Here is a 72,089-nt window from a genome sequence, read left to right on the forward strand (position 1 = left end):
ACCTTGGTCTCATTCCAACAACGGACGTAACAGCAAAACCATTGTGTCAACCCTGCAACGCTTTTTAAGTGCTTCAATATATTTGGTGCATATGTTACATTGGATTCAATGTAAAGAAATCAATTAAAATCTGTGGGGCTGTCTTAATTGTTTTCTTACACATTTTCTTCATGAAGTTGAGCAAATGGGGCTTTGCAAAAATTCAAAATAGCATTCAGTCGATGTCTAATACTTTTGAAAGAGTTCTATTTTTGTCTTGCTGACATTGAATGAACTGCATAGCCAGCACCACACTTCGTTTTTTGAAAATAGCTAACATGCATGTAGCGAAACAAACAAGTCCGAAATGGCAACGAACATGGTGTTGTTTTCCAGGCTTAGAGAGGGTTTAATGGGAAACTGTTGGATCTATAGATTGCATGCAGGGAGTTCTCACACTGCAGGACCCTGGAGGGGCTGTCCAGCCATGGAGCTTGGCAGGGCTGGGTGTCTACTTTCTTGGTTAGCCTACTCTGTCTGTTGTGAGTCAAGGATTGTAGCCAGTCAGTAGTGTCAGAGGCCCCACTGACAGACAGACTGGTGTGTGTGTGTGTGTGTGTGTGTGTGTGTGTGTGTGTGTGTGTGTGTGTGTGTGTGTGTGTGTGTGTGTGTGTGTGTGTGTGTGTGTGTGTATGTGTATGTATGTGTGTGTGTGTGTGTGTGTGTGTGTGTGTGTGTGTGTGTGTGTGTGTGTGTGTGTGTGTGTGTGTGTGTGTGCGCCCTCACTTACATGTGGGATGAAAGAGGATTCTCACATGCAGAAAGATTATCACACACAGAGAGAGAGAGAGAGAGAGAGAGAGAGAGAGAGAGAGAGAGAGAGAGAGAGAGAGAGAGAGAGAGAGAGAGAGAGAGAGAGAGAGAGAGAGAGAGAGAGAGAGAAAGAAATTGGAGAGAGAAATGGAGAGAGAGAGAGAGAGAGAGAGAGAGAGAAATTGGAGAGAGAAATGGAGAGAGAGAAATGGAGAGAGAGAGAAATGGAGAGAGAGAGAAATGGAGAGAGAGAGAGATCATAAAATCACCAGGATAAAAAAGACAGGCATTGCTGTTGAACCAGCCTTTGTTATAGTAGGCCTAAGGGAGGGCTTTGGTTTTGAACATATGAAACGGAAAATAAGCAATTTTTTACCTCTAAAGACGAGGTTCTCATCTCTTGTTTCATGATGGACATGGACACGTAGCCTACATCATGGAGGGGGTTGACGCACGTCCAGAAACGGGACCTGGATGGCTAAAATAATATAGGCCTGTCTCCTGCATGGTTAAAATAATATAGGCCTGTCTCCTGCATGGTTAAAATAATATGGGCCTTTCTCCTGCATGGCTAAAATAATATGGGCCTGTCTCCTGCATGGCTAAAATAATATAGGCCTGTCTCCTGCATGGCTAAAATAATATGGGCCTGTCTCCTGCATGGCTAAAATAATATGGGCCTGTCTCCTGCATGGCTAAAATAATATGGGCCTGTCTCCTGCATGGCTAAAATAATATGGGCCTGTCTCCTGCATGGCTAAAATAATATGGGCCTGTCTCCTGCATGGTTAAAATAATATGGGCCTGCCTCCTGCATGGTTAAAATAATATGGACCTGTCTCCTGCATGGTTAAAATAATATGGACCTGTCTCCTGCATGGTTAAAATGATATGGGCCTGTCTCCTGCATGGTTAAAATAATATGGGCCTGCCTCCTGCATGGTTAAAATAATATGAACCTGTCTCCTGCATGGTTAAAATAATATGGGCCTGTCTCCTGCATGGTTAAAATAATATGGGCCTTTCTCCTGCATGGCTAAAATAATATGGGCCTGTCTCCTGCATGGCTAAAATAACATGGGCCTGTCTCCTGCATGGTCTACAAGGTAGAGATAAAAAAGGAATGGCAGCTCGCTGTTTTACTCCTCTCAAACTCTATATTTTAATAAAATTTTCCGATTTCATTCCAAGTGGTTATCGCCAGTCTTGACTACTCCGCGATTGCATTGGGCAGACAACAAAAAAAATATAATTGAGTGGAGGGGAGGCTATGATTGGTTTTTAATTAAATATAAACGACTTGGGAAAAACATTTGTTTTTTTATGCTTCTACGAAGTTTAAATCAAATCAAATCACATTTTATTGGTCACATAAACGTGTTAAGAAGAAGTTATTGCGGGTGTTGCGAAATGCTTGTGTTTCTAGCTCCAACAGTGTAGTAATATCTAACAAGTAATATCTAACAAGTAATATCTAACAAGAACAACAATACAAACAAATATAAAGTAAGGAATGGAATTAAGAACATATAAATATTTGGGGGAGCAATGTCAGAGCGGCATAGACTAAGATACAATAGAATAGAATAAAATACAGTATATACAGTGGGGAGAACAAGTATTTGATACACTGCCGATTTTGCAGGTTTTCCTACTTACAAAGCATGTAGAGGTCTGTCATTTTTATCATAGGTACACTTCAACTGTGAGAGACGGAATCTAAAACAAAAATCCAGAAAATCACATTGTATGATTTTTAAGTAATTAATTTGCATTTTATTGCATGACATAAGTATTTGATCACCTACCAACCAGTAAGAATTCCGGCTCTCACAGACCTGTTAGTTTTTCTTTAAGAAGCCCTCCTGTTCTCCACTCATTACCTGTATTAACTGCACCTGTTTGAACTCGTTACCTGTATAAAAGACACCTGTCCACACACTCAATCAAACAGACTCCAACCTCTCCACAATGGCCAAGACCAGAGAGCTGTGTAAGGACATCAGGGATAAATTGTAGACCTGTACAAGGCTGGGATGGGCTACAGGACAATAGCCAAGCAGCTTGGTGAGAAGGCAACAACTGTTGGCACAATTATTAGAAAATGGAAGAAGTTCAAGATGACGGTCAATCACCCTCGGTCTGGGGCTCCATGCAAGATCTCACCTCGTGGGGCATCAATGATCATGAGGAATGTGAGGGATCAGCCCAGAACTACACGGCAGGACCTGGTCAATGACCTGAAGAGAGCTGGGACCACAGTCTCAAAGAAAACCATTAGTAACACACTACGCCGTCATGGATTAAAATCCTGCAGCGCACGCAAGGTCCCCCTGCTCAAGCCAGCGCATGTCCAGGCCCGTCTGAAGTTTGCCAATGACCATCTGGATGATCCAGAGGAGGAATGGGAGAAGGTCATGTGGTCTGATGAGACAAAAATAGAGCTTTTTGCTCTAAACTCCACTCGCCGTGTTTGGAGGAATAGAAGGATGAGTACAACCCCAAGAACACCATCCCAACCGTGAAGCATGGAGGTGGAAACATCATTCTTTGGGGATGCTTTTCTGCAAAGGGGACAGGACGACTGCACCGTATTGAAGGGAGGATGGATGGGGCCATGTATCGCGAGATCTTGACCAACAACCTCCTTCCCTCAGTAAGAGCATTGAAGATGGGTCGTGGCTGGGTCTTCCAGCATGACAACGACCCGAAACACACAGCCAGGGCAACTAAGGAGTGGCTCCGTAAGAAGCATCTCAAGGTCCTGGAGTGGCCTAGCCAGTCTCCAGACCTGAACCCAATAGAAAATCTTTGGAGGGAGCCGAAAGTCCGTATTGCCCAGCGACAGCCCCGAAACCTGAAGGATCTGGAGAAGGTCTGTATGGAGGAGTGGGCCAAAATCCCTGCTGCAGTGTGTGCAAACCTGGTCAAGAACTACAGGAAACGTATGATCTCTGTAATTGCAAACTAAGGTTTCTGTACCAAATATTCAGTTCTGCTTTTCTGATGTATCAAATACTTATGTCATGCAATAAAATGCAAATTAATTAATTAAAAATCATACAATGTGATTTTCTGGATTTTTGTTTTAGATTCCTTCTCTCACAGTTGAAGTGTACCTATGATAAAAATTACAGACCTCTACATGCTTTGTAAGTAGGAAAACCTGCAAAATTGTCAGTGTATCAAATACTTGTTCTCCCCACTGTATATATGAGATGAATAATGCAAAATATGTAAACATCTTTAAATTGACTAGTGTTCCATTATTAAAGTGGCCAGTGATTCCAAGTCTATGTATATAGGGCAGCAGCCTCTAATGTGCTAGTGATGGCTGTTTAACAGTCTGATGGCCTTGAGATAGAAGCTGTTCTTCAGTCTCTCGGTCCCAGCTTTGATGCACCTGTACTGACCTCGCCTTCTGGATGATAGCGGGGTGAACAGACAGTGGCTCGGGTGGTTGTTGTCCTTGATGGTATTTTTTGGCCTTCCTGTGACATCGGGTGCTGTAGGTGTCCTGGAGGACAGGTAGTTTTCCACCCTCTGGAGAGCCCTGCGGTTAGAGGCACCAAAAGCACAATAGGCTGTGTTTTCCGCTGTCAAAATTCATGCCGTAACCAACTGCGTTACCAGCTAAAAACCAGCTTTTGGTTTGGTCTTAAATATATCTATCAGCACTGCCTGAAATTAGCACTTTGGATCATTTTTTTAAGGACACACCTGAGATATCTCCACAACTGCCCATCTGAGCACAAGCGAGCTGATATAAAACAGGTGAAAGGTTAAACTTAGAATTAGGGCTGGAAAATGACAGTGCGCCAGTTTTTTACAACTTGCAAACTAACGTGCATTTGACACTAGTGACGCCTTAACGCCAGCCGGAAAGAGAGCCCTTCAGTATTTAGAGTATTGATATTTATTGGGGAACCCCCCCGTTTTTGATAGCCGTACGGTTCTCTCTCGGACAAGTTGGGAGTTCCCTGTCAAGAGGAGATAAATGGAGGCTAGCTAGCCTGGAGCCTCAAATGGAGGACACTAACAAACGTGTTCAATGCTGCAGGAGCTGTGTTTATTTTTGCTTTATTCCGGGACAATGTGGACCGCACAGACCTTCAATGTTGCAACTGTTTGCTTGCAGAGAACTACAGGGGCGAAGTGGCTACTCTTAGCAAACAAGTAGCGAACCTACACAAGCTACTGGGGAACCCACACCTGTCTACTTTCTCTTTCTCTTCTACCCCAGTAGCCGGATGCCGCTCTCCACAGCCGACTGGCTGGTACTCTGCAGGGATCCCTCCCCGAAGGGGTCTCCCCTTTCCCTGGAGAATGGAGCTAGTAGGATACTCCTAGATGACTTCGTGGATCTTCCAGTTCTCAATCCTACCAACCAACCTTGGAGATATGTCACTCGCCGTGGAAGTCGAAAACAGCGACCTCTGGCAACGGGGGCCTCCTTAGAGATGTTAAGCCCGGACCGGACACACACCAGAAACAGCTTCGGTGCCCTGGATCCAGAGCCAGCTCCACTGCCTTCTTCCTTGGGGGCTTACAATTCGAGAATGGATCCGGAGGTACCTGCGCCTTCATCCTCTGTTCTGTCTCCCTCTCCAGTGGCTTCTACCTCGGGTTTAGAACCTCAAAAATCCCACCCTCATCAGACTGTGAGACTGTCTGAGATTCCCGCCCATTCATCATCCATGATGGGTACTACAGCTGACTCGGGTCCATCGGGCCAAGCACCCTTTGGTCCTCGAGGGGTTTGCGAAACCAGGTCGAGGTGAAAGAACGGCGGGACCTCCTCAACCATTGCACCAGCTGTCGTCATCGGAAGTTCTATGGTAAGAAACATCTTGGTTCCCGGGGGAAACCCTGTGCTATCCTGGAGTACGAGTACAGGACGTTACAAGGCTGCTTCCGACCATTCTAGGACAGATGCTGACGCTGTCATAGTCCAAATTGGGTCAAATAACATTAGGAGGACTAGCTCTGAACTTCTGAAAATGTATTTTAAAGAACTGATTCTAGCACTGAAAGATTCCAAAAAGTGGCCAATTATTTTCTTTCAGGTCTGGTACCATCGTTGGGTGTGAAATATTCAGCAGGCTACTGGCATTACACACCTCACAAAAATATTTCTGTAGCTCTGTTGAAATCACTTTCATAGACAACTTCGACACCTTGTAGAAACATAAAATATTCTACAGGAACGACCATCCAAATCATCTTGACTCCTGGACTCTGTCCACACATTTCAAGGCTGCTTTGAGACAATGACTTATCAAGGATCCAAACCCAGCTCAGTTAATCCATACAATTGTGGCGCAGAGTTGTCGTAAATTACACCAGGGGCGTTGATAGACACAATGTAAGTATCTTCATTTGTGACCTTCTAACTACCCTGAATACCTCTGCTGATCCTACAGCTATTGTATGCAGCAATCATGTGCCTATGAATCCGATTTATACTTTTTGCACTGAGGCGGTGTGCCCTAGTAGGATGTCCACTGTACAGTTCACCCTGCACTATCAGCTCAAACATAAATAACATGAGCATGTCTACTTCTGATAAGCTTCCCAGTAAAGCAATAAAAACAATCAAGCATTGCAGAAAAGTACTAAAAAAGTGCCCACATTAACATATGTAGCCTAAGAAACAAGGTTCATGAAATCAATAACTTGCAGATGACATTCATAATCTGTCTCTGAAACTCAGTTAGATAATACCTTTCTCCAACATAATCCAGGTAGGATCAGTAATTCCCCAGAGCAGCTGTCTAGGCCACATATTTTTTTTCAATCTTTACTATTTACATGCCGCTGTCTATGTCTGTGGATGGCTCAACACTACACGTCAGCTGCTACAGCGACTGAAATGACTGTAACACTTAAAGAGCTGCGGTTAGTTTCAGAGTGTGTGGCAAGGAAAAAGTTAGTCCTAAATATTTAAAAAACAAAAATAATTGTATTTTGAACTAATCATTCACTAAACCCTAAATCTCAACTAAATCTTGTAATGAATAATGTGGAAATTGAGCAAGTTGAGGTGGCTTGGAGTAACCCTGGATTGTCATGGTCAAAACATGTTGATATAACAATAGCTAAGATGGGGAGAAGTCTGTCTATACTATAGCGCTGCTCTACCTTCTTAACAACATTATCAACAAAGGCAGGTCCTACAGGCCCTAGTTTGTTGCACCTGGACTACTGTTCAGTCGTGTGGTCAGGTGCCACAAAGAGGGACGGTACGGCTGGCCCTTAAATATACACAGAGCGCTAACATTAATTATACGCATGTCAATCTCTCATGGCTCAGGGTGGAGGAGAGATTGACTTCATTGCTACTTGTTTTTGTAAGAAGTATTCACATGCTGAGTGCACCGAGCTGTTAAAATACTAGCACACAGCTCAGACACCCATGCATACCCCACAAGACATGCCACAAGAGGTCTCTTAACAAATCCCCAACTCCAGAACAGACTACGAGAGGTGCACAGTACTACATAGAGCCATGACTAAATGGAACTCTATTCCACATCAGGTAACTGATACAAGCAGTAGAATCAGATTCAAAAATCAGATAAAAATACACCTTATGGAACAGCGGGGACTGTGAAGAGACACATGCACAGGTACAGACACACGCATTCGCACACATCAGCTAGCACATACGTATATTGTAAGATTGCTAAAATGGCGCCGAAGCAGAGAACTGACGTTTTACATGCTCCTGACCAATTGTGCGATTTCGTTAGTTTTTTTTGCCCTGTTTGTAACTTATTCTTTTTACTTATTTTGTACATAATGTTGCTGCTACTGTCTCTTATGACCGAAAATAACTTCTGGACATCAGAACAACGATTACTCACCTCGAACTGGAAGAAGCTTATTCCTTTAAAGACGCATCACAAGTCCTCAACTGGCAGCTTCATTAAATAGTAGCCGCAAAACACCAGTCTCAACGTCAACAGTGAAGAGGCGACTCCGGGATGCTGGCCTGTAACTTGAAGTGTAAGCAACCTACCTCCAAAAATCCTTAAGTATAAGTGTCTACTTTTGTTATTTAATGTGAAAGAGGCTTGAAAAACACTTTTTAGTCTGAAGTTGGATAATTACTTTGCATGTGTGTAGGGCGCTCCTAAACGTCTTTGCTTTGTGGAGAATAGCAGTTACTACAACATTTGCTTAAACAATCGGTGACACACATATAATCGGTATGTGCAAGTTGTCATCTTCTGCTCCCAGTCCAGAGTGTTTCCCGTGTTTGTTGTGTGAGCATTGAGTGGTCTTGATCTACGGCACAACATTCTCCCGTTTCCCAACTACTCGGGAAATTTTTATTTTTCCCGCTCACTGGCCCACTCTAGAAGCAGGTAACCACGGGTGACAGCTCCCAAAGGATGGGTGCTATCCGTCTTCGGTTTTGGGGGTGGTGTTGCCAATACAGCGGGCATCAGGGGCATTTCTCTATTGGTCACCCCTGTGTCTTCTCTGGGTCTACCCTGTGTCCAAGGGCATTGTCGTCAACTGGCAGGGCAGCAGAACAGGGCAGAGTCCAGATGGCATCGGGTCCTCGCGCCCACACACTCGCCCACTCCTGCCCTTGCATCGCCACAGCACCAGGCATGTGGCACAGAACGAGCGTGCCAACTGCTCGCCAGGACATAGGACCCAAAATAATGGAAAAGCCCAGCCCTCGGTTTAACATCGTTCCTTCTGAGCCCTTCTCCCATCATCCATCACCGAAATGAATGAAAACCACGGGTTGGCCAAAACCATATTTATAGCCGACTGGATATTCTCTTTTTGTACTTCGTGGAAGAAAATGAGAGGAACTTGATCCGCTCCCATGACAACGAGAATGAAATACATTTAAAATGATCATATGCGCTAATAGATTTTTGGGAATACAATAAAGCTTCTGTCTGGAGTCTGGGCCCCGGATAGAGGGCCAGTAAATGAAGTGCAAATGAACGATGACACCGAATCAATATGTAATGAAATTAGACGGAGGAGTCTTCTCCCCGGCAGTTAGATTATCCCTAATTATGAAGGGGCAGAGACCAGTCCCCAAAGTATCGATTTAACACCCCAACATTTCATTTTGGAGATAATTTCTATAATTATAATTTTCTGTCTTTTCTAATTGTGTTCAGGTGCGAGATGCCCTCGTACGTTTTCTCAAATGTGCAATTAGATATTGAGCCAAAGGGTGGATCAAATCACCATCTCAACGTTATTGTTTAAAACACACTTTAGACTGTATTAATGAACAAACGAGCTGATTCAGAGGACTGAAACCATTGTTGCATATAAATATAGACTTTGTAGAAGAGATACGATCAACATTTATTAGGAACTGTGTCCACTCTACAGTCAGTTCCATGTTACAGAATGGGTTAAAAAAAAAATCCCCTTTGTGCTTTGATGGCAGATGGCACTACGGTGTGTCTCGATGAAGTGTCGGCAGTCTATAGAAGTGTGTGTGTCTGTGTGTGTGTGTGTGTGTGTGTGTGTGTGTGTGTGTGTGTGTGTGTGTGTGTGTGTGTGTGTGTGTGTGTGTGTGTGTGTGTGTGTGTGTGTGTGTGTGTGTGTGTGTGTGTGTGTGTGTGTCACAGGGGCAAGTGGTGACAAACGATGGCAAATTGAAGTGAAAGCCCCCTGCTGCTTCCTCGCCATGCCAACCGAGGATCAGAGGCGAGGAGGCGGCTGAGAGAAATGGCATTCACACACACACAGATACATACACAAACACACACACACAGATACATACACAAACACACACACACACACACACAGATACATACACAAACACACACACACAGACACAGATACATACACAAACACACACACACACACACAGATACATACACAAACACACACACACACACACAGAGATACATACACAAACACGCACACACACACACACACAGAGATACATACACAAACACACACACACACACACACAGATACATACACAAACACACACACACACACACAGAGATACATACACAAACACGCACACACACACACACACAGAGATACATACACAAACACACACACACAGACACAGATACAGACACAAACACACACACACACACACACACACACACACACACACACACACACACACACACACACACACACACACACACACACACACAGATACATACACAAACACACACACAAACACACACACACACAGACACATACACAAACACACCCACTCGGATACATACACAAACACACACACAGATACATACACACACACACACACACACACACACAGATACATACACACACACACACACACACACAAATACATACACACACACACACACACACACACACAGATACATACACACACACACACACACACACACACACACACACACACACACACACACACACACACACACACACACACACACACACACACACACTCACACACAGATACATACACAAACACATAAACAGATACATACACACACAAGGCTGTCACAGGGGCCAAGTCTTTACAAAGAGGCATAGGTTGGGAAATTCCAAATAGATGCCTCTTTCTAATGCAGACACAAATAACAAAACAACATCCCTTATCTAGAGAATGTAAAACTGTATCATGGATGGACCGACTTATCTAGAGAATGTAAAACTGTATCATGGATGGACCGACTTATCTAGAGAATGTAAAACTGTATCATGGATGTACCGACTTATCTAGAGAATGTAAAAGTGTACCATAGATGGACCGACTTATCTAGAGAAATGTAAGTCAATTTACCAGGGTAGTTAAAAACAGCACAGGAATGAAATCATCAACATGTATTGATCACATCTTTACTAACGCTGCAGAAATTAGCTTCAAAGCAGAATCCAGATCCATTGGATGTAGTGATCACAATATAGTAGTTATGTCGAGGAAAACCAAAGGCTGGGCCTAATATAATGTATGAGGACATGCAATACTTTTTGTAGTGATTGCTATGTTGATGATGTAAAGAATATTTGCTGGTCCGTGGTGTGTAATGAGGAGCAACCAGACGCGGCACTTGACACATTTATGAAATTGCTTAATCCTAATAATCTAATAAGCACCCATTAAGAAATTTACTGTAAAAAAAAAAAAAAATCCTCGTGGATTGATGAGGAATTGAAAAATTGTACGGTAAAGAGGGATGAGGCAAAAGGAATGGCAAATAAGACTGGCTGCACAACCGATTGGCAAAAATAAGGCAAATTGAAAAATCATGTGACTAAACTTAATAAAAAGAAGAAGAAACTACACTATGAAACAAAGATAAATGACAGTATAACGCTTTGTAGCCCCTTAAATTAAATTTTAAGCAAAAAGGCTAACTCCGCTCCATCAATTCGTTGAATCACATGGCTCATTCATCACAACACTGATATTGCCAATTACTTAAATCATTTTTTCATGGGCAAGGTTAGAAAATGTATACGTGACATGCCAAAAACAAACAATGATACTACACATCCAAGTATATCTGAACAAATTATGAAAGACAAGCATTGTAATTTTTTAATTCCGTAAAGCGAGTGTGGAAGCGATGACGAATTATTGTTGTCTATCAACAATGACAAGCCACCCGAGTCTGACAACTTGGATGGAAAATTACTGAGGAAAGTAGCGGACCATGTTGCTACTCCTATTTGCCATATATTAAATCTAAGCCTACTAGAAAGTGTATGCCCTCAGGCCTGGAGGGAAGCTAAAGACATTCCCCTCCTCCTATACACTGTATGAATGGACAAAGTCATCAGTCACGTGACACCATTCATTCCTATGTGAAGATTCTTATGGAGACGTTACAATAGGGCTGGGAATTGCCAGGGACCTCACAATACGATATTATCACGGTACTTAGGTGCCGATACGATATGTACGTATTCTGATTATCACGATCCTATTTGTTTTGTGATTATCACGATCCTATTTGTTTTGTGATTATCGCGATCCTATATGTATTGTGATTCAATACTGCGATTTTATTGCGATTTGATGTTCCAAACATTTGCTCACGATCTGACTGCTGCAGAGAGAAAAGAGAGAGCATGAGAAAACACGTTTTGATAAGTCAGGGGACTAAATGGAGGACAAGCTATAGGATGAAGAAACGTGGAGATTTGGAGCAGGTACAGCAATCGTTACTAGTTATCACAAGAGCAAAATCATAGTGGCTAGTTCTACAATTTATCTTCTTAAAATCTGATTTTAAACCTAACCCTTACCTTAATTCTAACTTTAACTACACTGCCAACCTTATGCCTTAGCTTAACTTTAAATGAAGTACAAAAAAAACACATTTTTCATGGATTTTGACTTTGTGGCTGTGGTAACTAGTGACAACTAGATAGAGCCGACGACCGTTAGCTAACATTTACATTTTACATTTAAGTCATTTAGCAGACGCTCTTATCCAGAGCGACTTACAAATTGGTGCATTCACCTTATGATATCCAGTGGAACAACCACTTTACAATAGTTCATCTAACTCTTTTAAGGGGGGGGGGGGGGGGGGGGATTACTTTATCCTATCCTAGGTATTCCTTAAAGAGGTGGGGTTTCAGGTGTCTCCGGAAGGTGGTGATTGACTCCGCTGACCTGGCGTCGTGAGGGAGTTTGTTCCCTCACTAACGCTACCTACAGTGTCCCTAAAAAATTATAATGATATGATAGCGTTTGAGCTACTCCAGGAAGTGACGTTGTAGGCTAGGTCAGTGCTGCCCCCTCTCATTGACTAAAGGCTGACCGGGGTACTGCATGTTGCCTTTAGCAATTCAATTATCCTTATGCTGTAACTTCTTCTGTGTGCAATTATGGAGAAAAAAATTGGTTAAAAAGGACATAGACCAAATCAAAATGTTTTTAAACAAAGCTAGTGTTCTGGTAGTTCCGGGTCGCGAGCGTCAGAAAGCTGGACTTGAGAATGCGTAGGAAACCATATGCAGACCACGGCCGGACAAACTAGATTATCTAATGAATAATTTATATATAAATAGTTTTTCTAACATTTCTATTAAATCACCAAATCTCATGTTATCAAGCCTCCATTTTTTTCTAGGCTGTCAGCTAGATAGCTAGTTTTCTTCATTCATGGAGGAAATACTAGCTAGCTGAATAAAAGCTACATTGCTTTGGTTGCAGTTGACCTGTATGCTAGCCAAAGGCTACGAGGTTTATCAGAAAGTATACTAGCTAGCTTGGGTAGCTACTTGTTTTGCATAAGCCTACTTGTCGACCTGTAATCATTGCAATTTGAGAGTTGTTTTCCTCTGCTAGCCATCTAGCTACCAGGTTTGGACTAGTTGCCTGCTTGCTTTCTAATAGCTAATTTTATACAAAGAAAATAACAACTTCTTTTTAAAAGACAATATTATTGCTTGACTGTGATAATTTTCATATATAAATAAATGAACAGGCATGGACTATCATATGATAGCTGGTTGTTTGTTGCGAACAAACTGTTTTGGACATGGCACACTAACCTCACATAGCCAGCTAATGGAGGTAATGGCTCACCACGGTTATCTGCTGGATCATTTTGACATTACAACATGAAATAGCATAGAGAACCATGCACAGAACGCAACTTTCTCCATCCGGAACTAAATTTGCTTGCTATAGAGACAACATGGTGATTTCTCGTATTAGAAGCAATTATTGGTACAATGATTGTCTTGGATTTTTTTTTTATTTTAAATGTTTTTAACACGCAAACAATTCCTCCAGTGCAGCAGGTTGGCCTTGAACTTCCGTAGCTTCAATGAGAGGGGGCAGTCATTCTCCCCTGGATAAAGCAAAAAAAGTATTTGGTTGCCTAGGCAACACCCCCCCCCCCCCGCACAATGCAGCAGAAGCACACATACAAATATAATTAATAGAACAGGCTTGGAAGCTTTAACCCTGGCAATTTGACTGGTAAAATCATGGGTACACTCGGTATGGTTGCCTGGTATTGTTATGCATTCATTTCCACGGTAATGTAGAATGTTCATTCTAATGATGCTAACCAATGTGGCTCATGCAATGGAATGTCATTTTTTTGTAATGTCAGTTGAGTTGAATCAACAAATCATAGCACGGATTTTACTTCCTGCTTTGCTCCTATGGGTAAACTCGCAATGGCCGCCAGTTCACCCATCATGCCATCATTGACGTGAAGGGGGACGCCCATTCTATTCGTTCTATTTCTATGGTAGCACCTGCAGTCAGGAGCTCAGGAGAGAAGAAAATAAATAAATACGACTAAGAACACATCTTCCCCAGAGCTGAAGAGAAGGCTAGAGCTGACGGAGAGATAGAACATATTCACACCATCCTTTTCCTAACATCCATCATTGTCAATTCACAATCTCCACCATAAAGCTTCCAAGCCTGTTCTATTAATTATATTATGTGTGCTTCTGTTGCGTTTTTCGGGGGAGTTGAGCTGATGGAGAGACAGACTTGTTCCTTGTGTGGAAAGGAGGACATTCACAATCCCCACCATGCGTCCAGGTGACTAGTCCTGACAACAACATTAAAACGTGGACTGCTCGGTGGAATGTTGAAGGACAATGCACTGTGTGTCCTTCCTCATTTCATCATGGCTGTTCTCCCTTTCACAGGATTAGTGTCTAAGCCCCACCTTCCAACTGTGAAATATGTGCCACTGCACCAGGCTCTCCATCTCACCGTGGGAGCCCGAAAAGAAGAATCTGGCAAATTCCACTAACAAAGACATGAGAGTAAATATTTCACCGTGAAATGTGATGAAGACCTAGTTTTGTAGCTGTTTGTTTTTTTTAAAGGATGGAATGCCACAGAATGTCATTACGATGATAGACTTCAGGGACTTTTTCTAAGCTTCAGGATCAGAATGTAGTGTTAATTACAAACACGGAGTGTACAAAACATTAAGGACACTTTCCTAATATTAAGTTGCACCTCCCCTCGTTTTGCTCTCAGAACAGCCTCAATTTGTTGGGGCATGGACTCTACAAGGTTTCTGGATGTCCTTTGGGTGGTGGACCATTCTTGATACACACGGGAAACTGTTGATCGTGAAAAACTCAGCAGCATTGCAGTTCTTGACATAAACATTATCTCAAGGCTTAAAATTCCTTCTTTAACCTGTCTCCTCCCCTTCATCTACACTGATTGAAGTAGATTTAACAAGTGACATCAATAAGGGATAATAGCTTTCACCTCGATTCACCTGGTCAGTCTATGCCATGGAAAGAGCAGGTGTTCTTAATGTTTTGTGCACTCACCGTATGTTATATATGAATTAGTAGTGGTGCTAACTATTCATTTTATGTAGTGAGGTAATCAAATAGCAGGGTCCTGCCATCAGCTATTCCTATATCAACAAATCAAAGCCACGAATATACAAGACGAGATCAGGTACCTTTTACCTACAGTATAGTCTCTGCATTCTGAAGAGAGATCATGTACCTTTTACCTACAGTATAGTCTCTGCATTCCAAAGAGAGATCATGTACCTTTTACCTACTGTATAGTCTCAGAATATTGGAGAGAGATCACGTTCCTTTGACCTATAGTCTCTGCATTCTGAAGAGAAATCATGTAACTTTGACCTACTGTATAGTCTCTGCATTCTGAAGAGAGATCATGTACCTTTTACCTACTGTAAAAGAGAGATCATGTCTCTCATGGAGAGAGATCATGTTCCTTTGACCGATAGTCTCAGAATATTGGAGAGAGATCACGTTCCTTTGACCTATAGTCTCAGAATATTGGAGAGAGATCATGTTCCTTTGACCGATAGTCTCTGAATATTGGAGAGAGATCACGTTCCTTTGACCGATAGTCTCTGAATATTGGAGAGAGATCACGTTCCTTTGACCTATAGTCTCATCATTATGGGCAGCCTTAGAAAAAAAAAAACAAGATCAACGTTATACCTTAGATCTAATTATGCAAAAATATTGTCTGGCAGATTGTTCTCCATCATCAGAACCAACAGTTTTGAATGTTGAAATTCAACAGACACTCTCAATTCTTCGATATGTACTATGATAGATATTGTATATATGTTTACAATTTCAAATGACAAATGATTCTCGTTTTTTTTTTTTTAGATAAAATATTTTTTTTATTACTCAATTTAGCTTTGCCACGTTCATCTACAAAACTAGACAAAGGCTAATTATAGCAACCTTATGTTAAACATATAGTATACATGTATCTATTTATGCAAGGCTATACTGGCATAAATACTGAAGGAGCAGATGCCCCACTATCAGGGATCGATGCATGCCATCTCTTTGAGACAGAGCTTAATGCTCCCCTTTGGCTGCTAACTCAGTGTGCTCTCACGGCTTAATGAGAGATGGCGTTTCAAAAGCATTAATTGAGACGGCCGGGCAAAGCTTCCCTGAATGCAGCAGTCTATTCCTGATTTAGATTAAGTCCATCATGCAATTTAACGCCCTGCTCTCCCGCTCTTTAGGGGGAGACGGCTACAAATAGATGCCGTGGCATTGTCAATTTGGACGGAAAAGGCCTTCCAAAAGCTTGAGGCTTGGCAATCCACATAAGAATAAAAGAAGTCCCATGTTTTTTTGGAATACTGACCTCCAGTTCAGGACCACGCCATTGGGAGTTTGAGTTTGCTTGGTCAGTCTCGTCCGATTAGTAATGGCCCCTTTGATGACTTCGTTGGCACTGAGAGATGCTTGCCAAGAAACAGAAGAGGCCAAAAGACAATATGGGTTTGCTATTTAAGAGCTTGCGACTCCATTTCAGTCGCTTGGCAAAGGCTTACTGCCATTGCGTTGTCTGGGATACCCCCTTGTTCAAACAAGGTGAGCCCGGGTCCCCTAGGACCTCAAGGCAAGGTCATAGGAAAATTGACCCAAACTGGACGTCCTTAGTCACTTAGCCGGTTGCACTGGGACCTTGAATATGGCCCTTTTAATGGACACAAGGCTCTCGCTTCCCGCTATGATGAACGACTTTTCAGTAGGCAGCTAAAATATCACTTTCCCCCAGCATCATCTCCTCATACACGTACTGATAAGAATTCTATAGCCTGGCAAAACCCCAATCTACATAGGGCAATATCCTGTTCCAACAACCATTAGCCTTCGGTGATCACTGACAACGATATCGTCAATCGTTCCCGCTGCTCGTTGTCATTGCTCATTCATCTCAGGGCACACAGAAGAGCGAGTGAAGACGAGTTGTATACACTATCCACACAGAAGAGACAGTGATAGATGTATACAGAAAAGATAGTGATAGCTGTATGCAGAATAGATAGTAATATCTTTATACTAAATAGATAGTGATAGCTGTATACAGAAAAGATAGTGATAGCTGTATGCAGAATAGATAGTAATATCTTTATACTAAATAGATAGTGATAGCTGTATACAGAATAGATAGTGATAGCTGTATGCGGAATAGATAGTGATATCTGTGTACAGAATAGATAGTGATATCTTTATACTAAATAGATAGTGATAGCTGTATGCGGAATAGATAGTGATATCTGTGTACAGAATAGATAGTGATATCTTTATACTAAATAGATAGTGATAGCTGTATACAGAAAAGATAGTGATAGCTGTGTGCAGAATAGATAGTGATATCTTTATACTAAATAGATAGTGATAGCTGTATACAGATGCTGGTGTAGTGCTTCTACACCTGCATTGCTTGCTGTTTGGGGTTTTAGGCTGGGTTTCTGTACAGCACTTCGAGATATTAGCTGATGTACGAAGGGCTATATAAATACATTTGATTTGATTTGATTTGATTAGATAGTGATATATGTATACAGAATATATAGTGATATCTTTTACTAAATAGATAGTGATAGCTGTATACAGAAAAGATAGTGATATATGTATACAGAATAGATAGTGATAGTTGTATACAGAGGAAATAGTGATAGATACACACTGAAGAGAGTGATAGCGGCATACAAAATAGATTGTGATAGCTGTATGCAGATTAGATAGTGATATATGTATACGGAGGAGATAGTGATAGCTGCCATTAAGACCTCCATCAATAGTCCCAATGAGCGTGTATGTGGATCTGTCTGAAGAAACGCTAACATTAGACGTCCACCGTGACAGACAGAACCAGCCCTTTCAGGTGGCCTACGCAGACCTAGCTTCATTCAAATAAATTGTCAATGTGAATAAACAGTGGCTGCCGCGAGACATCAAAGATATTGTGATATGGATTTTCCGTGATACGGTAGGATGTTGTCCTTTGCTGGTAAACAAAGCTGAAATAACTATTTTCCCCAGCAAAATAATTATAATGCTAGTTTTGACAAGCAGATGTGTGTGTATGGTTACCAGTGTACTGTATTAGGTAAGCCCATTGTTTTGACATTTCAGAAATACTTGACACAAGCTCTTCTGTGCAGAGTAATCTTGGTCAACTCAGAACTAAGGTCTTGCGTAATTGGTCAGTTGCTCGATTAAGTTCTCGGTCCATTCGTGTTATTTTTAGCGACTGCACCTAAAAAGCAACTTCTATACTCTTAGAAAAAAGGATCCCAAAAAGGTATACCCTTTCTAGATGACTTGAAACAGTCGAACCAGGTCTTGTGTCTTGAAGTCGCCTGGCCTAGCTACTGCTAGCCTGCTTATTTAGCCAATTAGCTTCCGCCTGCTGGTGTGCAACCTTGGCAAAGTTGGTTTGACATTGGATAGTCTGTCCCTTGGGCTAATTAGGGACCGTCATTAAATCACACAATGTAAATGGGTCAATATTTTCATGTTGCACATCTTTTAATTTTCTCATTAAATGTGTTAAATATTTGTATATTCATTTCTACAATTTATAGTTGGTATTAGGTTTTTAAGTAATTTACATTTTGACAAATTATGGACAATTTTAATACATAGACTCGCATGTACACTGTGTAATTTACTGATGGTCCCTTTACTGTATGTTACATTGGGTAACATACAGCTGCGTTCTGAATTGATGATTACTTGGGTGCTGCCAGCTGTGGGCATGTGGGCAGGATTGAAATAAACCCAACCCAGGGAAAACTGTTGCAGTACCCTTCATTCCGTGACACACACTTTTTTTAAATTTATGACCAAAATTATCCTATTTACATTTTGTCGTTGATTCTGACACTAGAATCATATCGATGTCACAAAGGTGCTATCTAGAACCTAAAAGGGTTCTTTGGCTGTCGCCATAGGATAACCCTTTGAAAAACCCTTTTTATTCCAACTATTTTGAGTTGCATGTAGAACCCTCTGTGTAACATGTTCTACATGGAACTCAAAGGGTTCTACCTGGAACCAAAAAGGGTTTTTCAAAGGGTTATCCTATGATCTCAGATAAGTCTCTTCTGAATTGGTTCACCTAACACAAAGGCTCATGTTCCCCAGGGGTTTCCCCATCGTGAATGCCTCAGCTCTTAGCAAGTGACCTTCAATGACAGATATTTTGATATATCTTGAATTTTACCACACCATGACTGATGTTTTGACGTAACGTGGATTACCATATAATCTAGCCTTGTTAGCTCTCAGTGTCTTGGGTAGATAGGATCAATGCACCTGTTCCAGACTGGAGAACTGAGACAGGGCAGGGTTTGTCCTACAAAAAGGTTATTAGCTTGGTTAGCTTAGCGATCAGCTTAGTTTAGCAGTTAGCCTGGATTGTTGAATAGAAGACTGATGACTAGTGTTGGAACTTGGATAAGGAAACAGAGTTAGGATGAAGTAGACTGAAAAACCTTAACTCTCATCCTAACTTCCCTTCTCACCTTCCCTCTCATCCTCTCCCCCTCAACATGCTACAGCCCCTCCCCCTTCCCCTCAACATGCCACAGCCCCCTTCCCCTCAACATGCCACAGCCCCCTCCCCCTTTCCCCTCAACATGCTACAGCCCCCTCCCCCTCAACATGCTACAGCCCGTTCCCCCTTCCCCTCTACATGCTACAGCCGCCACCCCTCATTCCCTCAACATGCTACAGCCCCCTCCCCCTTCCCCTCAACATGCCACAGCCCCCTCCCCCCTTCCCCTCAACATGCTACAGCCCCCTCCCCCTCAACATGCCACAGCCCCCTCCCCCCTTCCCCTCAACATGCTACAGCCCCCTCCCCCTCAACATGCTACAGCCCCCTCCCCCGCAACATGCTACAGCCCCCCCCCCCTTCCCCTCAACATGCTACAGCCCCCTCCACCTTCCCCTCAACATGCCACAGCCCCCTCCCCCCTTCCCCTCAACATGCTACAGCCCCCTCCCCCCTTCCCCTCAACATGCTACAGCCCCCTCCCCCTCAACATGCCACAGCCCCCTCCCCCCTTCCCCTCAACATGCTACAGCCCCCTCCCCCTCAACATGCTACAGCCCCCTCCCCCGCAACATGCTACAGCCCCCTCCCCCTTCCCCTCAACATGCTACAGCCCCCTCCACCTTCCCCTCAACATGCCACAGCCCCCTCCCCCCTTCCGCTCAACATGCTACAGCCCCCTCCCCCCTTCCCCTCAACATGCCATAGCCCCCTCCCCCCTTCCCCTCAACATGCTACAGCCCCCTCCCCCCTTCCCCTCAACATGCTACAGCCCCCTCCCCCCTTCCTCTCAACATGCTACAGCCCCCTCCCCCCTTCCCCTCAACATGCCACAGCCCCCTCCCCCCTTCCCCTCAACATGCTACAGCCCCCTCCCCCTCAACATGCTACAGCCCCCTCCCGCGCAACATGCTACAGCCCCCTCCCCCCTTCCCCTCAACATGCTACAGCCCCCTCCACCTTCCCCTCAACATGCCACAGCCCCCTCCCCCCTTCCCCTCAACATGCTACAGCCCCCTCCCCCCTTCCCCTCAACATGCCACAGCCCCCTCCCCCCTTTCCCTCAACATGCTACAGCCCCCCCCCCCTTCCCCTCAACATGCTACAGCCCCCTCCCCCCTTCCCCTCAACATGCTACAGCCCCCTCCCCCCTTCCCCTCAACATGCTACAGCCCCCTCCCCCCTTCCCCTCAACATGCTACAGCCCCCTCCCCCCTTCCCCTCAACATGCCATAGCCCCCTCCCCCCTTCCCCTCAACATGCTACAGCCCCCTCCCCCTCAACATGCTACAGCCCCCTCCCCCCTTCCCCTCAACATGCTACAGCCCCCTCCCCCCTTCCCCTCAACATGCTACAGCCCCCTCCCCCCTTCCCCTCAATATGCTACAGCCCCCTCCCCCCTTCCCCTCAACATGCTACAGCCCCCTCCCCCTTCCCCTCAACATGCCAGAGCCCCCTCCCCCTCAACATGCTACAGCCCCCTCCCCCCTTCCCCTCAACATGCCATAGCCCCCTCCTCCCCCCTCCCAACTCGACATTTCCTTTAAACATAAAAACAAGCAGGGCTTTACAAGTGCAATGTATTACATGTGGTAGGCCTGATAAATAAAGAGCCATAGAAAGCATTATTGTCGGGGTGAAATACTACAGCTTCTTATGCCACTGACCCTTCCAGCCTCCAACACACCTCCTCTATAGCCATCCTCTATAGCCATCCATCCTAACATTACATGGCCCATTCCACTGCAACACAAAGAGACCAGGGACCTCAGGCTGAAACTGAGCACATGAGTGTGTGTACCTGCCCGCATGAGTGTGTGTCCCAGCCTGCATGAGTGTGTCTACCTGCATACATGAGTGTGTGTATTGGTGTGTTTGCATTTGTTGGTGGTTCAATGAATGTGTGTTAGGTCTTCGGAGCTGAGGACATGGATAGGTGCATATATGGAGGGTGTGTGTGTGTGTGTGTGTGTGTGTGTGTGTGTGTGTGTGTGTGTGTGTGTGTGTGTGTGTGTGTGTGTGTGTGTGTGTGTGTGTGTGTGTGTGTGTGTGTGTGTGTGTGTGTGTGTGTGTGTGTGTTTGTGTCTGTCTGTCTGTCTGTCTGTCTGTCTGTGTCTCAGTCAGTCAGTCAGTCACAGGGGCAAGTTGTGACAAATTTGGGGTGACTCGGGGAGGAGCTACGGTATCTAGCCTCCAGCAGTGACTGACCGTTCTCCTCCTGCAGACCTGAAGGAGCTCATCGTTCTAAGTAGTGAGTGTTGCAACCAAGGACAGACAATTTTTACACTCTACCCGATTCAGCACTCGGCGGTTCCTTTCTGTGAGCTTGTGTGGCCTACCACTTCGCGGCTGAGCCAGTGTTGCTCCTAGACTCTTCCACTTCACAATAACAGCACTTACAGTTGACCGGGGCAGCTCAATCAGGGCAGAAATTTGACAAACGGATTTGTTGGAAAGGTGGAATCCTATGAGGGTGCCATGTTGAAATTCACAGAGCTGTTCAGTACTGGCCATTCTACTGAAAATGTTTGTCTATGGAGATTGCATGGTTGTGTGCTCAATTTTATACACCTGTCAGCAACAACGGGTGTGTCTGAAATAGCCGAATACACTAATTTGAAAGGGTCTCCACATACTTGTGGCCATGTATTGTATGTATCTCTGCTGGTCTTAGATGGAGACTGACTGATACAGACAAACCCTTCTAACTATTGATTCATGGACATACAGTAATTTCAAAAAAAAATTGGGGAGGTTAAAATTACAACTATAAGAAATCTTTCAAGAAGTAGAACGCAGTAAATCTCCGTAGAAACAGGTAATAATGCAACTTAGTGTGTAACGTTAGGGGTCTCACAGGGCAGCTGATAACATACAGTAACGTATGATGTTATACAGGACCATATAAAACATCTATGGAACAGTGCACACATACAGTGATTTGGATGGATGTAAAACAGGGTTAGGGATTTTTTTTAAAGCAGTCTGTGACTTACCTCTGTTAGAAGCTGTAACTCTTCTCACATTTAAAATGAATTGGTTTTATATTAAAGTTGCACATCTTGTCAGAATATGATCTTGTGGATGTCACTCTCTATCAGCTCTCTCTTTTCTCGTCCCCATTTCCTGCACTCGTTATTTAACTACATTATCCACATCCCTTCTGTTGTTTGGTCTTATAAATGAATGGATTGTGTGTGGGGAAGTATGACGTTTGTTACTGATGTGATTGATGCTGAGAGAGAGAGCGAGAGAGAGAGAGAGAGAGAGAGAGAGAGAGAGAGAGAGAGAGAGAGAGAGAGAGAGAGAGAGAGAGAGAGAGAGAGAGAGAGAGAGAGAGAGAGAGAGAGAGAGAGAGAGAGTCACACAAAAGGGTGGTTGCCCTAGCAATTCCCTGGTCATAAGCTTACCCCTTATGAACAATCGGACACAGGACACACACAACACAGCACAAACAATAGCTGTGGTGTTCTCCAGTTTTCTTTTGGCATACCGTGAAGAGAGTATATCTTAATGACTTCACTGTCTTTTTAAAATGGCCAAAAAAATGGGTGCTGCCGTGAAGGGACCCTTCAAATTGGCCCCACTGGCATGGACATGGAATATCTCCAGCTTGGACACATTGGGGCTGAGCTGGTGTTGATAGACCCTAAAACAGATGTAGAGAATGTGTCGCACTAGGACTTTGCAAGTGGCCATTGTTAAGTAAACTGATGAGAACACCAGTCCCAATTTGAATCTGGTCCCCCTTTAGAGTCTGGTTCTCTTTTAGAGGCTGGTCCCCCTTTTAGAAGATGGTCCCCCCTCAGAGGCTGGTCCCCCTTCAGAGGCTGGTCCTCTTTTAGAGTCTGGTCCCCCTTTTAGAGGATTGTCCTCTCTAAGAGGCTGGTCCCCCCTCAGGGGCTGGTCCCCCCTCAGGGGCTGGTCCACTTTCAGAGGCTGGTCCACTTTCAGAGGCTGGTCCACTTTCAGAGGCTGGTCCCCCCCCCCCCCTCAGCATTACTAGAGAGAATGGAATGTCCAGTTCAGTGACTGTAGATAACAAGCAGCATTTAAATAGAGGAACGGAAGAGTTATAAAATGCATTGGATTAGGTTAGAATGGGAGAGTTATGAGATGTATTGTGTTAGGTTAGAATGGGAGAGGTAAGAGGGGTATCAGGTTAGGATTAGAATGGAGAGTTAAAAGACATATTAGGTTAGAATGGGAGAGTTAAGAGATGTATTGGGTTAGAATGGGAGAGTTAAGAGATGTATTGGGTTAGAATGGGAGAGTTAAGAGATGTATTGGGTTGAATGGGAGAGTTAAGAGATGTATTGGGTTGAATGGGAGAGTTAAGAGATGTATTGGGTTAGAATGGGAGAGTTAAGAGATGTATTGGGTTAGAATGGGAGAGTTAAGAGATGTATTGGGTTAGAATGGGAGAGGTAATATATGTATTGGGTTAGAATGGGAGAGTTAAGAGATGTATTGGGTTAGAATGGGAGAGTTAAGAGATGTATTAGGTTAGAATGGGAGAGTTAAGAGACGTATTAGGTTAGAATGGGAGAGTTAAAAGACGTATTAGGTTAGAATGGGAGAGTTAAGAGACATATTAGGTTAGAATGGGAGAGTTAAGAGATGTATTGGGTTAGAATGGGAGAGTTAAGAGACTTATTAGGTTAGAATGGGAGAGTTCAGAGATGTATTGGGTTAGAATGGGAGAGTTAAGAGATGTATTGGGTTAGAATGGGAGAGTTAAGAGATGTATTGGGTTAGAATGGGAGAGGTAATATATGTATTGGGTTAGAATGGGAGAGTTAAGAGATGTATTAGGTTAGAATGGGAGAGTTAAGAGACGTATTAGGTTAGAATGGGAGAGTTAAAAGACGTATTAGGTTAGAATGGGAGAGTTAAGAGACATATTAGGTTAGAATGGGAGAGTTAAGAGATGTATTGGGTTAGAATGGGAGAGTTAAGAGACTTATTAGGTTAGAATGGGAGAGTTCAGAGATGTATTGGGTTAGAATGGGAGAGTTAAAAGACATATTAGGTTAGAATGGGAGAGTTAGAAGACATATTAGGTTGGAATGGGAGAGTTAAGAGGTGTATCAGGTTAGGATTAGAATGGAGAGTTAAAAGACATATTAGGTTAGAATGGGAGAGTTAAGAGACTTATTAAGTTAGAATGGGAGAGTTAAAAGACATATTAGGTTAGAATGCGAGAGTTAAGAGACATATTAGGTTAGAATGGGAGAGTTAAGAGACATATTAGGTTAGAATGGGAGAGTTAAAAGACGTATTGGGTTAGAATGGGAGAGTTAAAAGATGTATTGGGTTAGAATGTGAGAGTTTTGAGATGTATTGGGTTAGAATGTGAGAGTTAAGAGATGTATTAGGTTAGAATGGGAGAGTTAAAAGATGTATTGGGTTAGAATGGGAGAGTTAAGAGATGTATTGGGTTAGAATGGGAGAGTTAAGAGACTTATTATGTTAGAATGGGAGAGTTAAGAGATGTATTGGGTTAGAATGGGAGAGGTAATATATGTATTGGGTTAGAATGGGAGAGTTAAGAGATGTATTGGGTTAGAATGGGAGAGTTAAGAGATGTATTAGGTTAGAATGGGAGAGTTAAGAGACGTATTAGGTTAGAATGGGAGAGTTAAAAGACGTATTAGGTTAGAATGGGAGAGTTAAGAGACATATTAGGTTAGAATGGGAGAGTTAAGAGATGTATTGGGTTAGAATGGGAGAGTTAAGAGACTTATTAGGTTAGAAGGGGAGAGTTCAGAGATGTATTGGGTTAGAATGGGAGAGTTAAAAGACATATTAGGTTAGAATGGGAGAGTTAGAAGACATATTAGGTTGGAATGGGAGAGTTAAGAGGTGTATCAGGTTAGGATTAGAATGGAGAGTTAAAATACATATTAGGTTAGAATTGGAGAGTTAAGAGACTTATTAAGTTAGAATGGGAGAGTTAAAATACATATTAGGTTAGAATGCGAGAGTTAAGAGACATATTAGGTTAGAATGGGAGAGTTAAGAGACATATTAGGTTAGAATGGGAGAGTTAAAAGAAGTATTGGGTTAGAATGGGAGAGTTAAAAGACGTATTGGGTTAGAATGGGAGAGTTAAAAGATGTATTGGGTTAGAATGTGAGAGTTTTGAGATGTATTGGGTTAGAATGTGAGAGTTAAGAGATGTATTAGGTTAGAATGGGAGAGTTAAAAGATGTATTGGGTTAGAATGGGAGAGTTAAAAGACGTATTGGGTTAGAATGGGAGAGTTAAAAGATGTATTGGGTTAGAATGTGACAGTTTTGAGATGTATTGGGTTAGAATGTGACAGTTTTGAGATGTATTGGGTTAGAATGTGAGAGTTTTTTTAGATGTATTGGGTTAGGTTTAGAATGGGTGACAATGACCCAACACACCTCCAGGCAGTGTAAGGGCTATTTGACCAAGAAGGAGAGTGGTGGAGTACTGCATCAGATGACCTGGCCTCCACAATCACCCGACCTCAACTCAATTGAGATGGTTTGGGATGAGTCAGACCGCAGAGAGAAGGAAAAGCAGCCAACAAGTGCTCAGCATATGTGAGACCTTTGCAAGAGCATTCCAGGTGAAGCTGGTTGAGGGAATGCCAAGAGTGTGCAAAGCTAAGGTTATATCGGGTTAGGGTTGTATAGGAGGCAGACTGGGATCATAGACAGAGCATTAGAAAGCACATTCCCACATCCACAGACAAAGGTTTACATTCTGTGATCAGAAACATTTCACCCTGTCACACACCCGCACACACACATGCCCTGTGTGTGACAGGGGGAGATGTTCCCGATCACAGAATGTAAACCTTTGTTTGTGGATGTTTGAATGTGCTTTATAATGCTCTGTCTATGATCCAAGTCTGCCTCCTATATAACCCTAACCCAGTACATCTCATAACTCTCCCATTCTAACCCTAACCCACACACATGCCGGGGCACACACACACACACACACACACACACACACACACACACACACACACACACACACACACACACACACACACACACACACACACACACACACACACACACACACACACACACACACACACACACACACACACACACACACACACACACACACACACACACACACACACACACACACACACACACACACACACACACTCCCACAGAACAGACAGGAGTCCGCTGATGCTCCACTGACCAGCAGACATGGACCTATAAAAGGATTCCTTTGTTCTCTGAGGAGTTATTGCCAGTTCATAGGAAACAGTGGGAGGGCAGACAGACAGTGAGTTGTCCTCCTCTGTCATTAGACATGAACAGACACAAACACACAGTGGCTTTACTCAGACACTTAACACATTCCCTAACTGTTCACTACTGAACATCTCAGACCTGGGTCAAATGTATGTCTCCCCAATGATAAATACTTCCAAATACTTGAATAGTGCTTGATTTAGTGTAATACAAACAATGGAATAATCTCAAAAGTAATACTTCCTGCCCAGGAACTACTGATGAAAATAATCCATCTAGATAACTCTTCCACTATTACACATTAGAATTTTCTGAGATAATTATTGTGCATTCCCCATGTCAAATAAATTACAGGATATACAGTGCCGGTCAAAAGTTTTAGAACACCTACTAATTCAAGGGTGTTTCTTTATTTTTACTATTTTCTACATTGCAGAATATTAATGAAGACATCAAAACTATGAAAAAACACATATGGAATCATATAGTAACCAAATAAGTGTTAAACAAATCAAAATATAGTTTCTTCAAATAGCCACCACTTGCCTTGATGACAGCTTTGCACACTCTTGGAATTCTGGAATTTTCTCAACCAGCTTCACCTGGAATGCTTTTCCAACAGTCTTGAAGGAGTTCCCACATATGCTGAGCACTTGTTGGCTGCTTTTCCTTCATTCTGCGGTCCAACTCATCCCAAACCATCTCAATTGAGTTGAGGTCGGGTGATTGTGGAGGCCAGCTCATCTGATGCAGCACTCCATCACTCTTCTTCTTGGTCAAATAGCCCTTACACTGCCTGGAGGTGTGTTGGGTCATTGTCCTGTTGAAAAACAGATGGGATGGTGTATCATTGCAGAATTCTGTGGTAGGCATAATGGTTAAGTGTGCCTTGAATTCTAAATAAATCACAGACAGTGTCACCAGCAAAGCACCCCCACACCATAACAACTCCTCCTCCATGCTTTACGGTGGGAAATACACATGTGGAGATCATCCGTTCACCCACACCGCGTCTCACAAAGACACAGAGGTTGGAACCAAAACACTTGAATTTGGACTCCAGACCAAAGGACAGATTTCCAACCGTCTAATGTCCATTGCTTGTGTTTCTTGGCCCAAGCAAATGAAGGCCTGATTCACACAGTCTCCTCTGAACAGTTGATGTTGAGATGTGTCTGTTACTTGAACTCTGTGAAGCAATTATTTGGGCTGCAATTTCTGAGGCTGGTAAATCTAATGAACCTTTCCTCTGCAGCATAGTGAACTCTGGGTCTTCCTTTCCTGTGGCGGTCCTAATGAGAGCTAGTTTCATCATAGCGCTTGATATTTTTTGCGACTGCACTTGAAGTAACTTTCAAAGTTATTGAAATTTTCCGTATTGACTGACCTTCATGTCTTAAAGTAATGTCTTAAAGCTGTTCTTGCCACAATATGGACTTGGACTTTTACTAAATAGGGCTATCTTCTGTATACCACCCTACCTTGTCACAACACAACTGATTGGCTCAAACGCACTACATTTTTAAGAAGGCACACCTGTTAATTGAAATGCATTCTAGGTTATTACCGAATGAAGCTGGTTGAGAGAATGCCACGCATTTGAAAAGCTGTCATCAAGCAAAGAGTGGCTATTTTGAAGACTATCAAATATAAAATATATTTTCAGTTATTTAACAATTTTTTGGTTTCTACAGGATTCCATATGTGTTATTTTATAGTTTTGATGTCTTCACTATTATTCTACAATGTAGAAAATAGTAAGAATAAAGAAAAACCCTTGAATGATTAGGTGTTCTAAAACTTTTGACCGGTAGTGTGTACATATAGTTTAATAATCCATATTGGCACTCTGCCTCAGCCCAGCCCAGGCCAGCCCAGTCTAGCTGCCCTCCACATAAGCATTCAAACAATGTCCATCTCCATTCCCTCTAGCTTTCCACCTCACCTCTCCGTAGGCGGCCAACAGATAGACACAACCCACTGCCCTGTGGAAGGATCACTGATAGGCTCCCAGACAGACACAACACACTGCCCTGTGGAAGGATCACTGATAGGCTCCCAGACAGACACAACCCACTGCCCTGTGGAAGGATCACTGATAGGCTCCCAGACAGACACAACCCACTGCCCTGTGGAAGGATCACTGATAGGCTCCCAGACAGACACAACCCACTGCCCTGTGGAAGGATCACTGATAGGATCACGCTACGGTCACAAGACGCAGGCCTCCTAATTGTCCCTAGAATTTCTAAGCAAACAGCTAGAGGCAGGGCTATCCCCTATAGAGCTACATTTTTATGGAATGGTCTGCCTATCCATGTGAGAGACGCAGACTTGGTCTCAACCTTTAAGTCTTTACTGAAGACTCATCTCTTCAGTGATTGAGTGTAGTCTGGCCCAGGAGTGTGAAGGTGAACTGAAAGGCTCTGGAGCAACGAACCGCCCTTGCTGTCTCTGCCTAGCCGGTTCCCCTCTCTCCACTGGGATTCTCTGCCTCTAACCCTATTACAGGGGCTGAGTCACTGGCTTACTGGTGCTCTTTCATGCTGTCCCTAGGAGGGGTGCGTCACTTGAGTGGGTTGAGTCACTGACGTGATCTTCCTGTCTGGGTTGGCGCCCCCCCCTTGGGTTGTGCCGTGGCGGAGATCTTTGTGGGCTATACTCGGCCTTGTCTCAGGACGGTAAGTTGGTGGTTGAAGATATCCCTCTAGTGGTGTGGGGGCTGTGCTTTGGCAAAGTGGGTGGGGTTATATCCTGCCTGTTTGGCCCTCTCCAGGGGTATCATTGGATGGGGCCACAGTGTCTCCTGACCCCTCCTGTCTCAGCCTCCAGTATTTATGCTGCAGTAGTTTATGTGTTGGGGGGCTAGGGTCAGTCTGTTATATCTGGAGTACTTCTCCTGTTTTTTCCGGTGTCCTGTGTGAATTTAAGTATGCTCTCTCTAATTCTCTCTTTCTTTCTTTCTTTCTTTCTTTCTTTCTTTCTTTCTTTCTTTCTCTCTCTTTCTCGGAGGACCTGATCCCTAGGACCATGCCTCAGGACTACCTGGCACGATGACTCCTTGCTGTCCCCAGTCCACCTGGCCGTGCTGCTGCTCCAGTTTCAACTGTTCTGCCTGCGTCTATGGAACCCTGACCTGTTCACCAGACGTGCTACCTGTCCCAGACCTGCTGTTTTCAACTCTCTAGAGACAGCAGGAGCGGTAGAGATACTCTTAATGATCGGCTATGAAAAGCCAACTGACATTTGCTCCTGAGATGCTGACTTGTTGCACCCTCGACAACTACTGTGATTATTATTATTTGACCATGCTGGTCATTTATGAACATTTGAACATCTTGGCCATGTTCTGTTATAATCTCCACCCGGCACAGCCAGAAGAGGACTGGCCACCCCTCATAGCCTAGTTCCTCTCTAGGTTTCTTCCTAGGTTTTGGCCTTTCTAGGGAGTTTTTCCTAGCCACCGTGCTTCTACACCTGCATTGCTTGCTGTTTGGGGTTTTAGGCTGGGTTTCTGTACAGCACTTTGAGATATCAGCTGATGTACGAAGGGCTATATAAATACATTTGATTTGATTTGATAGGCTCCCAGACGGACACAACCCACTGCCCTGTGGAAAGGTCACAGATAGGCTCCTCTTTGTTGTACCCTCCACTCCTCCTCCCTTCTTCCCCATCTCTCCTTTACACCTCCCCCTTGTCCCCCTATCTCACCAAACCTTTTCCTGGAGTTTAATCTCGCTATCCCTCTTCCGTTAGTATTCACCCTCCAGGAGTTGGTATACAGATATTGTAATCAGCATTCTGTCATTATCCCTCTATTGATGGATGGTTTGGCCTAATTGGGAATGAGAGGCGAGGCATTCACTATTTGTGTCGATAAAAAAATTCCCCAATCTGTTCATTGTACTAGGTTGTATGTGTATACAAGATTGCATAGAAGGGCACATACTTTTTAAATATTTTATAAGACACAATGCTTTTTGCATAATTGTTCTAATACATTTGCTTTGGGTATGGCCTAGTTACACAGACATAAGTACACTGTTAGACTTCAGAGAGGTGAAATACTCTCGGATGAACAAAGGGAATCTGTGAGTTTAGTCATTGAAATTAACAAAGGGAATCTGTGGTTTTAGTCATTGAAATTAACAATGGGAATATGTGTGTTTAGTCATTGAAATTAACAAAGGGAATCTGTGGGTTTTAAGTCATTGAAATTAACAAAGGGAATCTGTGGTTTGAGTCATTGAAATTAACAAAGGGAATCTGTGGTTTTAGTCATTGAAATTAGCAATGGGAATTTGCGTGTTTAGTCATTGAAATTAACAAAGGGATTCTGTGTGTTTAGTCATTGAAACTAACAAAGGGAATCTATGGGTTTAGTCAAAAAAACATGTCAATATTTTCCTCCACATGTGAACCTTAAGGTAGCTGCATCTGATCTTGGAGACTTCCCACATTGGATTCTTGAGAATGTTTTATGAAACAGGAGGAGAAAGATGGGATGCCAAATGAAATGGCCTAAAATACATTTTTCAAATGCTGAGGCCCTCACACTGAAACAATAGAATAATGGGAAGGCTCAAAGGTGGCTAGATGGATGAAGGGGGAACAGGTGACTAGATGGATGGATGGGGAACAGGTGACTAGATGGATGGAGGGTTAGAAGGTGACTAGATGGATGGAGGGCAAACAGGTGACTAGATGGATGGAGGGTTAGAAGGTGACTAGATGGATGGAGGGCGAACAGGTGACTAGATGGATGGAGGGTTAGAAGGTGACTAGATGGATGGAGGGGGAACAGGTGACTAGATGGATGGATGGGGAACAGGTGACTAGATGGATGGAGGGTTAGAAGGTGACTAGATGGATGGAGGGCAAACAGGTGACTAGATGGATGGAGGGTTAGAAGGTGACTAGATGGATGGAGGGCGAACAGGTGACTAGATGGATGGAGGGTTAGAAGGTGACTAGATGGATGGATGGGGAACAGGTCACTAGATGGATGGATGGGGAACAGGTGACTAGATGGATGGAGGGGGAACAGGTGACTAGATGGATGGAGGGTTAGAAGGTGACTAGATGGATGGATGGGGAACAGGTGACTAGATGGATGGAGGGGGAACAGGTGACTAGATGGATGGAGGGTTAGAAGGTGACTAGATGGATGGAGGGCAAACAGGTGACTAGATGGATGGAGGGTTAGAAGGTGACTAGATGGATGGAGGGCAAACAGGTGACTAGATGGATGGAGGGTTAGAAGGTGACTAGATGGATGGATGGGGAACAGGTCACTAGATGGATGGAGGGTTAGAAGGTGACTAGATGGATGGAGGGGGAACAGGTGACTAGATGGATGGAGGGGGAACAGGCGACTCGATGGATGGATGGGGAACAGGTGACTAGATGGATGGATGGGGAACAGGTGACAAGATGGATGGATGGGGAACAGGTGACTAGATGGATGGAGGGGGAACAGGTGACTCGATGGATGGATGGGGAACAGGTGACTAGATGGATGGATGGGGAACAGGTGACAAGATGGATGGATGGGGAACAGGTGACTAGATGGATGGAGGGTTAGAAGGTGACTAGATGGATGGAGGGGGAACAGGTGACTAGATGGATGGATGGGGAACAGGTGACTAGATGGATGGAGGGGGAACAGGTGACAAGATGGATGGAGGGGGAACAGGTGACTAGATGGATGGATGGGTAACAGGTGACTAGATGGATGGAGGGGGAACAGGTGACTAGATGGATGGAGGGGGAACAGGTGACTAGATGGACGGATGGGGAACAGGTGACTAGATGGATGGAGGGGGAACAGGTGACTAGATGGATGGAGGGGGAACAGGTGACTAGATGGATGGAGGGGGAACAGGTGACTAGATGGATGGAGGGTTAGAAGGTGACTAGATGGATGGAGGGGGAACAGGTGACTAGATGGATGGAGGGTTAGAAGGTGACTAGATGGATGGAGGGGGAACAGGTGACTAGATGGATGGAGGGGGAACAGGTGACTAGATGGATGGATGGGGAACAGGTGACTAGATGGATGGAGGGTTAGAAGGTGACTAGATGGATGGAGGGCGAACAGGTGACCAGATGGATGCAGGGGGAACAGGTGACTAGATGGATGGAGGGGGAACAGGTGACTAGATGGATGGAGGGGGAACAGGTGACTAGATGGATGGAGGGGGAACAGGTGACTAGATGGATGGAGGGTTAGAAGGTGACTAGATGGATGGAGTGGGAACAGGTGACTAGATGGATGGAGGGGGAACAGGTGACTAGATGGATGGAGGGGGAACAGGTGACTAGATGGATGGAGGGGGAACAGGTGACTAGAAGGATGGATGGGGAACAGGTGACTAGATGGATTGAGGGTTAGAAGGTGACTAGATGGATGGATGGGGAACAGGTGACTAGATGGATGGAGGGTTAGAAGGTGACTAGATGGATGGAGGGAGAACAGGTGACTAGATGGATGGAGGGTTAGAAGGTGACTAGATGGATGGATGGGGAACAGGTGACTAGATGGATGGAGGGTTAGAAGGTGACTAGATGGATGGAGGGGGAACAGGTGACTAGATGGATGGAGGGGGAACAGGTGACTAGATGGATGGATGGGGAACAGGTGACTAGATGGATGGAGGGGGAACATGTGACTAGAAGGATGGATGGGGAACAGGTGACTAGATGGATGGAGGGGGAACAGGTGACTAGATGGATGGATGGGGAACAGGTGACTAGATGGATGGATGGGGAACAGGTGACTAGATGGATGGAGGGGGAACAGGTGACTAGATGGATTGAGGGTTAGAAGGTGACTAGATGGATGGATGGGTAACAGGTGACTAGATGGATGGATGGGGAACAGGTGACTAGATGGATGGATGGGGAACAGGTGACTAGATGGATGGAGGGGGAACAGGTGACTAGATGGATGGATGGGGAACAGGTGACTAGATGGATGGAGGGGGAACAGGTGACTAGATGGATGGAGGGGGGACAGGTGACTAGATGGATGGAGGGGGAACAGGTGACTAGATGGATGGATGGGGAACAGGTGACTAGATGGATGGAGGGGGAACAGGTGACTCGATGGATGGATGGGGAACAGGTGACAAGATGGATGGATGGGGAACAGGTGACAAAATGGATGGATGGGGAACAGGTGACTAGATGGATGGAGGGTTAGAAGGTGACTAGATGGATAGAGGGGGAACAGGTGACTAGATGGATGGATGGGGAACAGGTGACTAGATGGATGGAGGGTTAGAAGGTGACTAGATGGATGGAGGGCGAAAAGGTGACTAGATGGATGGAGGGTTAGAAGGTGACTAGATGGATGGATGGGGAACAGGTGACTAGATGGATGGAGGGTTAGAAGGTGACTAGATGGATGGAGGGGGAACAGGTGACTAGATGGATGGAGGGGGAACAGGTGACTAGATGGATGGATGGGGAACAGGTGACTAGATGGATGGAGGGGGAACATGTGACTAGAAGGATGGATGGGGAACAGGTGACTAGATGGATGGAGGGGGAACAGGTGACTAGATGGATTGAGGGTTAGAAGGTGACTAGATGGGTGGATGGGGAACAGGTGACTAGATGGATGGATGGGGAACAGGTGACTAGATGGATGGAGGGGGAACAGGTGACTAGATGGATTGAGGGTTAGAAGGTGACTAGATGGATGGATGGGGAACAGGTGACTAGATGGATGGATGGGGAACAGGTGACTAGATGGATGGATGGGGAACAGGTGACTAGATGGATGGAGGGGGAACAGGTGACTAGATGGATGGATGGGGAACAGGTGACTAGATGGATGGAGGGGGAACAGGTGACTAGATGGATGGATGGGGAACAGGTGACTAGATGGATGGAGGGGGAACAGGTGACTAGATGGATGGATGGGGAACAGGTGACTAGATGGATGGAGGGGGAACAGGTGACTCGATGGATGGATGGGGAACAGGTGACTAGATGGATGGATGGGGAACAGGTGACAAAATGGATGGATGGGGAACAGGTGACTAGATGGATGGAGGGTTAGAAGGTGACTAGATGGATGGAGGGGGAACAGGTGACTAGATGGATGGATGGGGAACAGGTGACTAGATGGATGGAGGGTTAGAAGGTGACTAGATGGATGGAGGGGGAACAGGTGACTAGATGGATGGAGGGGGAACAGGTGACAAGATGGATGGAGGTGGAACAGGTGACTAGATGGATGGATGGGGAACAGGTGACTAGATGGATGGAGGGTTAGAAGGTGACTAGATGGATGGAGGGGGAACAGGTGACTAGATGGATGGAGGGGGAACAGGTGACAAGATGGATGGAGGGGGAACAGGTGACTAGATGGATGGAGGGTTAGAAGGTGACTAGATGGATGGAGGGGGAACAGGTGACTAGATGGATGGAGGGGGAACAGGTGACAAGATGGATGGAGGGGGAACAGGTGACTAGATGGATGGAGGGGGAACAGGTGACTAGATGGATGGAGGGGGAACAGGTGACTAGATGGATGGAGGGTTAGAAGGTGACTAGATGGATGGAGGGGGAACAGGTGACTAGATGGATGGAGGGGGAACAGGTGACTAGATGGATGGAGGGGGAACAGGTGACTAGATGGATGGAGGGCGAACAGGTGACTAGATGGATGGAGGGGGAACAGGTGACTAGATGGATGGAGGGGGAACAGGTGACTAGATGGATGGATGGGGAACAGGTGACTAGATGGATGGAGGGGGAACAGGTGACTAGATGGATGGATGGGGAACAGGTGACTAGATGGATGGAGGGGGAACAGGTGACTAGATGGATGGAGGGGGAACAGGTGACTAGATGGATGGAGGAGGGAACAGGTGACTAGATGGATGGAGGGGGAACAGGTGACTAGATGGATGGAGGGGGAACAGGTGACTAGATGGATGGAGGGGGAACAGGTGACTAGATGGATGGAGGGGGAACAGGTGTCTAGATGGATGGAGGGGGAACAGGTGACTAGATGGATGGAGGGTTAGAAGGTGACTAGATGGATGGAGGGGGAACAGGTGACTAGATGGATGAAGGGTTAAAAGGTGACTAGATGGATGGAGGGGGAACAGGTGACTAGATGGATGGAGGGGGAACAGGTGACTAGATGGATGGAGGGTTAGAAGGTGACTAGATGGATGAAGGGGGAACAGGTGACTAGATGGATGGAGGGTTAGAAGGTGACTAGATGGATGGAGGGGGAACAGGTGACTAGATGGATGGAGGGGCAACAGGTGACTAGATGGATGGAGGGGGAACAGGTGACTAGATGGACGGAGGGGGAACAGGTGACTAGATGGATGGAGGGGGAACAGGTGACTAGATGGATGGATGGGGAACAGGTGGCTAGATGGATTGAGGGTTAGAAGGTGACTAGATGGATGGATGGGGAACAGGTGACTAGATGGATGGAGGGGGAACAGGTGACTATATGAATGGAGGGGGAACAGGTGACTAGATGGATGGAGGGGGAACAGGTGACTAGATGGATGGATGGGGAACAGGTGGCTAGATGGATTGAGGGTTAGAAGGTGACTAGATGGATGGATGGGGAACAGGTGACTAGATGGATGGATGGGGAACAGGTGGCTAGATGGATTGAGGGTTAGAAGGTGACTAGATGGATGGATGGGGAACAGGTGACCAGATGGACGGAGGGTTAGAAGGTGACTATATGAATGGAGGGGGGAACAGGTTCTTACAAAGAGAGAAGTTTTCCCTCCTTTTTCCATTATTTTGTGAACAATGATATTTACACCGTAGAGCGACAAGCTACAATTTCCCAGAGGTCGGCTGAGTCTTAATATGTCTGCGAGAAGCATGTCTTGACTTTTTGAAGGTGGTTCAGCGGATTTTTAAGGTATGGATTTCTCCGTTGCTGTGCTGTAGGTGTACGGCGCTTCATCAATCCTGGATATAAGCCAACAGTCATTTGAAACTTGGCACGATTAGACGAGGTCTTTGGAAGCAACGTATGGAAACAGACAGGCAAGCAGACAGAGAGAGGTCGCGCAGATGTTCCACTCCTTTTAAACTGCGATTGACATTTGTGTATTATAATTATGATTGATGCCTGAACACACACACACACACACAATCACACACAATCACACACACACACACACACACACACACACACACACACACACACACACACACACACACGCCCTTCAGCTGATGCTCATGCAGAGTCGTGCAATTTACTCCCAGAGCCCATATTCTACACATGTTAAAGTCACATGTTTTTTGACACACAAGCATAGAGATTTAACAGATGTGTAAACACTCACGCTCACATGTATTTCTGTGTTCTCTCCGTAATTGCAGAACCTCTCTGCCTTGAAGTTTTGTCCTTCTATTCTTTGATGACTTTTGATTGCATCAGCCCTTAGCCGTTAACATCAGCAAACAGGCATCCCTTTACCTTAAATAGGTACAAATTTTAGAGAGAGAGAGAGAGAGAGAGAGAGAGAGAGAGAGAGAGAGAGAGAGAGAGAGAGAGAGAGAGAGAGAGAGAGAGAGAGAGAGAGAGATAGCAAAACAGTGGTTTAACGGATTAATCCATCTGAACCTGAGGGAATAAGTGAGCAATTAGCTTCCTGTTGGTACCAGGCTCGCCGCACCTATCCAGCTGCCTTTTGGTACCAGGCACGCCACACCTGTCCAGCTGCCTGTTGGAACCAGGCCCGCCACAATCTGTCCAGCTGCCTGTTGGAACCAGGCCCGCCACAATCTGTCCAGCTGCCTGTTGGAACCAGTCCCGCCACAATCTGTCCAGCTGCCTGTTGGAACCAGGCCCGCCACACCTGTGCAGCTGTCTGTTGGTACCGGGCCCGCCACACCTGTGCAGCTGTCTGTTGGTACCGGGCCCGCCACACCTGTGCAGCTGAATAAAAGCAGCTGAGGCAGCAATGAAACCAGACAGACGACGGAAGGTAGGTAGGCACACACTCACACCACATGCACGCCAACGGTCATAGTTCATCCTTATGTCGGTTGGTCATCTGAAATAACTAAACATCTATAGAAGCTTAATTAGGTCAATCTTACAAAACCATCACAATCATTGTTACTCCATCTGTGGCATTCTATCTAACTCCCTTTCGTTCCTCTACACTTGAACACGCTCCCTTTGAGATAGATATTTAAAGCAGCAGTCAGTCCCTTACCCTTTACTCTTTCCCCAACCCCCCATGGCTGTCTGCCAAGATTTGCCCTCTTGAGACTGACGTGAATATCTTGAAAAAAAACTGAAATTAATAGCGGGCGGGGATCACATGCTGCTATTCAGATGTGTGCAGATTCCATTTGATGCTCTCTCAATATTTAGGGAATGATGACTAGATGGATGGAGGGGGAACAGGTGACTAGATGGATGGAGGGGGAACATGTGACTAGAAGGATGGATGGGGAACAGGTGACTAGATGGATGGAGGGGGAACAGGTGACTAGATGGATTGAGGGTTAGAAGGTGACTAGATGGATGGATGGGGAACAGGTGACTAGATGGATGGATGGGGAACAGGTGACTAGATGGATGGAGGGGGAACAGGTGACTAGATGGATTGAGGGTTAGAAGGTGACTAGATGGATGGATGGGGAACAGGTGACTAGATGGATGGATGGGGAACAGGTGACTAGATGGATGGATGGGGAACAGGTGACTAGATGGATGGAGGGGGGAACAGGTGACTAGATGGATGGATGGGGAACAGGTGACTAGATGGATGGAGGGGGGACAGGTGACTAGATGGATGGAGGGGGAACAGGTGACTAGATGGATGGAGGGGGAACAGGTGACTAGATGGATGGATGGGGAACAGGTGACTAGATGGATGGAGGGGGAACAGGTGACTCGATGGATGGATGGGGAACAGGTGACTAGATGGATGGATGGGGAACAGGTGACAAAATGGATGGATGGGGAACAGGTGACTAGATGGATGGAGGGTTAGAAGGTGACTAGATGGATGGAGGGGGAACAGGTGACTAGATGGATGGATGGGGAACAGGTGACTAGATGGATGGAGGGTTAGAAGGTGACTAGATGGATGATGGGGGAACAGGTGACTAGATGGATGGAGGGGGAACAGGTGACTAGATGGATGGATGGGGAACAGGTGACTAGATGGATGGAGGGGGAACAGGTGACTAGATGGATGGAGGGGGAACAGGTGACTAGATGGATGGAGGGGGAACAGGTGACTAGATGGATGAAGGGGGAACAGGTGACTAGATGGATGGAGGGGGAACAGGTGACTAGATGGATGGAGGGGGAACAGGTGACTAGATGGATGGAGGGGGAACAGGTGACTAGATGGATGGAGGGGGAACAGGTGTCTAGATGGATGGAGGGGGAACAGGTGACTAGATGGATGGAGGGTTAGAAGGTGACTAGATGGATGGAGGGGGAACAGGTGACTAGATGGATGAAGGGTTAAAAGGTGACTAGATGGATGGAGGGGGAACAGGTGACTAGATGGATGGAGGGGGAACAGGTGACTAGATGGATGGAGGGTTAGAAGGTGACTAGATGGATGAAGGGGGAACAGGTGACTAGATGGATGGAGGGTTAGAAGGTGACTAGATGGATGGAGGGGGAACAGGTGACTAGATGGATGGAGGGGCAACAGGTGACTAGATGGATGGAGGGGGAACAGGTGACTAGATGGACGGAGGGGGAACAGGTGACTAGATGGATGGAGGGGGAACAGGTGACTAGATGGATGGATGGGGAACAGGTGGCTAGATGGATTGAGGGTTAGAAGGTGACTAGATGGATGGATGGGGAACAGGTGACTAGATGGATGGAGGGGGAACAGGTGACTATATGAATGGAGGGGGAACAGGTGACTAGATGGATGGAGGGGGAACAGGTGACTATATGAATAGAGGGGGAACAGGTGACTAGATGGATTGAGGGTTAGAAGGTGACTAGATGGATGGAGGGGGAACAGGTGACTAGATGGATGGATGGGGAACAGGTGGCTAGATGGATTGAGGGTTAGAAGGTGACTAGATGGATGGATGGGGAACAGGTGACTAGATGGATGGATGGGGAACAGGTGGCTAGATGGATTGAGGGTTAGAAGGTGACTAGATGGATGGATGGGGAACAGGTGACTAGATGAATGGAGGGGGAACAGGTGACCAGATGGACGGAGGGTTAGAAGGTGACTATATGAATGGAGGGGGGAACAGGTTCTTACAAAGAGAGAAGTTTTCCCTCCTTTTTCCATTATTTTGTGAACAATGATATTTACACCGTAGAGCGACAAGCTACAATTTCCCAGAGGTCGGCTGAGTCTTAATATGTCTGCGAGAAGCATGTCTTGACTTTTTGAAGGTGGTTCAGCGGATTTTTAAGGTATGGATTTCTCCGTTGCTGTGCTGTAGGTGTACGGCGCTTCATCAATCCTGGATATAAGCCAACAGTCATTTGAAACTTGGCACGATTAGACGAGGTCTTTGGAAGCAACGTATGGAAACAGACAGGCAAGCAGACAGAGAGAGGTCGCGCAGATGTTCCACTCCTTTTAAACTGCGATTGACATTTGTGTATTATAATTATGATTGATGCCTGAACACACACACACACACACACACACACACACACACACACACACACACACACACACACACACACACACACACACACACACACACACACACACACACACACACACACACACACACACACACACACACACACACACACGCCCTTCAGCTGATGCTCATGCAGAGTCGTGCAATTTACTCCCAGAGCCCATATTCTACACATGTTAAAGTCACATGTTTTTTGACACACAAGCATAGAGATTTAACAGATGTGTAAACACTCACGCTCACATGTATTTCTGTGTTCTCTCCGTAATTGCAGAACCTCTCTGCCTTGAAGTTTTGTCCTTCTATTCTTTGATGACTTTTGATTGCATCAGCCCTTAGCCGTTAACATCAGCAAACAGGCATCCCTTTACCTTAAATAGGTACAAATTTTAGAGAGAGAGAGAGAGAGAGAGAGAGAGAGAGAGAGAGAGAGAGAGAGAGAGAGAGAGAGAGAGAGAGAGAGAGAGAGAGAGAGAGAGAGAGAGAGAGAGAGAGAGAGAGAGAGCAAAACAGTGGTTTAGCGGATTAATCCATCTGAACCTGAGGGAATAAGTGAGCAATTAGCTTCCTGTTGGTACCAGGCTCGCCGCACCTATCCAGCTGCCTTTTGGTACCAGGCACGCCACACCTGTCCAGCTGCCTGTTGGAACCAGGCCCGCCACAATCTGTCCAGCTGCCTGTTGGAACCAGGCCCGCCACAATCTGTCCAGCTGCCTGTTGGAACCAGTCCCGCCACAATCTGTCCAGCTGCCTGTTGGAACCAGGCCCGCCACACCTGTGCAGCTGTCTGTTGGTACCGGGCCCGCCACACCTGTGCAGCTGTCTGTTGGTACCGGGCCCGCCACACCTGTGCAGCTGAATAAAAGCAGCTGAGGCAGCAATGAAACCAGACAGACGACGGAAGGTAGGCACACACTCACACCACATGCACGCCAACGGTCATAGTTCATCCTTATGTCGGTTGGTCATCTGAAATAACTAAACATCTATAGAAGCTTAATTAGGTCAATCTTACAAAACCATCACAATCACTGTTACTCCATCTGTGGCATTCTATCTAACTCCCTTTCGTTCCTCTACACTTGAACACGCTCCCTTTGAGATAGATATTTAAAGCAGCAGTCAGTCCCTTACCCTTTACTCTTTCCCCAACCCCCCATGGCTGTCTGCCAAGATTTGCCCTCTTGAGACTGACGTGAATATCTTGAAAAAAAACTGAAATTAATAGCGGGCGGGGATCACATGCTGCTATTCAGATGTGTGCAGATTCCATTTGATGCTCTCTCAATATTTAGGGAATGATGACTAGATGGATGGATGGGGAACAGGTGACTAGATGGATGGAGGGGGAACATGTGACTAGAAGGATGGATGGGGAACAGGTGACTAGATGGATGGAGGGGGAACAGGTGACTAGATGGATTGAGGGTTAGAAGGTGACTAGATGGATGGATGGGGAACAGGTGACTAGATGGATGGATGGGGAACAGGTGACTAGATGGATGGAGGGGGAACAGGTGACTAGATGGATTGAGGGTTAGAAGGTGACTAGATGGATGGATGGGGAACAGGTGACTAGATGGATGGATGGGGAACAGGTGACTAGATGGATGGATGGGGAACAGGTGACTAGATGGATGGAGGGGGGAACAGGTGACTAGATGGATGGATGGGGAACAGGTGACTAGATGGATGGAGGGGGGACAGGTGACTAGATGGATGGAGGGGGAACAGGTGACTAGATGGATGGAGGGGGAACAGGTGACTAGATGGATGGATGGGGAACAGGTGACTAGATGGATGGAGGGGGAACAGGTGACTCGATGGATGGATGGGGAACAGGTGACTAGATGGATGGATGGGGAACAGGTGACAAAATGGATGGATGGGGAACAGGTGACTAGATGGATGGAGGGTTAGAAGGTGACTAGATGGATGGAGGGGGAACAGGTGACTAGATGGATGGATGGGGAACAGGTGACTAGATGGATGGAGGGTTAGAAGGTGACTAGATGGATGGAGGGGGAACAGGTGACTAGATGGATGGAGGGGGAACAGGTGACTAGATGGATGGATGGGGAACAGGTGACTAGATGGATGGAGGGGGAACAGGTGACTAGATGGATGGAGGGGGAACAGGTGACTAGATGGATGGAGGGTTAGAAGGTGACTAGATGGATGGAGGGGGAACAGGTGACTAGATGGATGGAGGGGGAACAGGTGACTAGATGGATGGAGGGGGAACAGGTGACTAGATGGATGGAGGGCGAACAGGTGACTAGATGGATGGAGGGGGAACAGGTGACTAGATGGATGGAGGGGGAACAGGTGACTAGAGGGATGGATGGGGAACAGGTGACTAGATGGATGGATGGGGAACAGGTGACTAGATGGATGGAGGGTTAGAAGGTGACTAGATGGATGGATACCACGCTCCCTAAGAGATAGATATTTAAAGCAGCAGTCAGTCCCTTACCCTTTACTCTTTCCCCAACCCCCCATGGCTGTCTGCCAAGATTTGCCCTCTTGAGACTGACGTGAATATCTTGAAAAAAAACAGAAATTAATAGCGGGCGGGGATCACATGCTGCTATTCAGATGTGTGCAGATTCCATTTGATGCTCTCTCAATATTTAGGGACCTCCAAGTGTTTATTAACCATAACGGGCAGGGACATCAAGCTGTTTATTTACCGTAGTGGTAGTGATCTACAGCTGTTTATTTACCGTAGTGGTAGTGATCTACATTTGTTTATTTACCGTAGTGGTAGTGATCTACAGCTGTTTATTTACCGTAGTGGTAGGGACATCAAGCTGTTTATTTACCGTAGTGGTAGTGATCTACAGCTGTTTATTTTACCGTAGTGGTAGTGATCTACAGCTGTTTATTTACCGTAGTGGTAGTGACCTACAGCTGTTTATTTACCGTAGTGGTAGTGACCTACAGCTGTTTATTTACCGTAGTGGTAGGGACAACAAGCTGTTTATTTACCGTAGTGGTAGGGACATCAAGCTGTTTATTTACCGTAGTGGTAGTGATCTACAGCTGTTTATTTACCGTAGTGGTAGTGATCTACAGCTGTTTATTTACCGTAGTGGTAGTGACCTACAGCTGTTTATTTACCGTAGTGGTAGTGACCTACAGCTGTTTATTTACCGTAGTGGTAGTGACCTACAGCTGTTTATTTACCGTAGTGGTAGTGATCTACAGCTGTTTATTTACCGTAGTGGTAGGGACATCAAGCTGTTTATTTACCGTAGTGGTAGGGACATCAAGCTGTTTATTTACCGTAGTGGTAGGGACATCAAGCTGTTTATTTACCGTAGTGGTAGGGACATCAAGCTGTTTATTTACCGTAGTGGTAGTGATCTACAGCTGTTTATTTACCGTAGTGGTAGTGATCTACAGCTGTTTATTTACTGTAGTGGTAGTGACCTACAGCTGTTTATTTACCGTAGTGGTAGTGATCTACAGCTGTTTATTTATCGTAGTGGTAGTGACCTACAGCTGTTTATTTACCGTAGTGGTAGTGATCTACAACTGTTTATTTACCGTAGTGGTAGTGACCTACAGCTGTTTATTTACCGTAGTGGTAGTGATCTACAGCTGTTTATTTACCGTAGTGGTAGGGACATCAAGCTGTTTATTTACCGTAGTGGTAGGGACATCAAGCTGTTTATTTACCGTAGTGGTAGGGACATCAAGCTGTTTATTTACCGTAGTGGTAGTGATCTACAGCTGTTTATTTACCGTAGTGGTAGTGATCTACAGCTGTTTATTTACCGTAGTGGTAGTGACCTACAGCTGTTTATTTACCGTAGTGGTAGTGATCTACAGCTGTTTATTTACCGTAGTGGTAGTGATCTACAGCTGTTTATTTACCGTAGTGGTAGTGACCTACAGCTGTTTATTTACCGTAGTGGTAGTGACCTACAGCTGTTTATTTACCGTAGTGGTAGGGACATCAAGCTGTTTATTTACCGTAGTGGTAGGGACATCAAGCTGTTTATTTACCGTAGTGGTAGGGACATCAAGCTGTTTATTTACCGTAGTGGTAGTGATCTACAGCTGTTTATTTACCGTAGTGGTAGTGATCTACAGCTGTTTATTTACCGTAGTGGTAGTGATCTACAGCTGTTTATTTACCGTAGTGGTAGTGATCTACAGCTGTTTATTTACCGTAGTGGTAGTGATCTACAGCTGTTTATTTACCGTAGTGGTAGTGATCTACAGCTGTTTATTTACCGTAGTGGTAGTGATCTACAGCTGTTTATTTACCGTAGTGGTAGTGATCTACAGCTGTTTATTTACCGTAGTGGTAGTGACCTACAGCTGTTTATTTACCGTAGTGGTAGTGATCTACAGCTGTTTATTTACCGTAGTGGTAGTGACCTACAGCTGTTTATTTACCGTAGTGGTAGTGACCTACAGCTGTTTATTTACCGTAGTGGTAGTGATCTACAGCTGTTTATTTACCATAGTGGTAGTGACCTACAGCTGTTTATTTACCGTAGTGGTAGGGACATCAAGCTGTTTATTTACCGTAGTGGTAGGGACATCAAGCTGTTTATTTACCGTAGTGGTAGTGATCTACAGCTGTTTATTTACCGTAGTGGTAGTGATCTACAGCTGTTTATTTACCGTAGTGGTAAGGACATCAAGCTGTTTATTTACCGTAGTGGTAGTGATCTACAGCTGTTTATTTACCGTAGTGGTAGTGATCTACAGCTGTTTATTTACCGTAGTGGTAGTGATCTACATTTGTTTATTTACCGTAGTGGTAGTGATCTACAGCTGTTTATTTACCGTAGTGGTAGGGACATCAAGCTGTTTATTTACCGTAGTGGTAGTGATCTACAGCTGTTTATTTTACCGTAGTGGTAGTGATCTACAGCTGTTTATTTACCGTAGTGGTAGTGACCTACAGCTGTTTATTTACCGTAGTGGTAGTGACCTACAGCTGTTTATTTACCGTAGTGGTAGGGACAACAAGCTGTTTATTTACCGTAGTGGTAGTGATCTACAGCTGTTTATTTACCGTAGTGGTAGTGACCTACAGCTGTTTATTTACCGTAGTGGTAGTGACCTACAGCTGTTTATTTACCGTAGTGGTAGTGACCTACAGCTGTTTATTTACCGTAGTGGTAGTGACCTACAGCTGTTTATTTACCGTAGTGGTAGTGACCTACAGCTGTTTATTTACCGTAGTGGTAGGGACATCAAGCTGTTTATTTACCGTAGTGGTAGTGATCTACAGCTGTTTATTTACCGTAGTGGTAGTGATCTACAGCTGTTTATTTACCGTAGTGGTAGTGACCTACAGCTGTTTATTTACCGTAGTGGTAGTGATCTACAGCTGTTTATTTACCGTAGTGGTAGTGACCTACAGCTGTTTATTTACCGTAGTGGTAGTGATCTACAACTGTTTATTTACCGTAGTGGTAGTGACCTACAGCTGTTTATTTACCGTAGTGGTAGTGATCTACAGCTGTTTATTTACCGTAGTGGTAGGGACATCAAGCTGTTTATTTACCGTAGTGGTAGGGACATCAAGCTGTTTATTTACCGTAGTGGTAGGGACATCAAGCTGTTTATTTACCGTAGTGGTAGTGATCTACAGCTGTTTATTTACCGTAGTGGTAGTGATCTACAGCTGTTTATTTACCGTAGTGGTAGTGATCTACATTTGTTTATTTACCGTAGTGGTAGTGATCTACAGCTGTTTATTTACCGTAGTGGTAGGGACATCAAGCTGTTTATTTACCGTAGTGGTAGTGATCTACAGCTGTTTATTTACCGTAGTGGTAGTGATCTACAGCTGTTTATTTACCGTAGTGGTAGTGACCTACAGCTGTTTATTTACCGTAGTGGTAGTGATCTACAGCTGTTTATTTACCGTAGTGGTAGGGACATCAAGCTGTTTATTTACCGTAGTGGTAGGGACATCAAGCTGTTTATTTACCGTAGTGGTAGTGATCTACAGCTGTTTATTTACCGTAGGGGTAGTGATCTACAGCTGTTTATTTACCGTAGTGGTAGTGATCTACAGCTGTTTATTTACCGTAGTGGTAGTGACCTACAGCTGTTTATTTACCGTAGTGGTAGTGACCTACAGCTGTTTATTTACCGTAGTGGTAGGGACAACAAGCTGTTTATTTACCGTAGTGGTAGGGACATCAAGCTGTTTATTTACCGTAGTGGTAGTGATCTACAGCTGTTTATTTACCGTAGTGGTAGTGATCTACAGCTGTTTATTTACCGTAGTGGTAGTGACCTACAGCTGTTTATTTACCGTAGTGGTAGTGACCTACAGCTGTTTATTTACCGTAGTGGTAGTGACCTACAGCTGTTTATTTACCGTAGTGGTAGTGATCTACAGCTGTTTATTTACCGTAGTGGTAGGGACATCAAGCTGTTTATTTACCGTAGTGGTAGGGACATCAAGCTGTTTATTTACCGTAGTGGTAGGGACATCAAGCTGTTTATTTACCGTAGTGGTAGGGACATCAAGCTGTTTATTTACCGTAGTGGTAGGGACATCAAGCTGTTTATTTACCGTAGTGGTAGTGATCTACAGCTGTTTATTTACCGTAGTGGTAGTGATCTACAGCTGTTTATTTACCGTAGTGGTAGTGATCTACAGCTGTTTATTTACCGTAGTGGTAGTGACCTACAGCTGTTTATTTACCGTAGTGGTAGTGATCTACAGCTGTTTATTTACCGTAGTGGTAGGGACATCAAGCTGTTTATTTACCGTAGTGGTAGGGACATCAAGCTGTTTATTTACCGTAGTGGTAGGGACATCAAGCTGTTTATTTACCGTAGTGGTAGGGACATCAAGCTGTTTATTTACCGTAGTGGTAGGGACATCAAGCTGTTTATTTACCGTAGTGGTAGTGATCTACAGCTGTTTATTTACCGTAGTGGTAGTGATCTACAGCTGTTTATTTACCGTAGTGGTAGTGATCTACAGCTGTTTATTTACCGTAGTGGTAGTGACCTACAGCTGTTTATTTACCGTAGTGGTAGTGATCTACAGCTGTTTATTTATCGTAGTGGTAGTGACCTACAGCTGTTTATTTACCGTAGTGGTAGTGATCTACAACTGTTTATTTACCGTAGTGGAAGTGACCTACAGCTGTTTATTTACCGTAGTGGTAGTGATCTACAGCTGTTTATTTACCGTAGTGGTAGGGACATCAAGCTGTTTATTTACCGTAGTGGTAGGGACATCAAGCTGTTTATTTACCGTAGTGGTAGGGACATCAAGCTGTTTATTTACCGTAGTGGTAGTGACATCAAGCTGTTTATTTACCGTAGTGGTAGGGACATCAAGCTGTTTATTTACCGTAGTGGTAGTGATCTACAGCTGTTTATTTACCGTAGTGGTAGGGACATCAAGCTGTTTATTTACCGTAGTGGTAGGGACATCAAGCTGTTTATTTACCGTAGTGGTAGTGATCTACAGCTGTTTATTTACCGTAGTGGTAGTGATCTACAGCTGTTTATTTACCGTAGTGGTAGTGATCTACAGCTGTTTATTTACCGTAGTGGTAGTGTCCTACAGCTGTTTATTTACCGTAGTGGTAGTGATCTACAGCTGTTTATTTACCGTAGTGGTACGGACCTACAGCTGTTTATTTACCGTAGTGGTAGTGACCTACAGCTGTTTATTTACCGTAGTGGTAGTGATCTACAGCTGTTTATTTACCGTAGTGGTAGTGACCTACAGCTGTTTATTTACCGTAGTGGTAGTGACCTACAGCTGTTTATTTACCGTAGTAGTAGGGACATCAAGCTGTTTATTTACCGTAGTGGTAGGGACATCAAGCTGTTTATTTACCGTAGTGGTAGGGACATCAAGCTGTTTATTTACCGTAGTGGTAGTGATCTACAGCTGTTTATTTACCGTAGTGGTAGTGATCTACAGCTGTTTATTTACCGTAGTGGTAGTGACCTACAGCTGTTTATTTACCGTAGTGGTAGTGATCTACAGCTGTTTATTTATCGTAGTGGTAGTGACCTACAGCTGTTTATTTACCGTAGTGGTAGTGATCTACAACTGTTTATTTACCGTAGTGGTAGTGACCTACAGCTGTTTATTTACCGTAGTGGTAGTGATCTACAGCTGTTTATTTACCGTAGTGGTAGGGACATCAAGCTGTTTATTTACCGTAGTGGTAGGGACATCAAGCTGTTTATTTACCGTAGTGGTAGGGACATCAAGCTGTTTATTTACCGTAGTGGTAGTGACATCAAGCTGTTTATTTACCGTAGTGGTAGGGACATCAAGCTGTTTATTTACCGTAGTGGTAGTGATCTACAGCTGTTTATTTACCGTAGTGGTAGGGACATCAAGCTGTTTATTTACCGTAGTGGTAGGGACATCAAGCTGTTTATTTACCGTAGTGGTAGTGATCTACAGCTGTTTATTTACCGTAGTGGTAGTGATCTACAGCTGTTTATTTACCGTAGTGGTAGTGATCTACAGCTGTTTATTTACCGTAGTGGTAGTGATCTACAGCTGTTTATTTACCGTAGTGGTAGTGATCTACAGCTGTTTATTTACCGTAGTGGTAGTGATCTACAGCTGTTTATTTACCGTAGTGGTAGTGACCTACAGCTGTTTATTTACCGTAGTGGTAGTGATCTACAGCTGTTTATTTACCGTAGTGGTAGTGACCTACAGCTGTTTATTTACCGTAGTGGTAGTGACCTACAGCTGTTTATTTACCGTAGTGGTAGTGATCTACAGCTGTTTATTTACCGTAGTGGTAGTGATCTACAGCTGTTTATTTACCGTAGTGGTAGGGACATCAAGCTGTTTATTTACCGTAGTGGTAGGGACATCAAGCTGTTTATTTACCGTAGTGGTAGTGATCTACAGCTGTTTATTTACCGTAGTGGTAGTGATCTACAGCTGTTTATTAACGTAGTGGTAGTGATCTACAGCTGTTTATTTACCGTAGTGGTAGTGATCTACATTTGTTTATTTACCGTAGTGGTAGTGATCTACAGCTGTTTATTTACCGTAGTGGTAGGGACATCAAGCTGTTTATTTACCGTAGTGGTAGTGATCTACAGCTGTTTATTTTACCATAGTGGTAGTGATCTACAGCTGTTTATTTACCGTAGTGGTAGTGACCTACAGCTGTTTATTTACCGTAGTGGTAGTGACCTACAGCTGTTTATTTACCGTAGTGGTAGGGACAACAAGCTGTTTATTTACCGTAGTGGTAGGGACATCAAGCTGTTTATTTACCGTAGTGGTAGGGACATCAAGCTGTTTATTTACCGTAGTGGTAGTGATCTACAGCTGTTTATTTACCGTAGTGGTAGTGATCTACAGCTGTTTATTTACCGTAGTGGTAGTGACCTACAGCTGTTTATTTACCGTAGTGGTAGTGACCTACAGCTGTTTATTTACCGTAGTGGTAGTGACCTACAGCTGTTTATTTACCGTAGTGGTAGTGATCTACAGCTGTTTATTTACCGTAGTGGTAGGGACATCAAGCTGTTTATTTACCGTAGTGGTAGGGACATCAAGCTGTTTATTTACCGTAGTGGTAGGGACATCAAGCTGTTTATTTACCGTAGTGGTAGGGACATCAAGCTGTTTATTTACCGTAGTGGTAGTGATCTACAGCTGTTTATTTACCGTAGTGGTAGTGATCTACAGCTGTTTATTTACCGTAGTGGTAGTGACCTACAGCTGTTTATTTACCGTAGTGGTAGTGATCTACAGCTGTTTATTTATCGTAGTGGTAGTGACCTACAGCTGTTTATTTACCGTAGTGGTAGTGATCTACAACTGTTTATTTACCGTAGTGGTAGTGACCTACAGCTGTTTATTTACCGTAGTGGTAGTGATCTACAGCTGTTTATTTACCGTAGTGGTAGGGACATCAAGCTGTTTATTTACCGTAGTGGTAGGGACATCAAGCTGTTTATTTACCGTAGTGGTAGGGACATCAAGCTGTTTATTTACCGTAGTGGTAGTGATCTACAGCTGTTTATTTACCGTAGTGGTAGTGATCTACAGCTGTTTATTTACCGTAGTGATCTACATTTGTTTATTTACCGTAGTGGTAGTGATCTACAGCTGTTTATTTACCGTAGTGGTAGGGATATCAAGCTGTTTATTTACCGTAGTGGTAGTGATCTACAGCTGTTTATTTACCGTAGTGGTAGGGACATCAAGCTGTTTATTTACCGTAGTGGTAGGGACATCAAGCTGTTTATTTACCGTAGTGGTAGTGATCTACAGCTGTTTATTTACCGTAGTGGTAGTGATCTACAGCTGTTTATTTACCGTAGTGGTAGTGATCTACAGCTGTTTATTTACCGTAGTGGTAGTGTCCTACAGCTGTTTATTTACCGTAGTGGTAGTGATCTACAGCTGTTTATTTACCGTAGTGGTAGTGACCTACAGCTGTTTATTTACCGTAGTGGTAGTGACCTACAGCTGTTTATTTACCGTAGTGGTAGTGATCTACAGCTGTTTATTTACCGTAGTGGTAGTGACCTACAGCTGTTTATTTACCGTAGTGGTAGGGACATCAAGCTGTTTATTTACCGTAGTGGTAGGGACATCAAGCTGTTTATTTACCGTAGTGGTAGGGACATCAAGCTGTTTATTTACCGTAGTGGTAGTGATCTACAGCTGTTTATTTACCGTAGTGGTAGTGACCTACAGCTGTTTATTTACCGTAGTGGTAGTGACCTACAGCTGTTTATTTACCGTAGTGGTAGGGACAACAAGCTGTTTATTTACCGTAGTAGTAGGGACATCAAGCTGTTTATTTACCGTAGTGGTAGGGACATCAAGCTGTTTATTTACCGTAGTGGTAGTGATCTACAGCTGTTTATTTACCGTAGTGGTAGTGATCTACAGCTGTTTATTTACCGTAGTGGTAGTGACCTACAGCTGTTTATTTACCGTAGTGGTAGTGACCTACAGCTGTTTATTTACCGTAGTGGTAGTGATCTACAGCTGTTTATTTACCGTAGTGGTAGGGACATCAAGCTGTTTATTTACTGTAGTGGTAGGGACATCAAGCTGTTTATTTACCGTAGTGGTAGGGACATCAAGCTGTTTATTTACCGTAGTGGTAGGGACATCAAGCTGTTTATTTACCGTAGTGGTAGTGATCTACAGCTGTTTATTTACCGTAGTGGTAGTGATCTACAGCTGTTTATTTACCGTAGTGGTAGTGACCTACAGCTGTTTATTTACCGTAGTGGTAGTGATCTACAGCTGTTTATTTATCGTAGTGGTAGTGACCTACAGCTGTTTATTTACCGTAGTGGTAGTGATCTACAACTGTTTATTTACCGTAGTGGTAGTGACCTACAGCTGTTTATTTACCGTAGTGGTAGTGATCTACAGCTGTTTATTTACCGTAGTGGTAGGGACATCAAGCTGTTTATTTACCGTAGTGGTAGGGACATCAAGCTGTTTATTTACCGTAGTGGTAGTGATCTACAGCTGTTTATTTACCGTAGTGGTAGTGATCTACAGCTGTTTATTTACCGTAGTGGTAGTGATCTACATTTGTTTATTTACCGTAGTGGTAGTGATCTACAGCTGTTTATTTACCGTAGTGGTAGGGACATCAAGCTGTTTATTTACCGTAGTGGTAGTGATCTACAGCTGTTTATTTACCTTAGTGGTAGTGATCTACAGCTGTTTATTTACCGTAGTGGTAGTGACCTACAGCTGTTTATTTACCGTAGTGGTAGTGATCTACAGCTGTTTATTTACCGTAGTGGTAGGGACATCAAGCTGTTTATTTACCGTAGTGGTAGGGACATCAAGCTGTTTATTTACCGTAGTGGTAGTGATCTACAGCTGTTTATTTACCGTAGTGGTAGTGATCTACAGCTGTTTATTTACCGTAGTGGTAGGGACATCAAGCTGTTTATTTACCGTAGTGGTAGTGATCTACAGCTGTTTATTTTACCGTAGTGGTAGTGATCTACAGCTGTTTATTTACCGTAGTGGTAGTGACCTACAGCTGTTTATTTACCGTAGTGGTAGTGACCTACAGCTGTTTATTTACCGTAGTGGTAGGGACAACAAGCTGTTTATTTACCGTAGTGGTAGGGACATCAAGCTGTTTATTTACCGTAGTGGTAGTGATCTACAGCTGTTTATTTACAGTAGTGGTAGTGATCTACAGCTGTTTATTTACCGTAGTGGTAGTGACCTACAGCTGTTTATTTACCGTAGTGGTAGTGATCTACAGCTGTTTATTTACCGTAGTGGTAGGGACATCAAGCTGTTTATTTACCGTAGTGGTAGTGATCTACAGCTGTTTATTTACCGTAGTGGTAGTGATCTACAGCTGTTTATTTACCGTAGTGGTAGTGACCTACAGCTGTTTATTTACCGTAGTGGTAGTGATCTACAGCTGTTTATTTACCGTAGTGGTAGGGACATCAAGCTGTTTATTTACCGTAGTGGTAGGGACATCAAGCTGTTTATTTACCGTAGTGGTAGTGATCTACAGCTGTTTATTTACCGTAGTGGTAGTGATCTACAGCTGTTTATTTACCGTAGTGGTAGGGACATCAAGCTGTTTATTTACCGTAGTGGTAGTGATCTACAGCTGTTTATTTTACCGTAGTGGTAGTGATCTACAGCTGTTTATTTACCGTAGTGGTAGTGACCTACAGCTGTTTATTTACCGTAGTGGTAGTGACCTACAGCTGTTTATTTACCGTAGTGGTAGGGACAACAAGCTGTTTATTTACCGTAGTGGTAGGGACATCAAGCTGTTTATTTACCGTAGTGGTAGTGATCTACAGCTGTTTATTTACCGTAGTGGTAGTGATCTACAGCTGTTTATTTACCGTAGTGGTAGTGACCTACAGCTGTTTATTTACCGTAGTGGTAGTGACCTACAGCTGTTTATTTACCGTAGTGGTAGTGACCTACAGCTGTTTATTTACCGTAGTGGTAGTGATCCTTCCGGCGCCGAAAAGAGATGGCCGCCTCGCTTCGCGTTCCTTGGAAAATATGCAGTTTTTTGTTTTTTTATGTGTTATTTCTTACATCGGTACCCCAGGTAATCTTAGGTTTCATTACATACAGTCGGGAGGAACTACTGAATATACGATTAACGTCAACTCATCATCGTTCCTACCAGGAATATGACTTTCCCGAAACGGATCCAGCGTTTTGCCTTCCACCCAATACAATGGATCTGATCCCAGCCGGCGACCCTGTGCGACGCCGAAAAAGGGGCAAACGAGGCGGTCTCGTGGTCAGGCTTCGGAGACGGGCACATCGCGCTCCACTCCCTAGCATACTACTCGCCAATGTCCAGTCTCTTGACAATAAGGTTGATGAAATCCGAGCACGGGTAGCATTCCAGAGAGACATCAGGGATTGCAACGTGCTCTGCTTCACGGAAACATGGCTAACTCAAGGGACGCTAACGGAGTCGGTGCAGCCAGCTGGTTTCTTCATGCATCGCGCCGACAGAAACAAACATCTTTCCGGTAAGAAGAGGGGCGGGGGGGTATGCCTTATGATTAACGAGAAGTGGTGTGATCATCATAACAACACACAGGAACTCAAGTCATTCTGTTCACCTGATCTAGAACTCCTCACAATCAAATGTCGACCGCATTATCTACCAAGGGAATTCTCTTCAATCATAATCACAGCCGTATATATTCCCCCCCAAGCAGACACATCGATGGCCCTGAACGAACTTTATCTGACTCTTTGTAAACTGGAAACCACACACCCTGAGGCTGCATTCATCGTAGCTGGGGATTTTAACAAGGCTAATCTAAAAACAAAACTCCCTAAATTCTATCAGCATATCGATTGTGCTACCAGGGCTGGAAAAACCCTAGATCATTGTTATACTAATTTCCGCGACGCATATAAGGCCCTCCCCCGCCCCCCTTTCGGAAAAGCTGACCACGACTCCATTTTGTTGATTCCAGCCTACAAACAGAAACTCAAACAACAAGCTCCCGCGCTCAGGTCTGTTCAACGCTGGTCCGACCAATCTGAATCCACGCTTCAAGACTGCTTCGATCACGCGGATTGGAATATGTTCCGCATCGCGTCCAACAACAATATTGACGAATATGCTGATTCGGTGAGCGAGTTCATTAGGAAGTGCATTGACGATGTCGTACCCACAGCAACGATAAAAACATTCCCAAACCAGAAACCGTGGATTGACGGCAGCATTCGCGTGAAACTGAAAGCGCGAACCACTGCTTTTAACCAGGGCAAGGTGACCGGAAGCATGACCGAATACAAACAGTGTAGCTATTCTCTCCGCAAGGCAATCAAACAGGCTAAGTCCCAGTACAGAGACAAAATCGAGTCGCAATTCAACAGCTCAGACACAAGAGGTATGTGGCAGGGTCTACAGTCAATCACGGATTACAAAAAGAAAACCAGCCCCGTCGCGGACCAGGATGTCTTGCTCCCAGACAGGCTAAACAACTTTTTTGCCCGCTTTGAGGACAATACAGTGCCACTGACACGGCCCCCTACCAAAACCTGCGGGCTCTCCTTCACTGCAGCCGAGGTGAGTAAAACATTTAAACGTGTTAACCCTCGCAAGGCTGCAGGCCCAGACGGCATTCCCAGCCGCGTCCTCAGAGCATGCGCAGACCAGCTGGCTGGTGTGTTTACGGACATATTCAATCAATCCTTATCCCAGTCTGCTGTTCCCACATGCTTCAAGAGGGCCACCATTGTTCCTGTTCCCAAGAAAGCTAAGGTAACTGAGCTAAACGACTACCGCCCCGTAGCACTCACTTCCGTCATCATGAAGTGCTTTGAGAGACTAGTCAAGGACCATATCACCTCCACCCTACCGGACACCCTAGACCCACTCCAATTTGCTTACCGACCCAATAGGTCCACAGACGACGCAATCGCAACCACACTGCACACTGCCCTAACCCATCTGGACAAGAGGAATACCCATGTGAGAATGCTGTTCATCGATTACAGCTCAGCATTTAACACCATAGTACCCTCCAAACTCGTCATCAAGCTCGAGACCCTGGGTCTCGACCCCGCCCTGTGCAACTGGGTCCTGGACTTCCTGACGGGCCGCCCCCAGGTGGTGAGGGTAGGTAACAACATCTCCACCCCGCTGATCCTCAACACTGGGGCCCCACAAGGGTGCGTTCTGAGCCCTCTCCTGTACTCCCTGTTCACCCACGACTGCGTGGCCATGCACGCCTCCAACTCAATCATCAAGTTTGCGGATGACACTACAGTGGTAGGCTTGATTACCAACAACGACGAGACGGCCTACAGGGAGGAGGTGAGGGCCCTCGGAGTGTGGTGTCAGGAAAATAACCTTACACTCAACGTCAACAAAACAAAGGAGATGATTGTGGACTTCAGGAAACAGCAGAGGGAGCACCCCCCTATCCACATCGACGGGTCAGTAGTGGAGAAGGTGGAAAGTTTTAAGTTCCTCGGTGTACACATCACGGACAAACTGAATTGGTCCACCCACACAGACAGCGTTGTGAAGAAGGCGCAGCAGCGCCTCTTCAACCTCAGGAGGCTGAAGAAATTCGGCTTGTCACCAAAAGCACTCACAAACTTCTACAGATGCACAATCGAGAGCATCCTGTCGGGCTGTATCACCGCCTGGTACGGCAACTGCTCCGCCCACAACCGTAAGGCTCTCCAGAGGGTAGTGAGGTCTGCAGAACGCATCACCAGGGGCAAACTACCTGCCCTCCAGGACACCTACACCACCCGATGTCACAGGAAGGCCATAAAGATCATCAAGGACAACAACCACCCAAGCCACTGCCTGTTCACCCCGCTATCATCCAGAAGGCGAGGTCAGTACAGGTGCATCAAAGCAGGGACCGAGAGACTGAAAAACAGCTTCTATCTCAAGGCCATCAGACTGTTAAACAGCCACCACTAACATTTAGCGGCCGCTGCCAACATACTGACTCAACTCCAGCCACTTTAAAAATGGGAATTGATGGAAATTATGTAAAAATGTACCACTAGCCACTTTAAACAATGCCACTTAATATAATGTTTACATACCCTACATTACCCATCTCATATGTATATACTGTACTCTATATCATCTACTGCATCTTGCCATCTTTATGTAATACATGTACCACTAGCCACTTTAAACTATGCCACTTTATGTTTACATACCCTACAGTACTCATCTCATATGTATATACCGTACTCTATACCATCTACTGCATCTGCCATGCCGTTCTGTACCACCACTCATTCATATATCTTTATGTACATATTCTTTATCCCTTTACACTTGTGTGTGTGTGTAAGGTAGTAGTTGTGGAATTGTTAGGTTAGATTACTTGTTGGTTATTACTGCATTGTCGGAACTAGAAGCACAAGCATTTCGCTACACTCGCATTAACATCTGCTAACCATGTGTATGTGACTAATAAAATTTGATTTGATTTGATTTGATTTGATTTGATTTGATCTACAGCTGTTTATTTACCGTAGTGGTAGGGACATCAAGCTGTTTATTTACCGTAGTGGTAGGGACATCAAGCTGTTTATTTACCGTAGTGGTAGGGACATCAAGCTGTTTATTTACCGTAGTGGTAGGGACATCAAGCTGTTTATTTACCGTAGTGGTAGTGATCTACAGCTGTTTATTTACCGTAGTGGTAGTGATCTACAGCTGTTTATTTACCGTAGTGGTAGTGACCTACAGCTGTTTATTTACCGTAGTGGTAGTGATCTACAGCTGTTTATTTATCGTAGTGGTAGTGACCTACAGCTGTTTATTTACCGTAGTGGTAGTGATCTACAACTGTTTATTTACCGTAGTGGTAGTGACCTACAGCTGTTTATTTACCGTAGTGGTAGTGATCTACAGCTGTTTATTTACCGTAGTGGTAGGGACATCAAGCTGTTTATTTACCGTAGTGGTAGGGACATCAAGCTGTTTATTTACCGTAGTGGTAGGGACATCAAGCTGTTTATTTACCATAGTGGTAGTGATCTACAGCTGTTTATTTACCGTAGTGGTAGTGATCTACAGCTGTTTATTTACCGTAGTGGTAGTGATCTACATTTGTTTATTTACCGTAGTGGTAGTGATCTACAGCTGTTTATTTACCGTAGTGGTAGTGATCTACAGCTGTTTATTTACCGTAGTGGTAGGGACATCAAGCTGTTTATTTACCGTAGTGGTAGGGACATCAAGCTGTTTATTTACCGTAGTGGTAGTGATAGTGATCTACAGCTGTTTATTTACCGTAGTGGTAGTGATCTACAGCTGTTTATTTACCGTAGTGGTAGTGACCTACAGCTGTTTATTTACCGTAGTGGTAGTGACCTACAGCTGTTTATTTACCGTAGTGGTAGTGACCTACAGCTGTTTATTTACCGTAGTGGTAGTGACCTACAGCTGTTTATTTACCGTAGTGGTAGTGATCTACAGCTGTTTATTTACCGTAGTGGTAGTGATCTACAGCTGTTTATTTACCGTAGTGGTAGGGACATCAAGCTGTTTATTTACCGTAGTGGTAGTGATCAACAGCTGTTTATTTACCGTAGTGGTAGGGACATCAAGCTTTTTATTTACCGTAGTGGTAGGGAAATCAAGCTGTTTATTTACCGTAGTGGTAGTGATCTACAGCTGTTTATTTACCGTAGTGGTAGTGATCTACAGCTGTTTATTTACCGTAGTGGTAGTGATCTACAGCTGTTTATTTACCGTAGTGGTAGGGACATCAAGCTGTTTATTTACCGTAGTGGTAGGGACATCAAGCTGTTTATTTACCGTAGTGGTAGTGATCTACAGCTGTTTATTTACCGTAGTGGTAGGGACATCAAGCTGTTTATTTACCGTAGTGGTAGGGACATCAAGCTGTTTATTTACCGTAGTGGTAGTGATCTAGAGCTGTTTATTTACCGTAGTGGTAGTGACCTACAGCTGTTTATTTATCGTAGTGGTAGTGACCTACAGCTGTTTATTTACCGTAGTGGTAGGGACATCAAGCTGTTTATTTACCGTAGTGGTAGTGATCTACAGCTGTTTATTTACCGTAGTGGTAGGGACATCAAGCTGTTTATTTACCGTAGTGGTAGGGAAATCAAGCTGTTTATTTACCGTAGTGGTAGGGACATCAAGCTGTTTATTTACCGTAGTGGTAGGGACATCAAGCTGTTTATTTACCGTAGTGGTAGTGATCTACAGCTGTTTATTTACCGTAGTGGTAGTGATCTACAGCTGTTTATTTACCGTAGTGGTAGTGATCTACAGCTGTTTATTTACCGTAGTGGTAGGGTCATCAAGCTGTTTATTTACCGTAGTGGTAGGGACATCAAGCTGTTTATTTACCGTAGTGGTAGTGATCTACAGCTGTTTATTTACCGTAGTGGTAGGGACATCAAGCTGTTTATTTACCGTAGTGGTAGGGAAATCAAGCTGTTTATTTACCGTAGTGGTAGGGACATCAAGCTGTTTATTTACCGTAGTGGTAGGGACATCAAGCTGTTTATTTACTGTAGTGGTAGTGATCTACAGCTGTTTATTTACCGTAGTGGTAGTGATCTACAGCTGTTTATTTACCGTAGTGGTAGTGATCTACAGCTGTTTATTTACCGTAGTGGTAGGGACATCAAGCTGTTTATTTACCGTAGTGGTAGGGACATCAAGCTGTTTATTTACCGTAGTGGTAGTGATCTACAGCTGTTTTTTTTACCGTAGTGGTAGGGACATCAAGCTGTTTATTTACCGTAGTGGTAGGGACATCAAGCTGTTTATTTACCGTAGTGGTAGTGATCTAGAGCTGTTTATTTACCGTAGTGGTAGTGACCTACAGCTGTTTATTTATCGTAGTGGTAGTGACCTACAGCTGTTTATTTACCGTAGTGGTAGGGACATCAAGCTGTTTATTTACCGTAGTGGTAGTGATCTACAGCTGTTTATTTACCGTAGTGGTAGGGACATCAAGCTGTTTATTTACCGTAGTGGTAGGGACATCAAGCTGTTTATTTACCGTAGTGGTAGGGACATCAAGCTGTTTATTTACCGTAGTGGTAGGGACATCAAGCTGTTTATTTACCGTAGTGGTAGTGATCTACAGCTGTTTATTTACCGTAGTGGTAGTGATCTACAGCTGTTTATTTACCGTAGTGGTAGTGATCTACAGCTGTTTATTTACCGTAGTGGTAGGGACATCAAGCTGTTTATTTACCGTAGTGGTAGGGACATCAAGCTGTTTATTTACCGTAGTGGTAGTGATCTACAGCTGTTTATTTACCGTAGTGGTAGGGACATCAAGCTGTTTATTTACCGTAGTGGTAGTGATCTACAGCTGTTTATTTACCGTAGTGGTAGTGATCTACAGCTGTTTATTTACCGTAGTGGTAGTGATCTACAGCTGTTTATTTAACGTAGTGGTAGTGATCTACAGCTGTTTATTTACCGTAGTGGTAGTGACCTACAGCTGTTTATTTACCGTAGTGGTAGTGATCTACAGCTGTTTATTTACCGTAGTGGTAGTGACCTACAGCTGTTTATTTACCGTAGTGGTAGTGATCTACAACTGTTTATTTACCGTAGTGGTAGTGACCTACAGCTGTTTATTTACCGTAGTGGTAGTGATCTACAGCTGTTTATTTACCGTAGTGGTAGTGACCTACAGCTGTTTATTTACCGTAGTGGTAGTGACCTACAGCTGTTTATTTACCGTAGTGGTAGTGATCTACAGCTGTTTATTTACCGTAGTGGTAGTGATCTACAACTGTTTATTTACCGTAGTGGTAGTGATCTACAGCTGTTTATTTACCGTAGTGGTAGGGACATCAAGCTGTTTATTTACCGTAGTGGTAGGGACATCAAGCTGTTTATTTACCGTAGTGGTAGTGATCTACAGCTGTTTATTTACCGTAGTGGTAGTGATCTACAGCTGTTTATTTACCGTAGTGGTAGTGATCTACAGCTGTTTATTTACCGTAGTGGTAGTGATCTACAGCTGTTTATTTACCGTAGTGGTAGTGATCTACAGCTGTTTATTTACCGTAGTGGTAGTGACCTACAGCTGTTTATTTACCATAGTGGTAGTGATCTACAGCTGTTTATTTACCGTAGTGGTAGTGACCTACAGCTGTTTATTTACCGTAGTGGTAGTGATCTACAACTGTTTATTTACCGTAGTGGTAGTGACCTACAGCTGTTTATTTACCGTAGTGGTAGTGATCTACAGCTGTTTATTTACCGTAGTGGTAGTGACCTACAGCTGTTTATTTACCGTAGTGGTAGTGACCTACAGCTGTTTATTTACCGTAGTGGTAGTGATCTACAGCTGTTTATTTACCGTAGTGGTAGTGATCTACAACTGTTTATTTACCGTAGTGGTAGTGATCTACAGCTGTTTATTTACCGTAGTGGTAGGGACATCAAGCTGTTTATTTACCGTAGTGGTAGGGACATCAAGCTGTTTATTTACCGTAGTGGTAGGGACATCAAGCTGTTTATTTACCGTAGTGGTAGTGATCTACAGCTGTTTATTTACCGTAGTGGTAGTGATCTACAGCTGTTTATTTACCGTAGTGGTAGTGATCTACAGCTGTTTATTTACCGTAGTGGTAGTGACCTACAGCTGTTTATTTACCGTAGTGGTAGTGATCTACAGCTGTTTATTTACCGTAGTGGTAGTGATCTACAACTGTTTATTTACCGTAGTGGTAGTGACCTACAGCTGTTTATTTACCGTAGTGGTAGTGACCTACAGCTGTTTATTTACCGTAGTGGTAGTGATCTACAGCTGTTTATTTACCGTAGTGGTAGTGATCTACAACTGTTTATTTACCGTAGTGGTAGTGACCTACAGCTGTTTATTTACCGTAGTGGTAGTGACCTACAGCTGTTTATTTACCGTAGTGGTAGTGATCTACAGCTGTTTATTTACTGTAGTGGTAGTGATCTACAACTGTTTATTTACCGTAGTGGTAGTGATCTACAGCTGTTTATTTACCGTAGTGGTAGTGACCTACAGCTGTTTATTTACTGTAGTGGTAGGGACATCAAGCTGTTTATTGGTCTGCTTAGTTCTAACAACTTACCCTCTGGCCAAAAAGGTAAAAAGGCCCTTAGATTAGATGTGCACTAACGTACTGTATCTCCGCCCACCTAAAGTATTATTTACGGTGAGTCTGGAAGTGTTTGAATTCATTACCAGAAAGCTCCAGACATCTGGGGGTAGGTTGTATAGGGAAAGGGTTGGGGGGGATTTGGAAGTGTGATTATATTTCCTCTGAGCGATTATGTTCACGCCGAAGTGTAGAGAAGATTGAATTGAATTGGCTCTAACCCAGGACATACACACAGTACATCCCAGTGGGTAAGGCCTTGCGATGGACTAGCGTCCTGTCCAGGAGGAATACTTCTACATCAAGCTGCTTCACGTTACAGAATCAGGAGATACTGTAGGCTCCTGCACTTCACTCCTAAGGTAGTTGGTTTGGAGAGAGCTCCAAACGTTTTTGACAGGAACATTTGTTTGTGTTGTTTTGGCTCTGTATGATACAATGACTATGAAGTTAAAGTGCAGACTAAGGTTTAATTAAAAGGTATTTTCATTCATATTGGGTGAAACGTTTAGAAACTACACCACTTTTTTACATAGTCCCCACATTTTAAGGGACTAAAAGTGTTGGGAGAAATTCACTAAAGTAGTATTTGGTCCAATACTTCTATCATGCAATGATTTCATCTAGCGTGTGACGCAACAAACTTGTTGGATGCATTTGCTGTTTGTTTTATTTGGTGCTCAATAGATGTATTGTGTATTGTGTCATTTTGGTAAATAAGAATAGAATATAAAATATCATACCCCCATTTATTTAACCTTTATTTAACTAAGCAAGCAAGTTAAAAACAATTTCTTATTTATAATGATGGCCTACCAAAAGGCAAAAGGCCTCCTCCGGGGTTGGAGGCTGGGATTAAAAAAAATATATATATATATATAAATATAGGACAAAACACAAATCACAACAAGAGAGGCAACACAAAACTACATAAAGAGAGACCTAAGATGACAACATAGCATGGCAGTATCACATGACAACACAGCATGGTAGCAACACAACATGACAACAATATGGTAGCAACACAACATGGCAGCAGCACAACATGGTAGCAGCACAAAACAGGGTACAAACATTGTTGTGTACAGACAACAGCACAAAGGGCAAGAAGGTAGAGACAACAATACATCACGCAAAGCAGCCACAACAGTCAGCTAGAGTATCCATGATTGAGGCTTTGAATGAAGAGAAAATAAGAGTAATTGTGAGAGGTTAGCATGTCTTAGCATGTCATGGACTGACCAGGTGAATCCAGGTGAAAGCTATAATGTCTTATGGATGTCACTTGTTAAATTCACTTCAATCAGAGTAGATGAAGAGGAGGAGACAGGTTAAAGAAGGATATTTTAAACCTTGAGACAATTGAGACATGGATTGTGTATGTGTGCCATTCAGAGGGTGAATGGGCAAGACAAAATATTTAAATGCTTTTGAACGGGGTATGGTAGTAGGTGCCAGGCACACCAGTTTGTGTCAAGAACTGCAACGCTGCTGGGTTTTTCACACTCAACAGTTTCCTGTGTGTATCAAGACTGGTCCACATGGGCCAGCATCCCTGTGGAATGCTTTCGAACCCTAGTCCATACCCCGACGGTGAAAATACCCTCAAATTAAAGTTGACAGTTTGCAGTTAAACCTCATAATCATTGTATTATGTCAAATCCAAAGTGCTAGAGTACAGAGCCAAAACAACAACACGTGTCACTGTCCTAATATATATGGAGTTCACTGAATGTATTAACTACTGAAGTGCATACTCACTGATGCAGTGCCCGTGTATAGAGGCTCTACCGGGCGATTTCTCTCTGAAGTAAATAGCTTCTGTTGAGTTGTGAACCACTTTAGTATTGACATTATTTCACACATGACAATGAGGCTCTGGTCTCCATGGACAAGCCAAGGTTCTGAAATACTGTAATTATTACATTTTCAGAACACTGTTTGACAATCTTGGCTAGTCCGTGGAGGCCACAGCCAAAGTTTTATATTTTTATTTAAACATTATTTAACCATTATTTAACTAGGAAAGTCAGATTGGTGCATGTGACAAAGCATCAGACTCTATCCATATGCTCTGAACAAATGATCATTACGAGGGTGCTTGTATTTGTCCTATTACGCTAATGTTGTCTCGTGCATATCCCAACTCCTGTTGACACACCCACAGGGAATGGGGTAACAGCCAGGGTTGCCGTTATCTAGCACCCCTGGAGCAAATAGGGTCAAGTGAATTGCTCAAGGATACATCGACAGATATTTCAGATACTGGCCCAGCACTCTAACCTCGAGGATACCTGCCCCCCGGTTCTGACGGAGTCTACTACAAATCAAATCAAATCTAATCGAATTTTATTGGTCACATACACATGGTTAACAGTTATTGCGAGTGATTGCGAGTGTAGCGAAATGCTTGTGCTTCTAGTTCCGACAGCGCAGTAATATCTAACAAGTAATATCTAACATTCCAGAACAAATACCTAATACACACAAATCTAAGTAAAGGAATGGCATAAGAATATATACATATACATATATGGATGAGCAATGTCAGAGTGACACGGGCTAAAATGCAATAGATAGTATAGAATACAGTAAATTCATATGAGATGAGTAATGCAAAATATGTAAACATTATTAAAGTGGCATTATTAAAGTGACTAGTGTTCCATTTATTAAAGTGGCCAATGATTTCTATGTGCTAGTGATGGACTTGAGTCTGTTTTTCAGTCTCTTGGTCCCAGCTTTGACGCACCTGTACTGACCTTGCCTTCTGGATGGTAGCGGGGTGAACAGGCAGTGGCTTGGGTGGTAGTTGTGCTTGCTGATCTTTTTGCCATTCCTGTGACATTGGGTGCTGTAGGTGTCCTGTAGGGCAGGTAGTTTGCCCCCGGTGATGCGTTGTGTAGACCACACCACCCTCTGGAGAGCCCTGCGTTTGTGGGCGGTGCAGTTGCCGTACCAGGCGGTGATACAGCCCGACAGGATGCTCTCAATCTTGCATCTGTAAATGTTTGTGAGGGTTTTAGGTGACAAGCCACATTTCTTCAGCCTCCTGCAGTTGAAGAGGCAAAGTTGCGTCTTCTTCACCACACTGTCTGTGTGGGTGGACCATTTCAGTTTGTCAGTGATACGTACGTAGAGGAACTTAAAACTTTCCACCTTCTCCACTGCTGTCCCGTCGATGTGGATAGGGGGGTGCTCCCTCTGCTGTTTCATGAAGTCCATGATCATCAACTTTGTTTTGTTGACGTTGTGTGTGGTTATTTTTCTGTCACCACACTCTGAGAGCACTCACCTCCTCCCTGTAGGCAGTCTCGTCGTTGTTGGTAATCTACCACTGTTGTGTTGTCTGCAAACTTGATGATTGAGTTGGAGGCGTGCGTGGCCACGCAGTCATGGGTCAGCAGGGAGTACAGGAGGGGGCTGAGCATGTACCCTTGTGGGGCCCCAGTGTTGAGGAGCAGCGAAATGGAGATGTTGTTTCCTACCTTCACCACCTGGGTGCAGCCCGTCATGAAGTACAGGACTGAATTGCACAGGGCGGGGTTGAGACCCAGGGACTCAAGCTTAATGATGAGCTTGGAAGGTAATATGGTGTTGAATGCTGAGTTATAGTCAATGAACAGCATTCTTACATAGGCATTCCTCTTGACCAGATGGGATAGGGCAGTGTGCAGTGTGATGGCGATTGCATCCTCTGTGGACCTATTGGAGCAGTAAGCTATTTGAAGTGGGTCTAGGGTGACAGGTAAGGTGGAGGTGACATGATCCTTGACTAGTCTCTCAAAGCACTTCATGATGACAGAAGTGAGTGCTACGGGACCAGAGTCATTTACCTCAGTTACCTTTGCATTCTTGGGTACAGGAACAATGGTGGCCATCTTGAAGCATGTGGGGACAAGGAGAGACTGGGATAAGGAGAGATTGAATATGTACCATCCAGCTGGTCTGCGCATGCTCTGAGGACTCGTCTAGGGATGCCGTCTGGGCCGGCAGCATGGCGAGGGTTTAAACACGTTTAAATGTCTTACTCATGTCGGCCACAGAGAAGGAGACCCCACAGTCCTTGGTAGTGGGCCGCATCAGTGGCACTGTATTATCCTCAAAGGGGGCAAAGAAGGTGTTTAGTTTGTTTGTAAGCAAGACGTCGTGTCCGTGGCTGGTTTTCCTCTTTTAGTCCGTGACTGTCTGTAAACCCTGCCACATATGTCTAGTGTCTGAGCCGTTGAATTGCGACTCCACTTTGTCTCTGTACTGACATTTATTTGATTGCCTTGCGGAGCGAATGACTACTCTGTTTGTATTTTGCCATATTCCCAGTCACCTTGACAATGTTAAATGCGGTGGTACGCACTTTCGGTTTTGCGCGAATGCTGCCATCTAGTCACGGTTTCTGGTTAGGGTAGGTTTTAATAGTCACATTATGTGCAACATCTCCTATACACTTCCTTATAAACTCACTCACCGAATAAGAGTATACGTCGATATTATTCTCTGAGGCTACCCGGAACATCCCAGTCCACGTGATCAAAACAATCTTGAAGCGTGGTTTTCGATTGGTCAGACCAGCATTGAAGAATTCTAGGTCAGGTGAACAAAAGGACTACAGGAGTTCCTGTATGTTGTTACAATTACACCATGAATCGTTAATCGTGAAACATACACCCCCGCCCTTTTTCTTCCCGGAGAGATGATTATTCCTGTAGGCGTGATGCACTGAGAATCCAGGTGGCTGTACCGACTCTGACAGCATATCCCGAGAGAGCGATGTTTCCATGAAACAGAGTATGTTACAATACCGGATGTCTCTCTGGAAAGCAACCCTAGCCCTGATTTCGTAAACTTTGTTATCTAGGGACTAGACATTAGCACGTAATATACTCTGAATAATATACGCTTTGTTTTGGGTCGGCCTCTGGAATCAGTTCAAATACCTTTGGTGGTGCGGAAAAAGGATCCGCTTTGGGAAAGTCGTATTCCTGGTCATTGTGCTGGTAAGTTGACGCCGCTCTGATGTCCAATAGATCTTCCTGGCTATATGTAATAAAACTTAAGATTTTCTGGGCCAACAATGTAAGAAATAATACATTACAAAAACGGAAAACTGCAAAGTTTCCTAAGGACTAGAAGCGAGGCAGCCCTCTTTGTCGGTGCCATTTTGTCGATTTGTCATTACACACTTACTTACAGTGATGCAGAAGCCATGTTAAGTGTTTGCCAGCTGTTCATCACTGTGTAATGAATGTACCTAACCCCCCCCTTAACTTTTTTGCATCTGTTTTTGAGTTCTCTGTAGTTTCTTGCATTATTTTAAAATTGCTTTAAATATAGTGTGATTTGTATGTGTATTTTGTTTCTTGGCAGTGCAGCACAGGTAATGTGCTGAGTCGCATGTCTTTAACCTGGGTGTTGCGAGAACAGCACCCCCACTCCTCCCCTCGTCCCTTGCAACCACAGTTTATTTTTGGTGCAGCCCTCCCAGTAGCATGAGCTCATTTGTATATAGAATTCAAGGCCACCAATGCCCACTTCTGTTCCAACCTGGCTCTCGACTCCGTATCATAAATACATGCAGTGAGTGCAGTTACAGAAAGTGCCAACTCCACACAACGGTCGGTGAGTCAAGTTAAAATGGGATATGGCCCAAATGGCACCCTTTTCCCTTTCTAGTGCACCCTATTCCCTTTCTAGTGCACCCTATTCCCTTGCTAGAGCACTACTTTTGACCAGAGCCTTATGGATGCCATTTGGAATGCAGACATGCTCTAGAATAGGTCACCCTTCTTGAGCCACATCTAAGGTATCAACCCTAAATCAGTTAAGAACGGTTTAACATTTAATTATATGATTCAATGCATGTCCAACGTTTTGGCATTGAAATGTTCAGGACTATGACATGGAAGAAAAGAACAAAACTGTTCTTACACATTTTGATCAAATTATAGTAAATGAGATGGAATACATAATAAAACTCATCTCAAAGTTGAATCAAACATGACTCCACACAATGTGGAAGGAATGTTGTTTTACCTTGCCCCGCAAACTGCTGGAATTCAGTTTGGATTGAATATGACCATTTGGTGTGTGGTTAGAGTGAATCTGTATTGTTATTGTTTGCAAACACTTACAAAACACTTCCTGTGGATTATTATGGAACCCCATTAGTTCGTGCCAAGGCAGCAACAACTCTTCCTTGGGTTTATTATGGATCCCCTTCAGCAGTGGTGGAAAAAGTACTGAATTGTCATGCTTGAGTAAAAGTAAAAAAAACACTTAATAAATGACATACCAAATCGAACTGCCTGTAGCTCAGGCCCTGAAGCGAGGATATGCATATTCTTGGAACCATTTGAAAGGAAACACGTTGAAGTTTGTGTAAATGTGAAATGAATGTAGGAGAATATTACACAATAGATCTGGATGAAGAAAATGCAAAGAAAAAACAAACCGGTCCCAGTTCTAGCCATCACTCTGGTTGTAATTCCGATGGTGTCCACAAGATGGCAGCAGTGTATGTGCAAAGTTTCAGACGGATAACTTGAAGTATGAGCGTTCTCCATGACAAGTAGTGTGAAGTCACCCAGGTACATTTGGGAAAATCGTGAAGGAGACCTTTGCATTCATATTACATTTTTTCAACAAGAATATTGTCAAATCTGTATACTTGGACTTTGATTTAGCTTTTCCAGTATTAGTTTCCATATTATAAGTTCAACACCAGTTTTCATAACTGAATTTTCTTATATTTTTTGTCCAAAAGGAAAAGGCATGCTGTTGCAAAAGGTTAGCACCTACATTTTGCAACAGACACAGGGTTTGTTTGACCCCGATTGGTGCTTATTTGACAAAGATACAGTTGATCAAATGAAGATCTGCCGCGTCATCGGCATGCCATGAAGTCGTCGCTCTATGACCAAATATGGTGTCCTATAGGATATACTAAACCCCAAATGATAGAGTGAGGTCTGGTTACATTCTAGGATCTCGGAGGAATGCATACGAACATGATTTGACCGGTTGAAACAACGTTTCGGGTAAGATATTCATAGATTCCTTTCTTTGCAAATTTAACGAGTGGAAATACAAAATCGATCGTGCTTCTGCTATATGGACCTTTTTAGGATATGAAAAAGGATTTTATCTAACAAAACGACACTTCATGTTATCTCTGGGACCCTTTGGATGATAAATAAGAGAAAGATTTCAGAATGTAAGTACACATTTCACCTTCAGAGGTGAATTTATCAAACCTATCGTGGTGAAAAAGTTCTTGTTAGGAGCTCTCCTCAAACAATAGCATGGATTTTTTCCACAGTAATAGCTACTGTAAATTGGACAGTGCAGTTATATTAACAATAATTTAAGCTTTCAGCCGATATAAGACACTTCTATGTACCGACATTTGTTGTTTCTCTAACGACACAAGGCGCTGCATGATTTACAACTGTCCCGTTGACGGGACGCCAATCCCTTATATATAGAAAATAAGTCTCCCAGTAAAATACCACCTGAGTAGAAGTCTAAAAGTATTTGGATTTAAGTATACTTAAGTATCAAAAGTAAATGTAATTGATGAAATATATTTAAGTATCAAAAGAAAAAGTTTATTAATAATTTCAAATTCCTTATGTTGTTCTTTATTTATTTATGGATGGCCAGGGGCACACTCCAACACACAGATGCCATTTACAAATAAAGTGTTTGTGTTTAGTGAGTCCGCCAGATCAGAGGCAGCAGGGATGACCAGGGATGTTCTCTTGATAAGTGTGTGAATTGGACCATTTTACTGTCCTGTTAACCTCTCTGGGATAGCGGGACGGTGTAGATGTAGAGAAATGTAGAGCGCCAAATTCAAAATAATTATATAAAATCAAACTTTCATTAAATCACACATATAAGATACCAAATTAAAGCTACACTCGTTGTGAATCCAGCCAACATGTCAGATTTCAAAAAGGCTTTTCGGCGAAAGCATAAGATGCTATTATCTGATGATAGCACAATGTCAACAAAGAGAATGTAGCATATTTCAACCATGCCGGCGCTACTCAAAACGCAGATATAAAATATAAAACATGCATTACCTTTGACGAGAATCTTTTGTTGGCACTCCAATATGTCCCATAAACATCACAAATGGTCCTTTTTTAATTCCGTCCATATATATCCAAATTGTCCATTTATTTGGCGCCGTTGATCCAGAAAAAAACAGCTTCCAATTTGCGCAAAGTCACTACAAAATATCTAAAAAATTACCTCTAAACTTTGCCAAAACATTTCAAAGTACTTTTGTAATACAACTTAAGGTATTTGTAAACGTTAATAATCTATCAAATTGAAGACGGGTCTATCTGTTTTCAATACAGGAGATCAACAAACAAACGCTAATTTTTTTTGTCTTGTGCAACTCTCAAACAGTACACATGACGTTACTCTACTTCCTGATGGCCTTCTTCTTCATTGCACAAATGAATAACCTCAACCTATTTCCTAAGACTGGTGACATCCAGTGGAAGCAGTAGGAACTGAGACCACAGTGATTAGAAATCTGGCTTTTCAATGAAACCTCATTGAACAGACAGTGACTTAAAAAAAAAAAATGTTGGTTATTTTTTTGGTTATTTAAAAAAAATTGTTATTCCTCTGGGTTTTGCCTGCTACATAAGTTCTGTTATACTTACAAATATGATTCAAACAGTTTTAGAAACTTCAGGGTGTTTTCTATCCAAATCTAATAATAATATGCATATCTTATATTCTGGGGATGAGTAGAAGGAAGTTGAAATTGGGCACGCTATTTTTCCCAAAGTGAAAACTCTGCCCCCTATCCTAGAGAAGTTTTAAGCAATCAAAATGTAACAAGTACTTTTGGGAGTCAGGGAAAATGTATGGAGTAAAAAGCATATAATTCTCATTAGGAATGTAGTGAAGTAAAAGTTCTAAAAAATATAAAAAACGACTTAAGTAGTACTTTAACATATTTTTTACTTAAGTACTTTACACAACTGCCCTTTAGTTCCTGCCAAGGCATCAGCTACTCTTCCTGAGGTTTATTATGGATCCCCATTAGTTCATGCCATGACAGCAGCTAGTCTTCCTGGGGTTTATTATAGATCCCCGTTAGTTCCTGCCATGGCAGCAGCTACTCTTCCTGGGGTTTATTATAGATCCCCATTAGTTCCTGCCAAGGCAGTAGCTACTCCTCCTGGGGTTTATTATAGATCCCCGTTAGTTCCTTCCAAGCAGCAGCTACTCTTCCTGCGGTTCAGCAACATTAAGGCAGTTATGTACAAGTAAAAACATGACATAACATTTCACCACACATTAAGTGTGTGCCTTCAGGCCACTACTCTACAATCACATTGTCACGCCCTGACCACAGAGAGCTGTTTATTCTCTATGTTGGTTGGGGCGTGATAGTGACTAGGGTGGGTCGTCTAGGTGATTAATGGTTTATGTTGGCCTGGTATGCTTCCCAATCAGAGACAGCTGTTTATCGTTGTCTCTGATTGGGGATCATATTTAGGTAGCCATTTTCCCCATTGTGTTTGTGGGATCTTGTCTACAGTGTGCACACCAGTAGCTTCACGTTTCGTTTGTGCATTTGTTGTTTTGTTTGGTGAGTTTCTGTTTATTAAAAGATGTGGAACTCTACGCACGCTGCGCCTTGGTCCGATTACTATGACGAACGTGACACACATATCTAAAAGACCAAATCTATGTGTATGTGTGTATGTGTGTATGCAGCGTATAAAGTATGTTAATCATGAATGTGTGCCTGTGTGTCTGTTCACCGCTGTTCCATAAGGTGTATTTTTATACAGTTTTGTTATCAAGTTTTACTAATTGCATCAGTTACCTAATTTGAAATAGAAGTCGATTTAGTCACAGTTCTATGTAGTACTGTGCACCTCCCATAGTCTGTTCTGGACTCGGGGACTATGAAGAGGCTCCTGGTGTCATGTCTTGTGGGGTATGCATGGGTGTCTGAGCTGTGTACTAGTAGTTTAACCTCTCTTGGGTATGTGGGACGTTAGCGTCCCACCTCTTCAACAGCCAGTGAAACTGCTGGGCGCCAAATTCAAATACAGAAATACTCATTATAAAAATTCAGAAAACAAAACATATTTTACATAGGTTTAAAGATGAACGTCTTGTGAATCCAACCACGGTGTCAGATTGAAAAAAAAATACTTTACGGTGAAAGCATACCAGTAACCAGCCAAGTAGAACAGAGTCAGAGTCAGAAATAGAGATAAAATGAATCCCTTACCTTTGATGATCTTCATATGGTTGACTCAGCAGACATTAATTTACTCAATAAATGTTTATTTTGTTCGATAAAGTTTCTTTATATACAAAAACCTCCGTTTTGTTCGCGTTTTCATCAGTAATCCACATGTTCAAACGGAGTCAAAACAGGAAGACAAGAAAATCCAAATTGTATCCATAAAGTTCATAGAAA

The 72,089-nt window shown here is 43.8% G+C and overlaps 1 long non-coding RNA gene across 1 annotated transcript; it reads right to left on the bottom strand.

Moving 5' to 3' along the window:
- Positions 1–27,219: 27,219 nt before the first annotated feature.
- Positions 27,220–40,877, bottom strand: LOC139539251 (uncharacterized). The gene is made up of 3 exons (XR_011667895.1): positions 40,750–40,877; positions 37,197–37,330; positions 27,220–27,670 (listed from the first exon to the last, which is right to left on the bottom strand). It is a non-coding gene; the product is annotated as an uncharacterized lncRNA (long non-coding RNA).
- Between the last annotated feature and the right edge of the window lie 31,212 nt (positions 40,878–72,089).

This window comes from Salvelinus alpinus, chromosome 15 (assembly GCF_045679555.1).
Source record: "Salvelinus alpinus chromosome 15, SLU_Salpinus.1, whole genome shotgun sequence".
Lineage (NCBI taxonomy): Eukaryota > Metazoa > Chordata > Actinopteri > Salmoniformes > Salmonidae > Salvelinus > Salvelinus alpinus.